Below are 60948 nucleotides of genomic sequence, written 5' to 3' on the forward strand. Positions count from 1 at the left end.
TAAGGGGCTACACTGTAGTCAGTCATCAATGGCCAAAATGAACATTCATTCATGCAAATAATCTATAAAAATGTGGACTATTAGCAGCTTTAAATACAGTTTTCTCATCCTGCGCCAAAGTCTACCTGAAATACCAAATAATGGAAAACTAAACAAAAGTGGGTGTTATCAGACTCTGCAGAAACAGGCGTTATAGTATAGTATCGTATAGTATAGTATAGTATCGTATCGTGTTTTCTTACCAGAGACACTTGCAGCAGCCGCACCAGCAGAGGCAGCAGGTGTTGGGTCGGGGCTGTCCGGGGGCCTGGGGTGGGGCCTCGATGTGCGCCGCCTGCCTTTTTCTCATCTCCACTCCACTCACACTCCGGGGCTTCACAACGGACACACAAAGAAAAACAACACTGTTTAGAACCCTTCAAATTAATAATAATATACGCAGAGAGTGCAGTTTCAAATTTGGACCCCATGTTTTACTTTTGGCCTCGCTAGCAATATGTCTTATTAGAGGGGGGGGGGGGGGGAATAAAAGGAACTGTGAGTGTGTGTGTGTGTGTGTATGTATGTATGTATGTATGTATGTATGTATGTATGTATGTATGTGTGTGTGTGTGTGTGTGTGTGTGTGTGTGTGTGTGTGTGTGTGTGTGTGTGTGTGTGTGTGTGAAAGAGAGCGCAGGACCGAGAGGATTCCCTTCCTTGTACGGTCGGAGGGTTTCTGGCATCGAGCCACGTCTTTCTCTTGGCTTTGACAGACACTACACATTCATTTCAACGTCCGCAGACACGGCCGGAGAAACAGGGTCGACAAATCACACTCGCGGCGTTTGCAATGTATACGCACAAATTCACGCACACGCTCATATTGAGCCGCCGTTGCCTTAGAATATGCAACATCCTTTGCACAGGCAGGAGATGAGGATGAAAGCAGGGACGACAACAACTTAAAGGGGACACATAGAATATACCAGCATCAGAGTATCTCCACCTTGAGAACTACCTTTGCGAAGGTGCACCATAGTTTTCTCACAAGCCAATCAGAGCAGACTGGGCTTTTCTCTGTAGGAGGGGCTTAAAGAGACTAGAACGGAGATGTTCAGACAGAGGATGAATACAGGTATATTAAGAAAGACTGTATGACAAAATGTGTGTTTTGTGACTTTTGGTGTTTCAAAAGAGTTAGTGTGGATTCACCAAAGTCACACAATAACCATACAAACTAACCGATCGAGGCGGCGGTAGACTAGCAAGTCCTAAACTAAAATGTGTGCAGAGAGAAACTATTTCTTGTGACTTTATAAAGGCTGCTTCTTAAATTCAACCAAAACCTTTCAAATATCAACCCTGTGTTAGTTGAACTAATTGATCTCACTCTTGGTTTGATTTGTGTTCAATAACTATATTCAATCCACTTACAGTTTAACAAGCAAAACCCTTATAATGAGATGATACAATGTGATGATCACAAAGACATTTATTTATCATGTGTATGTAAACCTGCATACACAACAAGGAGCCCAACAGGCTTTCCCACGAGCGTTGGATGTTTCGTCGCTAAGTGTCGCTTTATTTTTGAAGGCTTCAAATAAAACCAAATAAAATGTGTCTGGAGCCGCAAAAGCTATTTGATATCACAGCTTATAAAGTTGTACATATAGTTATGTTATATATACAAAAACTATAGTTAGTTGTATTTATGAAAATATAGAACAAGAATAAAGACAATTCTTGACATTTTATTGCAATTTTACCTGATATAACAATGTCAAGCTCTTATGAAGAGGAGAGTTTTCTGCAGCAGCTGAGGATTCGCTCATCTCCAGCGTGACACTTTTCAGCACATGCTGTGTGCTTGTTCTGGAAGCATACAGGTAAGCCAGCATCGTTGGCAGTGAAAGCAAATGAATACGTCCACGCAGAGTTAAACTCTCTATTTTCCTCCAAGTCTTTCGCGGCCCAATCGTGGTTAAGAATCACTGCTTTAAGCTACTCAAAATAGAAATACCACACTCTTTGTTCAATACCACACTCATTGAACTTACTCCAATGTCAGAGATAATAACATACCATCTAATAATGCTCCCTTTCACCTCCCTCCAAGCAAAAGATAACACTTGGCTGGCTTTTAATGCGCTAAATAGGCCCGGGAAAACCTTTACCTCGCTATAACTATGACAGCCAAAATCGACACCAGGAAACACTACGGAGATCGAATGAATTCTTCTCCCGTTACCAGATAGAGGAGGTGATCACAGACTCCACTCCACAATCTGGGACGTTTGACCCGGCGGTGTAACGTGAAATCAGCACTAATGAACTGCAGTCCTCAAACTCTTACCTGCAAAGCCATGGCTCAAATTAAACTCCTCATCAAACACTTATAAATCCAAATAAAAAACGAGTGCGCTCCAGTAGCAACAGGGGAGCCTTCTCTCTCTCTCTCTCTCTCTCTCTCTCGTTCCCTCCACTCTCCATATGCAGATGCCATTTACTGCAACGATGATACAGTGCATAGCAGTTAAGGCTGAGGCGACCTGCCCGATATGCAAATGTTGTTGGAGTGGCCATGTTATTCAGCCGACCACAGAGCATCTGTGGAAAAACAGGCAGCTAGACGCAAACGACAGCGGCTTTGTTCTAAACCCGGAGAGAAAGAGGCCGCATTGACACCACATGCAAATATAGAGCGGAAATACAAATAAACCCAGATATGATGAGAAAAAAGAAGAGCGATGACCAAAAAAAAGAGAGCTACAAGATCTGGCAGAAATGCAAAAGGTTTTGTAAAGTAGTCAGATGACCCCCCCCCCTCTCTCATTTTGTTAATTTAGACACAATTCAAAATTGCTTCAGGAGGCAAAATCCTCCATTTTGACTCTCATACCCATCCGTCTAGACCTACGTGATACTCCTCAGATTGCTTTTGTCTTACTTTGTATGATGCCCTTAGCTGTTTGTGTGTTCATCCAATCATCCAGCGTACTTTGAGGCCTCCACCGTACTTCACCATCACGTCGTTAGCCAAGAGATGAGCCCTAAATAACATCAGGAGTATCTACACGCAGCATAAACATCTCGTAGTATCGTTTCGCATACATCACGGACACCAGCAGGTCGTCTTAAAAGTAGAATTTTTGTTAACTTTCAGCCCGGGAGGGAGGTTGTAGAGGAGGTATCGGAATATAACCGTAAGTTTTGTTTGCACGTTTCTGTATTTGAACAGGAACAATGCACGGTGAACATTAAGTACAGAGTCCCTCGGCGGAGCGGTAGGTGGAATCCGCCCGAATGGTACAAAAAGAAGCCAAATTAGGCAGAAAACCGCCAAATCCAACAACACTGTGTCGTCAAAAAATGTGTTGTTTTTTTTTCTTAAGGAAGCTCGGTGGAAGATTCATTGACTCTCAGTGAGCAGGACTCCTGGCCAAAGAGGAAGACAGAACTGAGAGGACTTTGTAAAAGAGGATTATTCAGCGATGCATCTTTGTAACCGTGCGTGTGAGTCGATCATGTGGAGCTTTTATACCCAAACCTGCCTCTTCACACGTTTTACCAGTGAAACAGATATTTACGTCTTGCCTTCCTCTCACAGAAAAGAAGTGGAAATCTAAAAAAAGATTGTGTCTCCCTGTCGAATAATACAAAGGACCTGGTGGGTTTCTATTTTCTCCCTTTGTTTGGTTTATTAGCAACATTCCATATCATCTTGATCATAATAATTACAACATTAAAAGGCATAGCTTATGCCGATAGCTTATATAGCTGAAATATACATACAGTATGTATATATATATATGCATACAGCATAAATGTGCCTCTAAGGGCTTAACGATCATGTGGAACAGACGACACCGCCTATTGTCTATTGTCAATCACACATCCCCTTTAACATCCGTAATGAAATAACAGTGATGGTAATAGTGCTGTTTAAACATAATACTTAATAATAATCATATCGCTCAAAGTATATTTGTATATTTGTGTCATTAAAGTGATATTAAACAGAGTTGACTGCAGTAAGTGGCGTACTAGCAGCCCCTGTGCTTCTTTCTTCTGATCTGATAAGTCGGGCTGTATTGGGAGTATGAAAGCTCTGAGCTGGAACAACAACGCTGAAGAAATGTTTGTTCTGCAAAAACTTTAAACCTCCAAAACCTCAATCACAAACTGGTCACACCAGATTGAACACACTCATTTGTACTTTGGAGACATGTTGCGCCTCATTTCGGATATTTAAACCAACTCTTCATCAAAAGCTTTTTCTTCTTTGTCTGGATCTGAAACCCTTTAAAACACAAAGAGGTGATCATAACGTCTCATTCAAGCGACGTGCTCGTGGAGCTCCAATGTCTCCTTCGGGTATCATCTTAATACCAATAAAGCATCACAATCACACCGGACAGAAGTCAAACTTACCATGAATTAGCGAGTTCCTAAAAACAGGTCAGACAGAGAAGTCATGGCGTGAGGTAATAGGTTGCTGGAGGATGGCAGGCTTGTTGACGGAGTGACCTGTCCGGTGGACTGTCCGGGCGTCTGCGTGGCTATCGGACCGGCTGTTTGGCTCGCTGGAAAGAGAGGTTACCGGTCTCACCATCCCTGATGGGCTGGCACAAAAATGGGACACGAGAGCGGCTATGAAATGCAACTACTTCCTCTCCTTGCTTCCTTATTTTACCCGCTCCTCTTTTGCTTCACTCGCCGTCCCCCCCGCCTAGGCTTCCTCGGATCTCGGTGAAAGGGTCATTGATGGACTTGAGAGTGCAGCGAAGGTACAGCATCTGAAGAGCAAACGGGGCAAAACGGTCAACATTTTTATCATCCATTCTTTGTTTTGGGTTGCAAACAGTGCGGAAATATATGTGCTGCTCACGTCATGACATACGTGCACACTGGCAAATGCTGCAGCGAGAGCAGGACCTGCTTTTAAATTCACTTCGGACTCCGTCACTGCAGACGTATGATCGAATATCGGCTCTGTCGGCTGATATCAATATAATTAACATGAGCGCATTTTTTTATTTGTTTTGTGACCAGATGGACGTTACTTAAAAGTTGAAAAATAAACTTAGTAGTGCTCTCTGGTGGACACATTATGTCATGGTCACACTGTTTAAGACCTGAAACGATGAGCTGACGAATCAAATCGTCGTTGGACAAAAATAAATAGTTATTTCTCTTTTGTTTCCCGCTTGTCAAAATGTGAGTATTTGGTGCTTTTCTGTTTTCTCATAACAAATGTAATATCCTATATTTGAAGATGTTATTGTCAGTATTGGCAGCAATCATTTGTTGAAGCGCTAAAATGTTTCTAAACGACCTCAAACACGTCTTTGTTATCACCCAACATGTGCACCGATACACCGACATGTCTGTGATACGGGATGTGGTCAAAACAAGACGAAAGAATATCAGGAAATAAACCAAATGCATCATCAATCATCATCATCGTCACGAAGAAGGATCGAGCTCATCGGTGGCGTCACGGCCCGCAGTCAGAAGCCATTAGCTGGATTCTGTCTCTGACGGAAGCTGACTAACAGCCTGAAGGCGACGGAGCTTCCTGGGTCGCTCTCGCGCCGCATGTTTTCATACAGGAATCACTGTTCAAACAACTCGCTTCCTCATAACAGCAGAAGTGTTCACATGTTGGACCTCAACACTGGAGACTCTTTATGTTGCGAGCTATCACCAGTCTGCTGCAAACCTAGTGAGGAGAATCAGCCAGTAAAAGACGTAAAAAAAAAAAAAACCCATTCCCTGAGCGAGAGAAAACAAAACTTCCCCTTGTACATTTAAAAGTCTATGAAGAATGATTTTGCAGAGCAGTGGGCAAAGATAAGGTTCTTGAGTTGTACTTGTGAGAGTTTCAACTGCATGTTCTCAGGAGGAAGATGGCCACAGAGTCTCTTTAGTAACACGCTGAGCTCGAGCTGAAATAAGCTTCTCGACTGTGAACATTTGCTGACTTGATCTGCTGTAAAACTGGCATTCTTTGTGGTTTTGGACCGTTCCTCAGACAGAATAAGACATTTGAAGACGTCTCCTTTGAATCTGGGATGATGCTTTTTCACTCTTGCCCATCCATCACCCGAAACAGGCGATAACCGGCTAATTACCCAATAATGAAAGTAACTGTTGTTCGCAGCCCTAGAATAAACCAGAAAACGGTTTAGAATATAATTAAAGGTAAATCATGCTGTTGATGGCAGTGTCGGCCAGACTCCACATCACATACCATCAAAGAAACACGCACTCTCGCCATGTTGACTCTGAGAGAACCAGGAAGTCATCTTGGTTAACTGAAGTTTACAGCGTCCTCTTCTCACATCTCAAATGTGCTGATAAGACAGCTGGTATTGTCTAAAACTTCTCTGATTGAAGAGATAAACATCAACTTTATTGTCAGAGCAACGCATCAGTGGCCTTCCTCAGGGTCATCCTCCTCTGACTCAACACACCCATGAGAGACTGCAGAGTGGGTGCTCCCTCAGCTGTGCACGACACGAGCTCTTTCCAGTGCATGCCAGTGGAGGAACAAAAAAAAAGGTCAAAAATAAGTTTTTATAAGAAGATAGTTGACGGTGGATGCATTGGACTTGAGCTGTCGCAGCACTGGGTCTGTTGCATCTGCCTGCAGGCCTGTGCATATACTCCAGATAACAAGTAAGCTCATCGGACCCTGCTCTCTCCCTCTGTGCACTAGCTCTGCTGGCTAGCTGCTCGGGCTGGGGTGTTGTGCATGGTCCCCCCCCCTGCAGCTGTCCGAACCATCTGAGCCCAGCCGCGCTGCAGGTCCGCCCGGCCGTGGGAGAGAGGAGATCCCCCTCCCAGCTGACACCACGGAGTGATGAACCGATTAGAGAGAGAGAGAGGGCTGCACAGCGCACACTGTCGCACCGAATATTTTTTGTTTTGTTTTCCAGAAATCAAACACCACCCACTTTCTACTTGCTAGCTTTAGCAAACAGCCCGAGATCCGCTATCTCTCTGCAGCGGGAAGAGGAGGAGGTGGTGGCAGCTGAGCAGCAACTAGCGCCGTGCTAACGTCAGCTAGCCAGCCCGTGTGGAGCATTAGCGCAGAATAATCAGCATCTTACCCCTTTGTGTCGGGCTGTCAGTGTCCTGGGGTGATGGGTTCACGAACGCGATGTCCCGATGCTCATTTAACGACATCGTAAATGGGAATCCTGCGGTGAAATGTCCATCGCCGCTGTTTTTCCTGCCATCCGCCCCACTTCAGCACCGAACGCCGCCGAGCCCCTGGATGCACTGCGCAGGCGCGCTGCCACCGCTGCTCTGTGGCTGCAGTCGGTGAGAAGATGCACTGCTGGGAGCTCCACACGTACGGTCCGTAATGCACGGAGGGTTACATTACGTGTCTGCTGCACAACAGCTCCAAAGCACACGGTGTTCATTGAACCACAATGCTGCATTGAGTTAAGTCAACGTCAACCATCTCCAGGGCCAAAATCCATCCATCCCAATCCAATACGATCGTAAAGTATGGTCTGTTTGAGAGAGGATAACCACAGTAAGTGGGTAATACAGTTTAGAAGGCCTCTAATCATACAGGATGAACTGTATCCTCAGGTTATAAGCCAGTAAATACTAATTAAAAAGCCTCTTTAAACTCACAAACCTCCTGTAGTATCAAAGCACTTCAGTAATGGGAGTAGTCATCTTCTAATTCTTCTTGTTGCCTATTGTTTTATTATGTGTGTATACTTGGTATTTTACAACATATTTACATCCTAGGTGGTTTTAAATGAAATCTTCAGTAGAAACAGTATAAATAAGCTGCACAGGGCTGTGGATCACTCTAGAACTCAGGTTGAGACTGTGCCTGTGTTTCAGGCAGTAGAAGATGTTAAAATGTAAAATAAAGCTTCTACAGGGACAAATTACAAAAACATCTGTGTCATCTCTTTTTAATGGGCAATCATTTTGTCTGAGGTCAGACAGCAAGGGTGTAAATGGGTTTGTTTTTTCACCGCTGCAGGAATTCACAGAGATAGTTAAGGTATACATTTGAGGCCAAATCAATTAATTAGTTTATCCAATCTATATATAATGAGAAAGCTGTAGACATAAAGTGATCCAGACCATTGTTTTGTTGACTTATTTAAATTTCTTATGCAGTCATGCTTTTTTTTTCTTAAGAACAGTCGTTATTGCTCTCAGGTTTTTATTTGTATTGTTCCTCTCTGTCAATGTGCATCTGCAGCGTGAGAGTCGCCCCACTGAGCATCAGCAGTGACGACTGTTCAAACTATATTTTCCTACCGTTAACACAGGGGGGCACCAAAACTCTGCTCTCTCTCTCTCTCCCTCACACACGCACACACACACACACACACACACACACACACACACACACACACACACACACACACACACACTCTCACACACACACACACACACACCTGCTATAAGAAAGCTTAATCTAGCAGTAAATCTACATGTTATCTTTGCATGAAAGGAAAACGATGAGAACATTATTACATTTACAGTGACAGTGAGAGGCTTTCAGCTGACAGATATAACGTTTTGTTTCGGGGGTGCAGATCAATGGCAATCTCATGGATTGGTGCTTTTCAAATCATAGCAGTTGGCAGAGTTGCTTAAAAAAGAAGAAGAAAAAACTGGAAGAACTGAAGTTAGCGTGAAAATGGAATTACTGGAATGTACTGGAATGGATGTATTTAATATATTTATCTGGTGTCTGGTAATCCGTCATCTTTATGCAAACTCAATATTTAGATGTGAGGAACCCGTGGGAGGATGATGGCAAAGGTCATGAGAAGGAAGCCAAGATGGAACATGTGTATGTTCCTTGACACCGTTGGCTCATTAAAAGGGATCTGAAGTGGTTTGCGCCGATTAGCATGTGATAAGATCGAGAGCGACAGAAGCATTACTTTACTTCATCATGGCTCTGAAACCTGCAGCTCAGGCTGAGAGGAAAACAACATCGAATAAACAGCTGCATGCGTGTCTAAGGGATTCACATCTAAGAGCAAACATGCAGCTGGGTTCAAATACTCTGCATGTGCATTTGTAAAGGAATCAGTATGTGTTGATGTACACGTGAGTGTTTGTTTGAGGGATGGAGAGAGGGAAATGAGATTAAGGGACAGTTTTGGAAACACAATCCATCCAACAGTTGTTGAGATATTTCAGTCCGGACCAAAGTGGATCAACTGACAGACTGACATTGCCATCCCTAGAGCCACACTGCTGTGTCCTTTCAATTACACCTAAACCTGCAGACCGTAATACCATCCCTCTCTAAGACTGTTCCTGTGGAGTTAACTTTCACCCTGTTTTCATTGTCTTAGTGTGATTTATCGAGCCAAGTTCTGCAGACAGCCTTCTGGGGCTTTGTTTGACTGCTGTGTGTGTGTGTGTGTGTGTGTGTGTGTCTGTGTGAGTGTGTGTGTGTGTGTGTGTGTGTGTGTGTGTGTGTGTGGGTGGGTCAGTGAGATACAGAGAGGAAGAAAGACAGATGGACAGACGGGCATGCTGGGTGGAGCTTGCATGTATGGTACCTGTCTGGTGGTCTGAAAGTCTCACAGAGAAATCATGAGGGCTGAATGCAAATTTACAAAAGCATCATGGGTGAATCAACAGCCTCTGTTAGCGTTCACTGTGACCTTTAACGGTAAATACAACAAAACGTCCAATACACCTACAGCTCACAACAACAGCAAGCGTCTGAATTTCTTCTGTGTGCCACCTACTGGGGAGTGCAACATTGTGCCACCTAACAAAAGAAGCACATTTGTATATGTTATTGAACAAGATTTAGTCTAAAGGACTTCTACAGGTGCCGAATGTGTACTGGGATTGCACTCTGGAAAAATAATGGTTGAGTCCAAGTCCCGAAACAAAATCAAAGCGGAGTCAAGTAAAAAGTTACATAAATGAAAAGGTGCAAAATAAGAGATTGGGAGCATTTCGATTGCCTATCAACGGGTCTCAACATGGTCAGCTGGCAGCTAACAGCACGAACACGACAAACTGCTGAAAGAGCCAACAGTGTTGACCTGAGGAGGAACCAGAGGGCTGGTGCTACGCCTTCGTTAGGACACTGTTTGACAGGATGGAGTTATCAGCTGTCACTGTGAGAGCAGTGCAGAGCAGCTAAATGCACCAACGCGCACTAAAAGCACACGCGGCCGGCCCGGCTCTGCAAACAAGGCAAAAAGAAGTTCGGATAACAACCCACACAGAGGGAGTGTGACTTTATTCTCTGCTCAGGTAGACATTACTCCACTACATCTGTACATGGAACAATAGTTATAGCTGCTATATTAATGCTCACAATGTTAAAGACAGCTCCTTTAAGAAACACAAGACAAACAGCTCTTTCCTCCCTTCAGCAAATATCTTCAATTTGAACTTAAAATAACCCGCCTCATGAAAAATAAATCAGATGGCTGTTAAAGATGCAAGAGCTGCCTCTCCCCAAATCTGTCACATTGGAAGGCTCCTGTTCAGTAATGCACTCAGTCACGTTTCCTCAGTGATGGAAATGAAGCCTGCCCAGGCGAGTGTGAAGAGTTTATAGCTTTTTCATGAGAGGGGTAAGATAATATAAGGCCTGCGTCTCCGTCTGTCCATCGCATAGCTATAAAACTGCAGTTTTTCTTACGTGTAGAGATTTTGAACAAGCTCCACCCATTTACCCTTCCAGAGACTGCAGTTGCTCAACTGAGCAACCGTCTCTACTTTGGGTCGTTGTTTACCATCTCCAAATTTAGATTTTGACTTTCACATATCTTTTATGAATCAGACCATCTTGGTGTGGTTCTGTAATCTCAGTCGGGCCACCACTTTGGTTCCCACTGAAATATCTCGAGCAAGAGATGGATTGCCATTCAATTTTTGTAATGACATTCATTTCTCCCAGACGGTGTATCAGAATGACTTTTGTGATCCCCTGACCTGACCTGTCCATCTCCTGTATAGCGCCACCATAAGGTCAATTGTTTTTGTTTCTGTCCAGTCCTTTGTTCATGACCAATTGCCTGCAGAACTAATGACATTCCCATCAGCCTCAGCCGTACCGTGTGTTTTATTGCAATGAACAAATGTTAGCACGCTAACACGCAAAGCTAAGAGTAAACATGGTGGTAAACATGGTCAAAATGATACTGGCTGAACATCAGCATGTCGTTGGCAATTAGCTCAAGTTTAACAAGACTAAGGAAATGGTGTTGACAGGGACCTCACGTTCCTCCGAAGGTGAGGTCCTCTGGTAGTTCTGTGGTATTTTGGGATATTTACCACAGGTTCCATGGTAGCCAATATGTATTATTTGTAAGATCCGCCCTTCATAAGAAGGGACGAGACTTGCCTTGCAAACGCTCGCACAATTGACAACAACACAAATTACGACTTCAGCCTGGTTGATAAATACACTGAATGTGTTGTAGAATGTCTTGTAGTTGAACTTGCAGTGGCTCAAGCTCCTCTTGAACAATCGTCTATATTACTTACAATGGTTCCAGGCTGAATACAAAATTGTTGCGGTTTCCTGATGGGGAACTTATCTTGGTGAGACAACGTGACAGCTCTGAAATTGCCCTTTCACATGATTACAGTGTTTTTCTGTAGCAGGGAAATAAAAAGGACAGTCTTTCACATGGAAAGAATTCCTTGTATACGTCGCTGAGACTTTTTCCGAATAGGAACGAAGCAACATTTTCTCACCACGCTTCCCCTCCGGCCCCCCTCCAGTGATTATTCTTTTACAAAAAAATGTTCTACATTGTAAGAGTTGACGGCGTGCAATATGAAGTAGCAGCAAGGACAGTCTTTGCTGGAGATACAGTGGTAAGAAAGCCTGGGGTTCTCTGCACCATTATTACTTTGTTCTGATGTTAAAATCGAAGCAAATTATAATACTAACATTTAAACACAGCGGTGAATGATTCATTGCTATAATCAGCAAATAACTCCCCACATGCAGTGCTTTACTGGCTTAAACCAATGAGTAGGAAGATTCATATTTTTATGCTTTAATGCGACAGCCTTTGTGAAAGCGTGAAGTAGAAATGAATTCGATAAATCAGAATCTGAAACTTTTTGGCCAAGCTTATTTGCACTTTGGTGCATGATCATAAACACAGTGCAACAGTATAACACGTGGTTTAAAAATAGAAAATGACGATAGAATATGATAAACAAACAAACCAACCATATAAGAGGAGGATACAATTAGTCTGTTATTAAAGTGTTAAGCATTTTAAAAATGAAGAGTTGTGCATTTGTCCTGGGGATGTAAGAGTCCGGGGATATGGAGACAGCCAGCAGGTACGTGGTCACAGTCCGGCCCACAGTTGAATTCGCTTTAATCGGAGTGGTTTCGAGGCAGAATACAGCATTTTTCTCCCAACTTGTTTCTGAAGTGCAGCGCAAAGAGCGCGGAGTTTATGGGGAGGTCAGTCGTTTTAAAAGTTACAGCTTAAGATCTGAGCGTGCACAGCTTTTCTCATGTAATTGGACATATTTCTCAAAAGGTTAATACTCTCAGTCAACACAACCATAAAAACAAACACTCACTCAATGAAAAAAAAACTAGATAGTTTACTTTACAACCAGCTATGTGATCTGTTAAATAAACTATACATTAACAAAAAAAAACATGCCCGTCAACCGTCAAAATGTGCCGATCATTTAAAGAAATGGGATTGCTGTTTTAATTGTAATATCTGTGAAAACAAACTGAATTAACTTGTAGCGAGATTAAAAACAACATATTTAAAGGAACACAGCTACATGAACACAGTTCAACTTTCCAAAAAGTATACTCTCCTTCAATTTAATATGTCATTCTTAGATTACAAGTGTGTTTTTTTGTGAAGAGTTGACATTTTGATTTGACGTCATTGATGTAGAGCTACGCCGCAGAGCAGCAGGACCTCAGCGGAGTCCTGAAGTTCAGTTCTGTGGTAAAGCACGACGAGCCGGTTCTCTGGAGCTGTCATCTCTCAACATGTATCTGTGCAATGTCAAAACCGATCCACTACAGAGCACACACACACACACACACACACACACACACACACACACATGCACACATGTTGACATGCTACCCTCGCTCTCTCTCTCTCTCTCTCTCTCTCTCTCTCTCTCTCTCTCTCTCTCTCTCTCTCTGCGGCTCTCTGTCAAACCTCCTTAAAACTACATTAAATAATTCATCTTCATTGCTGTGAAGCTCTGCTTAAAATTCATCATTCATTGAGTCTGCCAAGAGGCACTTGAATCTATTCACCAGCAGTTATCCAAGATAATGAGGCGTTCCATCTGCTCGTGGCTGATTACCAAATTTGGAAGATGACTTTAGACTTCGCAGTTTTCTTCATTCAACTTTCCAGACACAAAATACCATATATGGTCATTTCTATCAAACTCAGCTTTAGTAATGGGAACTTATTTTTCTTCCTGAGTGCCTTCAAACTCCTTAGAACAGGCAACTGTGCACATCATAACAGCCTGCCTAAATCTAGATTTTCAGAGCATTTCTATGAAATATTTTATTCATGATCGTCAGCGATAAATAAAACATAGTTTTCACCCTTTAGCATCTTTTCATCCACATGTCTCTCTGTATGACATGTTTGGTAGATGAATTTTAAGTGATTGTGACATTTTATAAAAACACAAGTGGTATTATCTCATAACAACAACGGCGTATTCAGGCCATTGTGGGTAAAAAAAATAAATGAGAATCCGGAGCAGGGGGAGGGGTAGTGTTTAGAGAAGAAACTCAGTATTTCCAAGAAAAAAGATTGTTTATGAGAAAAAAACTTGTATATTGAGTGTGAAATGTACGAGAAGAGTGTAAAAGGGTGGTAATGAAAAACCCCTGCCCCTGTGCTGACAGTGCAGTAACCGAGTGCAAAGCATATTATCCTGTACTCTCCATCCATCCATTCTCATCCTCTTATCTGGGGCAGATTCACAGGAGCAGCAGGCTAAACTATCCCAGACGTACCTCACCCCACCAAACTATGAAGACATAATTCATCTTAATCTGTGGTTCAACACAGGGAGTCACTGTATGTTGTGTGCGTCTTCTCAACGGTTAGTTTTACTGTTTGCTGTGTTAGAAGTTGTTTGCCTCTACTTTCCTGTAACTTCTACAATGTTAGTATATTTATGTTAAAAAAACACACAGAAAGAACATGAAAGGAAACGTGAATATGTATCTTTTAGGACCTGAGTTTGTAAACTGGACCTGCCAAAGGTTCTTGGGATGGAACACATTTTCCCCATGAAAGAGGGTTTTTGGTGAGACAATTTTGGGCTATAAACACAATAAATTTGACTTGCTTTATGACCCGCTTTAACCGCTGTAGCATTTTTTGCAATCCCTCAATTCCTGTAATATAATAAAAACAGTAAACACTTCACTTTTCACAGTAATTTACATTGTACATTATACTCAAGGGTAATTTCTTCTGGAGGAACCCAGATACACAGAAGGAGAACATAAATATGAATGTTTGTGTCACAACAAACAAGTTTATAGTGCTGATTAAATAAAATACACTTTTCTGTGCATGTGCGTTGTGCATCCAGTGTGTTTAAAACTGCTGTTTCTGTGACATTTCTCAGATGTCTGCTACATTACAGTGAATGTCACCTTATTCTTAAGTGTTAAGTAGCTGTGCATGGAGGGGGCTTCATCACTCACTCCTATACTGATGATATTCCAGTGGACGAGTATGTATTCATCGATCTAATGTCAACACTTTATACCTTTCATTTGGAGTGACGAAAATGGCGAATGGCGTGTATTTTACCATCTTAATGGACAAAGCACAATTGCTCACAATAAGATAAAAAACAATAGCCTTAGTTGGAGCCACAGTTGGTACATTTGATAACAGAATAAAAAAGACCAGAACATTCGAGGAAAAATAATCCCGTGCTGGTGATTCTAAGTCATCATTTCCCTCCGACTTGTTTTATGGTCCCTGTGATGATAAGTTGAGCGTCATTCAATCTCTTCCCAACTCCCCATGTTACAACCCATGACTCATATCCTCGTTGGTTTCCATGGCTACGCCTGTGTCTATCTCACCAGCTGGAGGGTACAAAACATCAATAAACTAATGATTGTCTCTTACCCCGTTCTCTCCATCTCCTCTTTCTGCCGATTATCTTTCCTCTTCCTCTCGTACTCCTGTCTTCAATTCTTCCTCTTTTATCTCCCTCTTCCTCTCCTCGGGTCCTCCAGCTTTCACATGAAACCTCTGACATTTATGAATGAATTAAATATGAACAAAAGGTCAACGAACAAAACAAGAGACTGCGGTGCTGCGTTGGGTTTGCATCCTGCAGGTGGAATCGTGTAGCTGAAGTCTTCACACACCGTCACCCTCTGATGATTTGGCTGCTTGATCTCATGGTCCAACTTAATTCTTGTTTGAAGATACGTCACCTTAGAGTAATCGTCTTTGATGCTTTTTACACATCGCCATAATTACTTCTCTTTTCTTGTTAGCAGTGCAGTCCGCCATTTCTGCACTGGATTGAAATTGCCTTCACACATTTGAGGGATTCAAATGAAGCCTGCATGTGATCCAGTTTCATCTAATATCAAACAGCCTCACTGTTTACTGCTCACTCTCCTAAAGAGCTGTAATGAGTTACTACTGAACCGCTTCTTCACACCAAAAGCATTGAAAAAGCAAAGACATGAGTGGCTTGTCGGTGAAGTTCATGTCAACTACGTTCTCTAAGTGGTTTTGTTCCCTAAACCTGACTTCCTGTAGAGACGATGCATATAACCAACGTATTGAATGCGTCTCCATGCCGAGGGTCAGTGACCAAGCGTCGATATTTGACGAGTTGGGAGTGAGAATGAGTGGTAAAATGGCATTTCCTCTCATTGATAAATCCCAAATCTAGTTTGCTCATTTAAATAATTGAACTGCTTGACACTTGATGTCTCTTATCGGTAAAGGTCCATTCTCAGTGCATGTGTTTCCACATCACACTTGTGTAGATTTAACGTTGGACCACAATTGGATCCAAACTCGTCACAAAATGCTGCTTGTACGTAGACAATGTGAAACCAGTCTTCTGGTGTCAGACTATGTTTTGCAGGCGAGCTATATTTTTCATATTCTCTTTATTGAAGCTCCTGTTCTTGTTGTGTCCAGAGTTTATGTCGGTGCTATTTGTTCTTTATTCAGAGATATGGGTTCCTATTTAATCCTCGGTGGTATTCACATGTATTCATTATATTGTGTTTGAGTTTTTTTTCAGGTAAGTTTTTATTCCTAGTTCCACCTCCTACGTATCTCATTGTCTCTCCTGCATTTGCCTTCACCAACTTCTCCTCTTTTCTATGTTTGTCTTTTCTGTCTTGCCCTTTTCTTCAACCCTCTCCTCCCCCAGCTCCTCTATTCCTTTTTACATCCCTCAACGCGCAGTGTAATGTGCCAAAAAAGTGTGAAAAACAACCAGAATGCCAGTTGATGAAAAAACGACAGGTGGGAGACAGAATAGACATTATGTGAAAGAATAACCTCTCTACCTTTCTGTAAAACCTGAGGAACCCGAATCCATCCTAGACTACCCTCAATTTATTGTGTTACCTTTTCAAAAATCCCTAAAGCAAATTGAAATTCCGCTTTGCAGATCTTGAACTCGTTGACAGTGTCATGGTTACCCTCGCTTTGCTATCGCCTCTGCTCAACTGTTACCTCGGCGCACGTCTCCATGAAAAATGTCTCCACTCTTCAATTAAAAAGCCTAATTAAAACCAGAGGGATGATCTTCCTCTGAGTCCCGTCTGCCCACTCGAGGCGGGAGAGGGAGGGGAGATGCAGCTCTTTAACCTCTTTAAATCCTAACAAACTCATGAACTACTTCATGTGGAAAACATCTCCTGCAGAAGACAGAATGAATCATGCCCAGAGGCCAGCTGCGGCCCCTTGCTTTTCGTAGGATATCATACAAAACCTTTGTATGAGGATACGTTGGCCTACTACATCTGGTCTCTGCCAGCTTTTGATATAAAGGAGCATTTATTGGTACGAATGACAGTTGTAAACCCTGAAATGAAGGACATTATTAATCTGTTTTAAACAGGTTCAGTTGTCAGATCAACACTAAAATATGTATTCTGCATTTCTAATGTCATGGAAAGTATCTTACTTCCTGATCCTGCTTTCTGAAATGACCTCTTTTAATGCAACAATGCAACAGAGATCATAAAAGTGTTTTTAATTCCCATGATTTAATCAAAAGTTTCATCTCAGATAAAACATAAAACGTGTCGTTGCAACGTCTCTCAGCAAAGACTGGGGACATTTTCATACTTTCTCAGTGGTACTGCCAGGAAGCTGAATCCCACATAATCCTAACATGCTAAAAATCCACGTGTAATACCTGACAGCTTTAATTTAAAGCAATTTCAAAAAGCATTTTAAAATCACTTCAAACTGTTAAACTTGGCTTTAGACTTAAGTGAGAACTAAAGTCTTCTTCATTACCTTTTCTTTTATGTCCCTCTGAACAGAGAACCAACTGATTCTTCACCATCAACAGGATTTTATTTTGAAATGTTCCAATTTGCATGAAAGTAATTTGAAGTGGAAACTTTGATCCGTTACAAAGCAGGTTATTGCCATGATGTTATTGCTGCCGTTTGTTTTGCGAATGCTGGAAGTGTCACATCTGTTCACCAATAATTCTGCAGGGACGTCTATGAAAACCGCCTTCATCTACACCGGTTCAGATGAGCAGGAAAAAGATTTTGATTAAAGATCAGCAGTGTCAGAAGAAAAGACAGATGAGCTTATCATTATATTAATATTATATTATCTTTCATGCAAAGTTAACATGTAGATTTACTGCTAGATTAAGCTTTCTTATAGCAGGCGTGTGTGTGTGTGTGTGTGCACTCATCAATAAAAGGAGTCAGCATCCTTCGGGGATTATTATCCTCATCTCAGCAATTTGGCTGCGTAGATGATTAGAAGAGACTCCCTGAAGCTGCTTCCTGGAACACATTAAGTCTCTTTGTGTTTGTGTGAACACACATCTTCTGTAAAGGGTTGTTGTATGTGCCAGGAAACACGACTTCAATCAGGAGAGACAAGTCAGATGAAGAAAAGATAATTGTTTATTATTAACGGATGATATGTGATGATAAAGTCTTGACACAGCCTTTGGCGCTTGGACTACAGGGAGATTTGTAATCGAGCAGCTGCCCTGAGCAGCGGCAAGATAAATCCCCCCCGTTGAGTCCAGACACTGGTGGTGATGGTGGCTGATGATGAGGCTGATAGAATGATGAGTTGATGAAGATGATGAATCTGTGAAGACTGGGCAGTGATGGGGAGGCGGAGGGGTGCGTAACAGCAGCATGGACGTAGAGACAGCAGCAAGCTGATAGGCTGACGATGTAATTGTTTCATCGTGCTATTGGAAAGAGGACACCAGCTGATCTAAACAGCTGATGTCATGATTGACAACCCTGAGCAATGATAGCAAGGAAATAATGAGTCAGCGTGCAAGAGGATAGTCTTCCTGACTGAGCTTACGCTCGAGCTTCATTAGAGCTCAGTGAAACATCATCTCTCGCTTTTCCATTCTGCATTAGTGCTCCAGCAATTCATCGTTTCAGCCCCTCAAAATGTCTGTGCACGTCCCTTCTCTCTTCTGCCTGTCATTGTATTCTCTGAGAGCTTGCTCCTTTTTTCATTTTTCCTCTCTATACTCTTGTCCCTCAGACGCCACTGTTGTTTTTCTTGAACAAAATGACTGCTGACATCTGTAGCTGATGGCTTCGACCTGTAATCGAACCCGAATCCCACGATGGTGAAAAAGCCTCTCCCGCCGAGGACAAACCCTGCATCATGTTCAGCCAACACATTTCAAAACTGAAGAACAAAGGCCTTTACTATCTCATGTTGTTTTGTGTTTTATTTATTTATCTGCAGGACTGAATGTTAAAAAGGATCAGAGAAGAGAATACTGGTATATATCTGTATTTGCATGCTCGTTCTTTATCTGTCATGTATTTACCATGTGTCTCAAATAAATGAATCATAACAGAATGTTTAACAAAACATTGCCATTATCATCCTATACAGTTGATATGGTGACCGTGTTACCAACAGTTATTTTAACGTTGTAAGAATCCACACAGTCTCAGTATCTGTGTGCAAATGCTCCATCATTCAGCTGTCATCATTAAAGTATTCAAAACAACCACACGGATACATATGAAAGACTGAACGAGGGTAGTTTGTAAGAAGTCCTGTGTGTTTCTACATTAGATATGGTACTGGATGTCATGGTCACATGGTATTTGACCAGGAAGAGAATTAACATGCTGAAAATAAAGAAAAGTGGGCAAAATAGTGACAGTGAGTTTAAATCGAATTTGACATTTGCTACCTCGTGGAAATATAACAAGGCTTTCCATCAGGCTTTCTATCTCTCACAACAGACTGTTGACACATGTTGACAGGACGGAGAAAATGAGATGTGGTGTTGGCAGCCGCTTTCCTTTCGGGTTTGAAGGACAATGCTATCTGGGAATGTGTGTGTGCTGCTGCTGCTGCTGCTGTGTGCGTGTGTGTGGAGTTTGTTTGAAAAAAAAACAACCCCATGACTTGCGCGCACACAACTAAAAGATGGCCGGAAATTGACCTCATATTTGTAAAATGAGTGGAGTTGCCGAGATTGCCGAGATTGTTGTTTCCATGGATACACAAGCATACAATTCAACAGGATGACCTACGTTGGCATGTGTCATTATCTGGAGGGTTGTGGGTTCACAGAGTGGTAACCAGTATTATCATTACAGGAATGGATGTTGAGCCACATTCAAGAACTGCCGGGAATGTAGGATTAAATAAAAATGTACACAGAGAAGAGAAGTTAAATCTCGGTGGGAGTCAAACGACATGGAGCCAAGCCAACCTGGCCTTAAAGGACCTATGTTTGTGAAGGTGTTAAGAGTGGAGCGGATTTTGCACACACGTCAAAATAAAGTATGCAGGCGAACAGTCATGTACGTGTTCAGATTTGTCGTCATATGTACATTTAGTGTTTCTTCGATGTAATGCAGATGTATTATGTGCAGAGAAGCTACTTACCACATGTGTCCTTGTGGATTGTTTCTTTCTCTTATCTCCTGCCAGTGATTAAATAACTATTAACATCCTTTAATTAAAGCAGCTTTAATCAATATCTTTGTAATAGCAATTATACAATGTAAATATGAAGTTAGCATCGCCAGTGGGATTTCTCCATTGGATTCTAATAATAATAATTGCAGTAAATATATATTTTTTTAGTCACTTGTTAGCAACCGTCTTTTTTAAGACAGCAAAAACTTCCAGAAATCACGAGAGGGTTATCTACTGACATATTTAATGTTGCCGAAAGAAAAACATTGACTTCAAGATGATGGAACCGGAAGTGCAAAAATACTGACTTAGATTGAAAGTGTTCATTATGTACCTACCTTGAATTATCTGAATCTGCAGCTCCCCTTGGCTTTACGGAGCTTTATTGTAATTGTTCCAGCAACCAAACAGCAGTCAGACACAGTTAGAGACGAGCTGGAGAACATAGTGGAGCATTTAGCATCTAACAGACAGATGTTTCCCTCAGGAGTTGATCGAGACTAGAAGGAGAGAGGGGGACTGCAAATGAATGATGATGTTGCTCTGTAACTGCTGCATGGTAATGGTTTGCTAACACACCAGTCAAATTTTATGAGGCGATAATATGTCAATGTTTTGTTCACGGCTTGTTCAAAAATCGAAGTTTCAGTAAAAGCAACAACACCATGTACAAAAACTTCAGATTCAGGCACCCATTCTCTGAAAATGGTTCTTGCAATGCTGCAGAATATAATTGAAGGACAATTAAAGAATTATATTAAGGTCAATTTGTTAAAAAAAAGAAGAGAGAACAACAAAACATTTTGGCACAGCTGAATTGCCAGTGTGTCTGTGCTTAAAAGGGTACTCTGAATATGATACATATAATATAATACATAATTTCTTTCTGACAGGGTAAACAATCCGGTCTGCTTTCTGAGATTAATGTGGAAACACTGATAGATTTATTAGAAACGGAGGTGTTTTCGGGCAAACGGAATAAAGACAGCTGAGATTAAGTGTTCAAACAAAGCACAGTTCAGTTTGCAGAAGATTTATGTTTCCTGAAGTGTTGACCATCAACTTGTCACCTATTTGTTTCCTGTGTTGCTCTGTGAGACTGTGTTTCTGTAGAGCACATCCAAACTCCTTGCAGGACTGAGTTTATATTGTTCTTCATGCACTTGACCCTCCTGCACACACTAAAGTAGTGACACAGGACATGCAATTTCACACTGATAATTGCATTGTGGAGGTTAGAATTATTATAATCAGCTTTTTTGATTTTATTTACATAATGACCATGAGAGGGGGCTGGAATCAGCCTTCAAGTCTATTAGATGAAGGTTATTTAACCAACACACTACATCACTGAGCCACGTCATACGACAGGAAACAGCAGAGATGTAGTTTGGGCCAGCATAGCTCGACCAAACTCAAGTCTAATCAGCCAAAATAACTAAACACACCTGTTGGACTTTACCACGACACTATTTACCTAACAGCCAAACCCAACCCAACTTTAAAGTCTTAACCCTGAACTGTAATGCTTAACCTTGGTTCACTGGCTTTTTGTCCAAACAATAGTCTTGTACAAGAGCTGAAGTATGCTGAAAGCGAACAGGAAGCATGTTTTATTGTTGCCTTCACTGCCTGACATTTGTCTCTGGCTATATAATCAGAATGATATGCACAAAGTGCACAGTAGCACTACCGGTATATCTTTTGGGGCTTTTATTGTCTCTATAAGTGTAGCTGATTGACAAGAAAGGGACGGCAAGAGAAATGAATTCATCTGTTCCTGAAAGCAAAAGTCAAAACTGACTTGAGCCCTTTGTGAAAAAAACACATTGATCTGTCAAACATGACTTCCTTTATCGTATTCATTGTCTCCCTGGTGCCTTCAACCACCTGCAGTGTTTTAATGGAGGGCTGTTTTCTGGCTGAATCCCTGAATTTCTTACTGTGACAAGTCAAAATGCATTCATTCAGTAATTAACAATCTTGAACTAAATGTGCTCAAGAATTCACATAAATAATAAAAACGTACTTCAATCAAAGCATAACTAGTTACTGTATAACCACGCCCAATCACGGCACATCAGGTTGAGAAAAACATGTTTTGTCACCAAAAGCAGCTAATGTTCCCTCAGATGCAGTGGCACAAAATGGATCCGTTTGTGAAATGAGTAAGTGATGGAGGAGACATCCCTGCGTCAGTAAAAGCTCCAACGCTTGTAGTGGGAAAATCTGACCCAGAACACATTCAATTTGGATTCATATTGGCAGCAGTGATGGGTGAGGGGAAGCAGAATATTGGTCATTACAGCTGAGAGCATAACACATTCTTACAGCCCAGTTGTTGGTTTCTTCTCTTTTTTTGTCACGTTATATGTTTTCTCATTCATCCTGGGAGTTTTTTTTAAACATGCACAAGTTAGAAAAAGTTGAGAACCTCTGTGAATTGTGTGTCTGAATATTCTCATTGGACAAGTGAAGAACTTTATTCAAGTGAATGTACTTATTTCCAAAGTGTCTCAGATGCCAACGCGATCTTAACCTTTTTTAAATTTTATTTTGTCTTTACCATGATCCTCCTTTAACCTTAGCCGTCAGAAATGATGCATGGAAGCTTTAAACGTTGTCACAGTAAAAGCAGGACATCGTTTGTCCAGCTACACTTGGGGGAGTGTGTCTGCCGGCTGTAAAGGCCTTCTTCTATAGGCTTGATAATGAAGGCTCATTTAAAAATCACCACCACACACCTGATTGTTGTTGTGAATAATAATCTGATTATCCTGTGCAAAGATAATGGCTGCCAAGCTGCTTGTCTGCCACTCAGTCCCATTATCGTATTGGACCAGATGGATGTGCCAGTTAGCCTGTGACAAATCGTCACATCGGAGGCTTTTTATTTTTGCCTGGCTTCCTCCTTGTGCCACCTCGAGCTGTTCAAATCTGTTCTGGGAGATTCTGAGTATATTTAACTGTCATGATTAATTTATTATTTCAAATCTGCAACTTCAATTTTTTTGGAGAGGCAGAAAATTGGAAAGAGTCTGCGAAAGCTGTTGAGTACCAGAATATAAACAAGGGGATGAGACCAGACCTGAAGGGCTGATCTGGAATTCTGGTTTTCTAAAACGTAAGCCTGTTTGGCCCAAACTGAAGTCCCTCGAGTCCGTGTCATGTGGTCATTGTCCACCAATGCCTGATGACAGCCTCAACATTAAACTGAATTATATAATGAACGCTTATGAAATGTCGAGTGCATAATTAGTTGATATTATTTCACAGCATCCTTCCTGTCCAGAGCGTCATGTCTGGGAGGACGACACAACCTCTATTAAAGGTTATTAATTAAAACTCATTAAGTGGCATCGAACTGTAAAAACTGATGAGATACAAGATGCATGCTGAGCTCAGTGTGCATGAGCGTGTGTGTATATGTGTGTGTGTGTGTGTGTGTGTGTATAGAGTCAAGGGGAATTCAGACAGGATACTAAGAACTGTCACGTTATAAGTGTGACAAAATGGACACGGATGCCAGATCTGTCTGTAACACTGATGCTAAACAGATATTTTCCATCTTAAAGAATAATATAAATACATCACGGATTATAGAAACAGTGAAAGGACAATGACCGCACGGCTGCACGGAGAATATTAAATTACAGACATCGGCTTAAGGTCTAAAGGGGGGCTTGCAAATTCTTTCCTTCAAGTTAACTCGTCTGCACTGCGTTCTCATTGCCAGGGCGTCAAATATCGACGCTTTGTCACCGATAAAGAATTTAAAAAATAAAGTTCTGATATGAGTAGAGCCGTGTTTTCTGTTTAAGTTCCAGTCTGCAGTTCTGTGACAGTCAAACAAGAGACAAGGCCAAATGTAGAGCTTGATTATTTTAGTCATCTTCATCTTGAAGCGGGGGAAGACATGATTTGTTGTTGGAGAAGTTTAATGATGCTTTCAAATGTGTCCCATTGAATCAAGCAGAATGCAATGTAGTCCTCCAGCGAGAGGGTTCACCGCGTCATGGAGTGCTGAGTCAGGCTGAGTGCTCCTCTAACAGTGAGTAAAGTCCCCTCATATTTGTCTTTTTGCTGGTGTGGAGATCCTTGTACTTCCTTTTGTTCTCCTTTTGGCTTCACTGGAGTGTCTGGACACAAAATGACGAGAAGCACAGAGAGAATACTGAAAAGCACAAAACTCCCTCCATGCATCTTGTGAATGACTTTGAAGGCTTCAATACAAGTCCATCAAAATTGAAAAACATTACTTTGCCAGCACACATATGCTTTACTCACAAAACCTTTTTGGAGTTCTGTTGCCTTCAACAGATTGGTGATTTTGGCTGTTTTTACTTTCCAGTCCATTTATAAATCATCACCTGCCAAGAAGCTTTAACAAAACAACCTTTTCATCATCCCAAATACCATGTTTGCTCTTAGTGGACACATTTTTTCTCGAGAGAAATGTTAAAACACAAAATATAAAACATTACAACCATCTATTCAGAATATTCTCCATAATATATTCTTTGTCTTAAATCTCCTCCCATTAGTGGCAAAATAACACCACAACGCAACAAAGTCCATGTTCTTTCAACCTAATTTTGTTAAAACACAGCAAATTCAAATGTCACCCATCTGTTAATATTCATAACTCATTTCAAATCAAATAAGAGCTCGACCTTGACACAAACTAAATGTGTTGAATAAAACGTGTTTTAGTGGCTAGGAAATGATAATGAAAGATAGTGACAGTAAACAGTTTGAAGGTACATTCCGTCTGAACATTCTTTCATTTGTAGAAAACCGCGGTGTTGAATAAATAAGTTGTTGTTGAACGTAATCTCTGCAGACATGGTTGTGTCTTCATTCATTTATATCGCTGCGCTTCAAAAACGTGACCATAAAATATTCAAAAATAGTACAGTCAACCTTCACATTCTTAACTCTCACTCTGCATACCAAGACTGCTGTGTTGTGATGATTTCATATCCTCTTATGTATGGACAGAGGGGAGCATGTGCCGTCAGACAAGAGCTGAACCAAGAATTGATTGCTCGGTCGCTGCACAGGGGAGGATAATGTGGACAGACTGACAGATGTGGGCTTCTAGCCAACAGCAGCACTGGTGATGCTCAACCATAACTTAGAGCTCAATCAATAATCGTGTTGAAGGCTGCATTGATATCGTAAATAATTTCAAAAACTTCAAAAATGAGTCATTCTAATCCTGCCATCACGTTGTCTACCTTGAGGCCACCGTACAGCCGACTCGCTGGTGAAACTGATTCGGACAGATTCTCTTGCAACAAAGGACACATTTGTGGAATAAAATGCACAATCACACAAAATAGCTGCTTGTGTCTGACCTCCACGGCGCATGTCGAAACAGAGTAATGATGTTATGTTGTGTTGTTCTCTGGAGAGGCAGCAGCAGTCCGATATGAGCAAACAGACACAACGCTGCTCTTGCTTCATTTTCCATTTAGTTTCTCACATTTTACTGAGAAAAGCTGAAGGCTGTGGATGTTTCACAGAATTAAATTGATTACATTTTTCAAGTAAACAGCGAGGTCGCTGTTACGTCAAAGAGGGAGAGATGCAGCACAATGACATTTACTATAAATGCAGTTTGATGAAAAAGGGAACCACAAGTCATAATAATTGACGTCGAGGTGGCCACTTTTCCCTGCAGTCTAAATAAATCACAGTCTTTTTTTGCTGCAAAGAGAAGACGAATCTCACGCTCAACAATTCAGTGCTCCATAGGTAACTTTAAAGTGCACCTTTAAAGTTATCTGTCATCAAAAAAAAGTAAAAAAGTATCCCTATAATAAAGAAAGAGAATATCACTCGTATGTCCGAGATTAAAACACATTAAACTGCTAAATCAAGAACTATATCTGTTTTCACTGACAGCCTGATCTCCTAAAAATTGCGTTCCAATACAACAAAACGTCATTGTTTATTATATTTCAAGGAGTAATGTCTCCTGGAATGTTTTTGACGTATCGCAACGATGTTTCTAATCCGAGTCTATGGAAGTCAATTTAGGGTGGAGGTCAGGGTGGACGGGTGGGTCAAAACACAAGACTTTCACCTAGACTGCTGCTGGTTTCCCTTGTGTAAATAACATCGGAAACATATTTATTTTAAGCCACTCTGATGTTTTTACTGAACCTAACCACGTCGTTTTATTGTGTTTTGTTTTGTTTCAATACACAACATTAATTACATGTTTAAAAATGTGACCGTGACCTGGGAGGAACTACGTTTCCCCTTGAAATGTTGTTGATAATGTAATTTAGTTGAATGGTACCTAATTGTGTAGCAGACAGGGTTGACGCTGACACCTGTTAGAAATATGGTCGAAGTATTACTTTGGGTCGCTATTTCCATTTACAACTGAAAACTGCTTTAATTTACGTTTTTTGGCCTCTTGAGGGAAGCGTAAAAAGCTGCAAGCACAGCATAATGTTTTGCAGACATGTAACCCACAACATTTTTCCATTCTAACATCAAACAGATATGGAGTAATATTCTCATTTATTTGTAGTCGTGTTTCTGGCCACCTGACGAACACAAGTCCTATATTCACTCTTCTTATAGCTCAGTTTTTGGTCTCCACCAACTCCTATTCTTTGTTTTTCAGGAACTAAATTGCATTGAAATGAGGTAAACTGAAATTACAAATGAATGGAATTGTATGAAAAGTGAAAAACTGAATAAATGTAAAGTGCATTAGATGAATAGGAGTGAACAGGAAACAAGTGAAGAATGCCTTCTTGCTTCATTTTGCTGGAGCGCTACACTGATGGAAAGGGGAGGAAGAGCACCATGTGGCCCCCGCGTCTCCGGCAATCCTGGCTTTGTTTGACAACATTCATACCACAGAAAGACCAAGACAGTGTACAGGCCGATGTAGGCGGCTTCATCGGAACAAATAAGTAACTTCAAGTCACTTGTTTACACTAACTGGAAGCATTGCAGAGGTGGTATTCCCACATATGACATGAACATAATCCATCACCACAGGAAATGCAGGAGGATTACGTAATCGTTTCAAGTGGTACAAAGTGTCTTGAGAGTGGTGGTACACCGAGGTAGGCCTGCACAGAGGTAGCTGCTAGCAGCAGGGCTTTAAGGGCAATGTCCGTCTGTTGGTCAGTCAGTTGTATAAATATATTCTGTGTGAATGGTGTGAAAAACGAATAAAAAGTTCACCAAAAACTGACTTCATTTTGATGCAATTTAATGATACTTGCAAACTTATTGAAATGTAAAGCCAATATTTTTGTCACATTCAAGTATTCAGTTTTTATTTTCCTCTTTGTTTGGTTCTTTTGGTTGAATAAGCCTCTGATTCATTCATGCTGGTTGGTCAACTTATGACCATTGTTCCTCTGTGTCAGTGCTTTTTGTCTGGGTTTGTCAGACACGAGATTTCCGGCTGTTGACCTACTAAATAAATCAGCAGTGTTGTTGACGAATGTACCCACAGTGTGGGTGAAGATGAGCGTTCTGTTGCGCTCAGATACCAAGCGCTGTGCTGCTTGCCAGACTTTTATATAGCTGACAAAAGCTACCAATTGTCTTAAGAGTTGTTAGTGTTTCTGTTAGTTTTTTTCTTTGTCTTCTCATTGCTTGTGTCCTCCATTGTCAACCCTGTTCCTGACGTAAAAGTAAAGTCATCAATTGCAGTGCTTTGTACTTGCTTACATCAAACACATTTCATTTGAGTCTTTGTTCTCAAAGCAAAGTACGAGTCCCTTGAGATAACATTTCAATGATTCATGACTTAGGACGGTTGCTTGTATAAACTTCCCCAGATGAAACATATTTCATCAAATCCAATGTGACAAATGTTTGTAACCAGCTGGATGGAATGAATATTTGTCTTTCATGAATAGATGTGAATCTCAATATTGTCAGAAGATCTCTGACGAAACCCTGCGAGGCTGTTGGGAGAAGACTTCTGGTAAAGCGGTGATGCACGAGTCGGTTTCCGTGTTCGGTAACAGAAAACAGTCACAGGACGACGGCTGTGCCTCACTGAATATTTTCCAATACTGTTCCCAGTTTTAGTCATTTGTTGCTTGATTTTCAAACACAATTGTCCTCAGGTCGGTTTCAGGTTGCTTTTATGACCAGGTCTGAAAACGTTTATACCGGTACTCAAGTTCTGGTAGGTTTTTTATAGGTCCGATTCAGGTTTGATCCAAAATTCTAGACCTGTGAAGACCCCTTTAGTTCCGACTAAAAGTCTTAACTCTTTAGCCCCTTTCCCACTGGACAAAAAACCCACTAACAGCCACTAACATCTGTCTTTTTTCTTCAGTGGGAAAGGTTACGATCTGCATAACTCCGTGGGACAAAGTACTCTGCATTAGTGAAAGGTATTTATCATCTCCAGCTCCAATCGGCAGTCATTTTCCAGGGCTTTCTTTGTCATTTCTGCCGCAAATTTCATGCGTTACCATCCAAGCAGACCTCGAACATTGTACTAAATTAGTCGGCAATGCGTTTAAAGAGTGCCTGAACGAGTAACAGATATTAAGGAGAAGTTTTCGCTGACCTCCATGCTGCTTTCTATTGTTTACTAAACCTTTTTTTTTGTCAAACGTGACTCCAGAAAAAAATGAATTGCATACTTGTTTACTCGATAATTGTAGCGTGTTTTCACGCATTTAAAAAAAACCTGCATTTACATATTATTTGGTGGAAAAAGGACATTTGTCTACACTCATAGTCGATGCACTGAAAACACAGAGTAAGCCAACAACATGCACCAGCTTTGTGCATGTGTGTGTATAGAGTGTCTGTCGATGATTTCAAAACTGAGCATGAAGTGTTCATGTTATTTTCCACCACACAGGAAATGAGAGACGAGAGAGATGGAGAACATCAAAACATAAAGGTCCCTATGGAAAAACACCACGCGAATCATGGTCGTCGTCTGTACCTTCTTGGAGTGTTGAATCTGATGCCTTGGGTGTGAATTTTCACTCCAATGTTTCACTGAAATGTGTTAAACTTGTGTAGGTGACTGAAGGAAACATAAGCTTAAATAAAATAGATATGTAAAATGCTGTGGTGGTTGTCTCTTACAGTAGTTTATTCAATCAGTAGTCCTTGTCTGTTAAATATGTTTGCAGGATGAGTGTCAACAGCTACTCTGTAACAAAGACACACACACAAACAAGCACACACAACTCACATGTGGAGCCCCGTGAAGATATTGCTTCTGTCAAATGTAATGTTCATCCTCAACATGGCGACAGGACGAAGCCCCTATCCATCATCAGCTGCTCTCTTTAAATCGCTTCGTCGAGCATCACTGTGGGAATGAGTGCGTAAATAACGGTTTGTTCCTAAGGCTAGGAGGAAATCATTTTTGTAATTTATACCACTTATTTTAGAAAGGGTATTATCTTATGTGTCTTAAAACAATACTCACATTCCCACATGTACATTAAAATAGTCATTGGTTGCTGTACTCATCTTTATAGTGTCTCTGAAGCGGTGCTGTTATTATTTTGGATTTTTCATTTTCATTGTTAATTGTTGTGTTGTTGTTATTTTCTGTAAGTTTCACTTAAATGCAACCAGTTCCTCTAAAATCAACACAACTAACAAAATAATAAATTATGCAATTTTAATACCGATATTTGTATCTTCTTATCTATAAGAAGATACAAATATATATATATTTTTTACTTTTAATACATTTCATCAATAATGAAGATTGCACATTAGTCTTTTAACATCCTCAAGAGCATCCCTCCCCCACATTTTACTGCACATATTGAAGATATGACTATGTGGCAAATACATCTTTGAATGTTTTCCAAAGCTGTTGTTTTTCCTTTGTTGATAACATAATTCTTTATTGGGGACGTAGTGTTTGCATTCATTTCCCAACACGTCAAGGCCCTCTTCACACTGCTCAGAATTAAATTCTGGTGGAGAAATGTTTGGTCGGAAAGTAACTTTTAGCCTAGAAATTATATGTTACAGGATGTAAACCGCCCTCCAGTTTGATAAAACCCTCAAATTCCCAGAAACACAACTGAAGACAGGACCTTATGTGTCCTAAACAGCGACTGCAACCCTGCTATTAAGCGTCTCCTTCTTATCTAATAAGCAAAGAGAAATCCAGAGGAACACATGATCTAAAGCTGACATGAGCCCTCAGCAGTCAGATTATTAAGATATGACTTGACAGATCTGAACTTATCCTTGATTTCGAACAACCATCTGTGCCTTGTTTGTGTTAATATGGACTTTAGTGCCTCTTGGTCTCACATTGTTGAATCATGTTATCAGCACAAAACACATCAGCACAGCTGAATGTTGACCTTACTCAAAAGAGTGCATGAAACAGCCACAGAGGTAAATAGTTGGTAAAACGTCAAGCTCAGAACTGAAAGGTGACATTTCTTCATGTGAAAACCGAACAGTGGAGCAGCAGCGGCAAAGCAATCTCACATCCCAACTAAATGAAATGCTGTTGGTTGTTTGAAAACATCGCCGTGCATTTAAAGTGATCAGCATCAAGAAAGCTCCGTCCCTGCTGCTCCTCGGCTTTTATCAGCTCACTCACTAATACAATTAGCTTTTTTGTTGTTGTGTGGATTTTGTTGATTAAAGCGACTGTAAAAACAAACTTGCAATAATGACTTTATGCTCATGTTGAACAGTTTAACTCCAAACAGGCCTCCAGCACGTTTAGTAAATGATCTTTGCCCATTCCGTGCCGCTCTGAAACTGTAATGAGACAAGCAGGGACATTATCTTGATTAAAATCAATCCCTACTGGATTACACTGCGCTGCATTCCCTCGCTCGGCTGCACTGATTAGAATACAGCACAGAAAACAGAAATCAGGAGTGAGGAGACTCATCAAAGCGCTACACGTATGCATGGATAACTTGACAGATAATCCCTGGACTCCTCCTCACCGTCCATTACTGTCCTTATTCAGGATGCTGCTGCAGTGTGTTTTATTATTCAACACGTTTTACAGTCTCTTGTACTAATGCGATGGTGTTGGTTGTTTCACTGAATATAAACGATGTACAGGACATTGCCAATCAATGAAGAATATGATGGTACCATGTATCTGATGTTCAAATGTATATTTTATTATAATTTAATTTAGGTTCAGATGGCATATCTCTGTGTGTGTGTATGTGTGTGAATGTGTACGTGTATGTGTGTGTGTGTGTGTGTGTGTGTGTTTGTGTGTGTGTGTGTGACGTACTATTAATGTAAAGCACTTTGAAAAACTGTCCTTTCAAAAAAACAGGACAGGAGGAACAAGGAAAGAAGGAAAGGAACAAGGGAGATTTGAAAAAGAAAGAGGATGAGAAAAGGAAGGATGAGAAAAACAAAATATCAAATGAAGGCTTAAAACAAATGTGAGCAAAAGGAAGGTAAGGAGGTATAGGAAACGAGAAGGAGAAAAAAAGAAAAGAAGAGAGGAAGGAACCGAGGAAGGAATGAAGGGAGCGAACTCTCATTTTCACGTCGTCGCTTCTGTTGTGCAGGCTCGCTGTGCGGCATGAGGGTCGTTTAGTAAACGGAGACTCGCGCAGGCTCGTGCTCGACCTCATCGCACGCGGCTACATTCTTCAACACAGTGAGATTTAACGTTACGAAACGCAGCGCTTCACAGACAAGCACCCGGGCACCGAGTCCGCCGACAGGCAACCCGAGCAGACGCGAGCAGCACCCACCGCGCAAAAACCGAACGAGGACCATGGAGAGCGCAAGCAACTTGTCGGATAACCGGAGCCAGCTCCCCGTGCTCTCCGGCAACAGCAGTTTCTGTGGGAACTTCACCGACAGCAACATCAACAACACGAGCTTCGCGGAGGCGCGATGCCACGGGGATCGCGGACTGACCGGCATCCCGGACGACGACACCAACCCGGTTATCATAGCGATCGTTATCACCGCTCTCTACTCCATAGTGTGCGTGGTGGGGCTGGTTGGAAACGTGCTGGTCATGTATATCATCGTCAGGTAAGACAGCAAAGTACTTACAAAACACTGTGATAGGCCTTTTGCACTTTTTAAACAGATCCTTCTTCAACATGACTGTACGCGAGAAAGGACTCTATGGCAACCTGTTGCAGTATTAATTAACCATACTGTAGCTACATAAAAGAGGGTGTGTGCGTGTGTGTGTGTGTGTGTGCCCGTGCGCGTGTGTGTGAGACCATGTGAATGCTGTGTTGACAAGGCTGCCAGCTCAGCTTGCCGTTCGTGCGTAAAATGCCTCCAGCCTCGCAGCAAGTTGCTCCAGCGCGCAAAAAGCCAGCCGCGCGAGGGGACGGTGAGGAAATGCGTTTTGCGCAACAGCAGCTACAACAGAGGAATAATTCATGTTCCCTCTGTCTGTTTCATCCACAATACCATTACGAAACTGGAAAATGGCACCGATGTGCCAACATGCAGCACATCAGTCCCTTGTGAGGGCTAAACAACGGCATGCACCATGAATCCAGTCAGATTCTGCTTGTCTTCACTGTTGCTTCAGTGTCTTGTGTTCCCTTGTTTGTAGCTTTGCTTATTCTACTTCCATGTAAATTAGATGAGTGGTTAGAGAATGGTTTTGGAAATGCAACTGATGTGCTGAAAGTTAACCCAATGTCTTGCTTTAGACTCAACTCCAGCATTTTGTACAAAAGGCAAGTAAATTGGTGAGTATTATCCCTAAAACTTATCACAACAATAAAAGACTTAAACTACGTGTTCCAATATGTCTCTCATTCCTCCCCCTTCTTAAATCTAGGCCACTTTCAAGCCGAATCTGTTCGCTCAGCTTACACGTCGACATCTCATTGATATTTAAAACTGTTTCAAACAAATGTCAAGTTGTCAAGATCTCATTACGAGGAGCTTTTATTCTCTTGAATAACCTGTCATGAGAAGTCGGAGATATTACATGATGAGTGGTGCACAAATGAGAAATGTCACTGGCCACTTGTTCTTTTCTTTCTTCTGCAGTCATTTTACACACTAAATTAACCTTTTTATACTTGGAGAAACAAATGGACTAAAAACTCATGGAAATAACTCATTAGGAAGGTATATCCATTTAAAAGTCTCACATAAGCTGAAATCTCCCACACTGCTCTTAAAAATGGAATGAATAACTTAAATATAGTTTTGTGTTAACTTAAGACACCTATTGTGCCACTGCGGTGGATTTCACAGGTGGTGCCTTTAATTACACATGAAAATCTGACATTTATATTCACTCGGTGCTCCCCAGCGGAAGCTATGTGATTGTAGACGAGCCTCTTCAGGTAATACAAGTCGCTTGGAGGAGGAGGAGAAGGAGGGCAGAAAAGGTGAGAGATGGACTTAGAAAATAGCCGCATGAGTGGAGGCTTGAGGGGAGAGAGATTGATGGTGAGCAATGAGGGAGCCGAGGAGGATGGAGATGAAAGTGAGAGCGGTCCACCTTGTGATTACCCTCTTTGTAGGTCTGGTAGAATCAGTGAAGAGGCTGACTGAAGGGTTTGCTGTGCTGAACCCGTCAGACAGGTGCTTCAATGGCTTTGGAATTTAAACGAGACCACTTAATTGTATAAATTAGAGAGTTAAAAGGAGAGAAGACGTCTCTATTTGTATTTACTTCTCTATCACTGCTATAACATATCATCATTACTTTGTTACACCTATTATTCTCACTTCTCCACTATTTCCAGAGCACATGAAGCATCAAGCAAATGCTCATTTGCCAGACTGCACACATCATCCCTTTCAGTCTGAGTGCTTCCCCAAATAGTTCTGTTTTGCTGAAGAATGCAGGCCGAATGTTTTCTACCCAGAATTACTGACAGCAGATCTGATGGAAAGTATTGGGATACATTACATAGAGTAAAAGCGCTGTTAATTTAAATACATTTTACTGACGTAAAAGTAAAATTGCTGGTGTAAAAATGTACTCAGATGACAGTAGAAAAGTAGGTCTGTTGAAATGTTACCATTTTTTGAAGGAAGGGAATATGATGATGATGTTATATAGAACAATAAATTATAGAATAGTTTAAGGCTATAATATAAAATGCATTAACATGTCAAAGTATACAGACTAGTGGGACTACATCAAGTTTGAACAGCACCACAGAGCCCTACTATACGACTACATACTATTCTGTAGACGGACATTTGCAGCCTGTGAATACAACTGATTATTAATTATAAATGTACAACCACCTTCCTCATTGTAGCCTCAGTAGAATTAGCCATAAATTAGGATAACAATCAATAAAATTCGGCCAGCAGCAGAGCTTCCATTGACTGCAGTAAAATTTGAGTTTTTCTTCTTAAAGGGACTCTGGTGCTCAAAAACACTACTCCTGTTGTCCACAGGGGCCGCCAAAATCAAACACAAAATTAAAGTATCTTTATCTTTAAATAACAAACACTACATTGGTAGAAAGCACACGTTCTTTGTGATTATAATTGATGTTCAATTTCTCTGCTCATTCATTCTCAAAACAATAATATAACCGGTCCACCCAGCCTCTCTGTCCCACTGCTCTTCGAGATTTGAGGCTGAATTGGCGCTCGTCAGTCACAACTTTGACAGGAATTGTTGTCAAAACAGCAGAAGGGCCTCAGACACTTCACTGAAGGTAACGCTTCCGAAGTGAATGTAGAAGTTGATGCTCTGGTGCTCTGGTGCTCTGCCCTTTGGTATAAAAAACGACAGCTTTCTGCAGCTCTTACTTTGTAATGGATGACATTTGAAATGTAGTGAAGTACAATACTTGAGATAAAAAATACTTCTGTACAAGTAAAGTCACAGATTTGTAAAAACAATACGAACTAAAAGTGCAAAAATAAAAACAACAACTTTGTTATAGTTTCGGGGGTAAATGTTCATTACTTCCACCACTGCCACGTCCACACCAACAAAATGAAGTGGACAACAAAGGGAGAGCACCGAGCACACAGACGTGAAATCACCTTTTGAAGCATAACTTATGTGCCAGCATCATTTAAGGATGGGATTTATGTCTGCAGCTGTCTGGCAAGGGTACGAGAGTGGTTATAATGTATGAGTTGGTATACAAGCTTGCATTATGTATTCCGAAGTAGTTTGTCTACAAAGCGGATGATAGATGTGAGGGATACTTGAGCTTGAGCTCTCTCATCCGTGGATGTTTCGTGGGAACAGATTTAGAGCGACATACCCGCCCCTTGCCTACTCTCGGCGGTGATGGAATGGTACTGACTCAACCAGCATGTGTGTGGACGTGTGCAGGCATTCATGAAATGTTTTGTGGATTTCGACTGAATGAGACTTTTCGGGAATAGACCTTTGCTGAGCCCCGCGCCCCGCTGCTACTCCGTCAAACTGTCAGAGCTACCATGGAGCCCACACTGTCACTAACTGCACCCCCTGCATAATTATAATACTGTTTTTTTTTTAATTGTGATTTCAGAGTGACTCAGACAGAAGGTTTTATGCGTTTGAAGGATATATATTCAGGATGTCAAACCGATTCAGCTGTGAAAACTGTTGAATAAAAAGAAATGAATGAAATACAGAAACAACACTGTTCCTGTGAAGCCGGGTAGGTCTATACGCGTTTACAATCATTAAAAAGCAAAAGCAGCATGTGTATACATTAAGTATACGCTAGTTAATGATGCTAATATTAGCGCCACAGGTTTTTATGTCGAAATATAACGTTTTAGAAACGTATATATCTCCTTCCAACCTCTCCAGATAACGAGTGTCACATTTACACAATCTTTAATCCTGACTCGCTCGAAATTCACAAAACCAGCCAAAAAATGAGGAAAATCTGAAGCTGTTGCATCAGAGCCTGGAGCAGAGCCGGTTAATTGTCGGAGCTGGCTGATTCCTCTCTATGTTTGGCCAGTCTGCCTTTGAAAAGGGTCAATTGGGAGGAAGGTAAATAATGTGTCTCATTCTTCTGAGAACCACAACCCATCAGGTTCTTTAACCTCTTTGTCTTTCTCTCTTTTCTCTGCCCGTATTTTGATTTTTTTCCTCTGTCGGTAGATAGAGAGTCAACAACCATTCAGATAATGACACGGTGACTATTTACTGTTAAATGGAAACGTAGTCTTGAACTCTTCCTGCCACTCTACAGTCATGGCCTTGAATGCATTCTTGCGAGATTAAGTGGAGACATCGGTGGACGAGGGATGTTGTTTCCCCCCCTCACTGTCAGAGCACTGACCTAACACTAACCTTAAAGCCATAAAACATTTCTCCCTCGCTCTTTATCTCTCTGTCCTTTTGCTGTCTCCCTGTCCCGTGTCTGGTTACCCTGCACTCACATCCGTAAACTTCTTGGGAGCAAACAAACACAAGCAGAGATCTGCATGCTCAATTGGAAAAAATCAATTGCGGCTGAAAAGCAAACTGCTGGGTTCCACACGAATATGCTGCCAGTTCAGAGTGCTTCCTGTGCTACCATGGAAACAACTGGGAGGCGTTTTGAGTATGATGAATGCAAAAGGACTTCACCCCCCCCGCTCCAACCCCCTGCTTCCATCCACCATCCAGCTAGATGAGCAGCTTTACCTGGTTGGTCACATTCAGCGGCCGAAGCAAACTTTGGGTGTTTTAAGAGGCTTTTGAACATCTGCACTCGCACTGCAGCAGCACAACAACTGTGACCGTGTAAGATTCTGTTACCTCTTCACAAATTGTTCCATGACCCTGCTCTGGGATGTCAGAGTAACTTCTAAACATGTGTCCCAAACTCAGTCACATGAAATACGATGTTATGATGAGCGTCAACACACTCTGCTTCACTAGACTAATGTCACAGATCCCCACTAATGTTTCCCTCTAATGGCTTTCTGGCGGCTCCCGCGTCCCGACATGAGAAATGGTCCCAGGCTGAGTTGCAAACAACAAACCTGCAGTCTTTTGATGTGCTGTCGACAGTCAGGTTAATGTCCTGCAAAAATAAATGATCTTAAAATCATCAAGTGCTTGTACTGAATGTAAGAACACAAAAACATCTTCAATCTAAAGGATAGGCTCACATTCTTTCACGGTCCGTGAAATCCTTTAAATCAGCCACACTTGCACACTATAATTGTCAAATACAATTCACAGGACGTTTGTGGCATTAAAGAGAATGGCTTCTCCCTCATTAACACACATTAGTCCATGGTTACGCTTGATATGTTTTCCCATTGCATACAAATCAACGCTCTGGATCACTGCCTGTATTTTAAAGCGTCTTTTTGATGACAGGCTGTTGAAAAGATCCTGGTTGCTTGAAAAGTGTGGATGCCTTTCGTTTGTTTTCAAGTACATCCTCATGCGTGACAGACGCGTGTTCTTGTCACGTGACTGTGAAGACATAGACAACGTAGGAGCAACCAGCCCATGGATTTCCTTTTGGTAAATACAAAAGAGGTGTGAAGATAAACAGACTGAACCGACAGCAGCCGTTTGTGGCTCCAGCAGCTCTGAGCCTCTTTCAGAGTTGCATTCCTTTGTGTGTTTTTGTGCGCAGTGCTTGGCACATCCTTCTCTTTCCTCTTCATAAGCTGTAAACATTTGAGGCTGGCCACTCTGACCTCAGTTTTACAACATCTGCACAGCGCTGAACACGCAGCCGTTGTGGTATATGGCCTTGATTTCTGTTGTCAATAGCAAGCGGGCAGCTCGATAATTGCTGTGGATTTAATGCTGTAATTACTTTGTTTGCTTGAGAGTACTGACAAACTCACCTGGCACAAGTAAGTCGAGAAAAATGTATTCAGGATTCAACCTCCACCCCCGGGTATAATATAACTGTCAGATAATGAAGATGAATTGCTTGACACGAGACGATTTAGAGCCTTAATTTGTTGTTGGGAGACAATTATAAGTAGACAGTGCAGAGAGGCAATTAGTCTGTCCTTCCTGTGTGTGTGTGTGTGTGTGTGTGTGTGTGTGTGTGTGTGTGTGTGTGTGTGTGTGTGTGTGTGTGTGTTTGAGTAATGAGTTTCTCTTGACACCACTGGACACTGCTGGAGTCTGGAGTCAACAGGAGGTCTCTGTTGAATCCAGGAAAAAGGAACAAAGGACAGCGAGACCTAGAAAGAGAACATGACTCATTCATGACCTGTTTCATAAGGGAGTAAAACCTTCACAATTTGCCACTGCTCTGCTCTCGAGGAAGTTATAGACAGAAAGAAGGAACGATGATTAACCAAAGTCGAGGGAACAAAAGACAGATTTAGTCTCTTTCTCTACTTGATCATTTATGGGTGCTCACGGCTCTTTTGTCCATCTGTCAATTACAGAGTGACTCACACACCTACCCCCATGCTGCTCTTTATGCTATATGACAGGTATGGTTAAACATGTCCTTCTTCATGAAGGCTGGCCTTTCAAAGGAGCAGAGGGTGACGTAGATTTGTTCTCCAAATCACTTTGATGGTGTTGTTACACCCCCCTACTAACTGTCTAAAGTCTTCTGTGTGTCTACATAACAAGAAGGGCTTACTGGTGCCAACGTGCCATGGGTGAGCAAACCAAACAACATCCAAAGACGTGAACTGATGACCTCCGCCACAGTGAAAGTTGTTGCTTGCAAAATAAACTGTGTACAACAGTCGCACTTATTAAATGTTCGTTCAAGACCGGGGCCAAGGGCACGAAGAGACCATTTGTAGAAGGCCTTCAGCACATTAACAAAAGTGTTCCTAAGCAACAAGCTGATGAACTCTTCTTGAGGGCACCGCTTTCATAACCAGCATCACAGGTGGTCTGTCTTTAGCCTAAATTAGTTTTGCTTTGATAGAAAACCATAATTATAGAATCACAACGAAGTGGGCAGCGCTTTCAAACTCAGGAGCAGAACACAATGCAGTGATTGTTCAATACATGTGCTGTGTATGATTTATGCCATTGTTAGAAATGTTTCCATTTGGAGGCTGTTTGAAGTGTTTTGCATGCTGGACTCAAGCATCGCTCAACGAGGCCAAGTTTGGGTTGATGTGGTTTTCATTGCGAGACAAATGTGTCCTGAAAAAGCCATTTACAGGTCCTTTTTGAGCATTAACACCTCATAACATGAAATCATTTCCAGACCAACAACGTTTCAACAGCAGCCCCTCAAAACGTCTGTGCATGTCCCTGAAAATAATTATTATGAAATGAAGAGTAGTGAGTAGTTTGCTTGTATGCATTTATCTTTGTATATGTTGCAACCAGTGCAACATGTTGCCACTTTAAAAATACTCTTTCCTGTCGCTTCAGTATTTCTGGCTCCACATATGGCACCCTCGTATTTTTATTTCTCTTCAGCCAAACTTTCTGCACGTACTGTATTCCGGGTACTGGAATGAAAATAGCAGGTGTGCTTGGTTACTCTTGTTATCAAAGAGATTTGAGAAATGTCATTGGATGTTTCGATACATTTAACGCATATATTCTTTCTTATTTCTCTGCACATAAAGCTGCGAAAAGCAACTTTTGACCCCAGACGACAGGATGACTAAAACAAACTCATAGCAATTGGAACATTTCGTTTATTAACTTGTTATGGCTAACGGGCTAGCAACTGCCAACTCTTTGACCAGGAACTGCTTCAACTGCAAGTAGAATCATGAATCGCAGCCGCCAAGCCGTCGCAGCCTAAAGAATGCCTCGCCACCCCAGCTGCCGCCCCCAGTTTTTGGGGGCAATCCAATAAAATAAACATACATGAAGACATGTGGATGGAGATTTACAAAACTCTGATGTCTGACTGAAAAGTACCAACGTCTCTGAAACTGCTAATTCTGCAGACGTCAACGTTTTGGACCAGTGCAACATAAAAAAAGGCCCAGTTTGTGATGCACCAGAAGCACTTGCTCCAAGCCCCAAACTAAATGCCACACCAGTCAGCAATGCAGAGATTCATTCAAACCTGAGAGTCAAATTCAGCACATTAATGTAGATTTAATAAAAAAATAATAATAACACGTTTATTAACACAAATAATTTAATGGTATGTTATGGCAATATTTTCAGGCTAAGTTCGTCTTATTTTATGTTTGTCAGGACATTTCTGAAGAGGCCCATTTGGCAAGAAAACAATGTGTTGATTTATAATGCCACCTTTTGCCATTTCTATTCAATGCGTCACTCATGTGGCAAAAATGTTTGGAGCTAAAATATCTACTTTGAGGCTTTTTACCAAACAAATATTGATAAATGTGATTGTCTGCTATTTTATCAGAATATATTTAGATTTCTGCCACTCCTTAAAGTCTCTAAAAAATACTGCCTTTAATTATTAACTGCTTTTTCTCTTTTGAGTGGATTTCTATGGAAGTGTCTGCCCTTTGAAGCTTTCCTTGAGAGGTTTAAGTGGCATCATGCTACATTTAAAACGTCTCTAAGAGTTATTTTATACTTATATCAGTGTCAGAGTAAAAGGGCCATCTCAACCCGTCTGCAATGGACACTGACAATGTGTGTGTGTGGAGGAGCCATTCACCGCCATTAAAGGCCGCAGCATCTTCCCAGTGGTGCTCTTTCTAATGACTTCCATTTAATGAGATGATTTCCAAGAAGAAAACAACACAATAATTCAGCTACTACCATAAGGTACAAGCTATGCCTTTGATATCTCTGGGTGAATGAGGTCATCGTGGGTTATGTTGCAAATCAATAAGCAGGACTTGTTCAAGGTAATATTGGATTTTACATGATCACCGATGTCATAGAGAACCTTGATTTGCATAGATGCAGTAAAAACAGAAATCCTAGAAACACATGCGCAGCAATCAGACATACACGCATTCACATCCATCATGCTCCCCACAGAGTTAATGGTCGCGCCAGAGGCCTACAGATGTGTGTTCACATGAGCAGCCTCTGTTGCTGCGCTCAGGCATCAATGGTTTATCTGCACCCAGCAGGAGCCCATGAATCATACGCAGAGCCGTACCTACACCGGCGAGCATCGCAGACCGATGATGAATTATCTTTATCTTGCCGGGTAAGAAGGGCCATGAAAACGAATCAGCTGCTGTTCCAAACTGTTGACCGCAAGTGTGTGGGTTTCTTCTTGATATTTGTTGAAACATAGTGACTACAAGTTTCTCCCAAATATAGATAAACAAAGCTCCCACTGGTGTTTATGGGGTAGCTTTACATGTCCCGCCATGTTACTCGTCTCTTAATATCTGTTGGCATTCCAAAATTATTAAATTGACACAATAAACACAGCGCCAGACAACATCCACTAACGATGAGCAGGTCATTAGCTGTGATGTATAACAAATCCTGATGCAGTGTTTTTTTCTATCTCATTCAACACAAATGAATAGCCTCGGCTCTTTTTTTCCTAATCACTTTGCTTTCATGTTTTATTACTGGGCGGTTAACTAAATCAAGCTAAAACTGAATTATGTTTTTAAAGGTTTAACATTCTCCTTTAGGGGCCGTGGCCCCTGAGTCATGTGTGGAGTGGAGGTGATGTACAGAGGCTGATGTTGAACCCATTAGACGGCATCAGACAGTGGGCGTGAAGTGAACATATGAACACTGAAGAACATCCAAATGCTCGAGCAAACCTTCAGCACAACACATACATGCAACAATGGGCTCAAACAATTATGATAGCATAATATAGCAATATGTAATACAAATGTAATCAAAACGGAAAGAAAAGAAAAGACCAAAGAGTTAACTTTTGTATGTGAATATATACATACAAGCAGTATACACACATTACACTGACTGTTATCATAAATATATCCAGATGGACAGTACTGAGGATTTTGTTCAGGTGGTCATTCAGATTCCCAATTAAGTGTTCGCATGTTCTTGAAGCTAAAAGTCCAAGATCAATATGTATTTCCTTTTGAACTTATCTTAAGGGTCTGTGCCGAGTAAACATATCTCGGGAGAAAATTGAACATCAAAGTGGAAACACAACAATATTACACTAATTGCACAGGTCTGAAAGGGTTGTAACACAAAGCAAGACCGCAACAAATTAAATCAATCGCTCTTCTGCTTCTTACAGCGCCAACACCAAAAATCACATCTCAGAGTTCATTCCCGGGTGTGTCATCTTCTTTAGATGGTTTGGGCAGGCTCAAAAATATCAAGATAAATAGTGGATGGTAAATCATATATGTACTTGTAGATGATTACATTAGACTTGATGAACCATCATCAAAAGGTCACTTTTCTAATTCCTTCAGTCCCCATCAATTAAAATGTAGGCTAATTGTCTCGCCTGAATATTAATGTTCATTAGTATTCTGTTATATTATTTAAAAAGCATGTAATTGAATACAAGATAAAAGATTGAATTAAACCGGACAGTTCGAATATCATTATCATTAGTCTCCCAGGAAACAAAAATACCTTGTGACTCACCACCTCATTATTTCGGTCTTGTTATTGATCAGAAAGCCACTTTGAAGATGTAGGTTTCATTTCAAATAAGGGAGGGGGATTATGAACATCAATCATTTCATTTCCTGCATTCTGGGGAATTGTTTTTGCGTCAATTTATGGTGGAAATGTCATTATTTATGTAAAGGAAAACAATATTCAGGGAGCAGGTGACAATTGAAAATATAAAGGTAAATCCTTCCTTCTCCTTGCTGAGTCACAAAACATTTCCTCCTCTTTTGTTTGGGGAAGTAACATCTTCTCACCTCAATGATACATTGAAAGCAAAACTAATGCGAAACACTTCTGATTAACCGTGAATGTTAGTTCCACAATTTTGAACTTCATCATCTCCAATAAAGCGCAGCTCCAAGCTGCTTCCCCACACTTTTAAGAAGTAAACACAGCGACAGAGCTCCATAGAAAACGTTCAGATAAAAGCATGATGGTGGTAAAAGAAATTCTATTCTAATGTTAAAAAAGAACACCTCAATGCCCCCTTTTCAAAGACATTGCTGCAGGACCCCTTGACGTTATCTGACCTGACGTACCGGCAACGTGAAGAAATGCTACCCTAAACGTATCGCCATAGAAAATTCCATTCTGATCAACATCGCTCGAGGGCCCAAAACTGGAAAGAAAATCTCATTTTGAATAATAACGACCATCTACGCTGTTTCTGTGTTTCCACATTACAGTTTGAGCAACAGATGAGGCTCATTGGGGAGCCAGGCTCGAGGTAAATGTAATTTTCTTTTCAATAATTTGTCATAAAGTGTCCACGGAAGATATTTTTTGGGTTTTCAATCAGGGTAGGGGTAAAAGTTTTTTCTCATAATTACATTTTTTGCCAAATTGGCCTCTTGAATTTGCGCACATTAAAACAACCAATTCTCAACTGCCCTACTTTTTACAGTTCAAATTAGGAAATGAACACTGTTTTCAAATGATTTGTATGAATAATGCATCGGAGCAGCCTAGATTAGGCGGATGTTTCTGTCTCTCTCGGCTGGGAGCACTCATGATGAGTTTGTAAAACCAGTTTCCTATCAGTCTTTCCACAGGGATAATTTACTGTCATTATCAAATACTTTTTTTTTTTTTGTTCATTTAAGCAGAAATAAAGATGAATGAGCAACAGAGGCAATGATAAGGCATCTAACTCCCCCAGGTGGGAATCACGGCTAATGGGTTGATGGAAGGCTATGAATTATACATGATTTCACTGAGAGGACTGTTTTGGGTGGTTTTAAGGTCCATTACTGCACATCTATCTGCCACCTCTGTGCTTCAGTGGTCCAGGAAACCGTCAAAAATCAAGATCGTTTGGAGGCAGATTGAGCAATTTCTGTTTGCATTGTATCAGTTATCCTTATCAACCTCTATTCCTTTCGTCAAATGTAGAATCTGTAGCGAACGGAACAGGATTTTAGCAGAGAAAGCAATCTGGTTTCCATTTGTAGTCTATGTAGTGACTAATCACGTTCGAGCAGGCTTTGGTTGAATGCAGGTAAACAGTCCGTGTGGACAGCAAAATAAACAGTTACCTATGGTTTCAAGAAGATTTCGCTTTCTATTGGTTGAAAATTAGATTGTAGAGCACCTACTTGGGAAACAATCCTGTTGTACGCATTGTCTCTCATCTCCAACTCCATTCTCCCATCTCAAGTTGCTCAGTGGACTGTAAACAATGAGCAGCGCTCAGCCAAGGAAGTCTTGGCCCAGATATACTCCGGCTACACCGGAACTCCAGAAATATATCCCTTTACCCCCGCGGCTTATCTGTCGTCAGAACTACAAGATGAGGCCATTAAATGTTGATAGGCGTAAGCCTCAGACAGGCACAGGAGAAACACAAGCTATTGTATCATCGGAAATGACCTCCGCCACCGGCACACTACTCAGTGTAGGGTGACAGCTTTCACTGCATCACAAGGTGTCTCGGTCCCCGTTCAAATAAAGCCTGAAATAACAAACACACTAATCTGTCAGTGTTAAAGTTAATCAAAATGTAATGAACTCACTGTCATCTGCGGTTAAGAGGATTTGGGATTATTGAGGAGAGTGCTGCAACAAAATAGCAGTAAATTACCTCTCAGAAGAATGACAGTCGTGGTTCAATAAAGTAGTGGTTCAATAAAGCAAAGGCAAGTGGGTGTTATGTATCACTGTCACTCTGTGTTTCCAGATGAATTTAACAACATTATAGCAGGGATATCTGTATAAGTAGTCTTTATGTGGAATAGGGCACCGGCAATGTTAATTGTTGAGCTTCAGAGGTTCTGGTTGGTTGATTTTGTTACGATTTAAAAGAGCCAGGCTAACTGTTCTAGTTTCAAGTTTCTTTTAAGCTAAACTAGCTGCTCGTTGTAGCTTCATATTCAATGAACAGATAGAAGAATGGTATTAATCATCTCATCTAACTGTCCCGTACATGGGAAAACATCAAACATCCCAAAGTAATTTCTTTGTGATATCTTCTCAAACCTCAAGGAATCTGGGACTTTACTCCTGTGGAGGGCAGCGTCTTTTAAAACTGAGTCATTAGAACTGATTCAACTCGACGGTTGCTATTTCAAAATGAGCTGATCGCTGAGGCAAGAGGCCTGAATTATTCACAAAAACATCCCGGGGATACGTACGCTGGGTTCAGCCCAGCTCATGAGGCACATTCTGCTCTGATTGCAACATACCTGGAGTAACAGGGGCATTTCAGCTGTGTATTCAAGTTCTGCTAACATTGCTTGAAAGGAAGGTGTTGCATGGTTGAGGCTGTTCTTGTGCAGAAACATTTCAATCATTTCTTGGCACGATACTTGTGTCCTTGTATTCCCATCTGCTGTATGAACAACTTTATTGCTGCTTTCTGGATAGTTTCCAGATCGATGTCTCTGCCGGGTGTCTCACAATGAATCCATGGTTTCTGTGCAGATACACGAAAATGAAGACCGCCACCAACATCTACATCTTCAACCTGGCTCTGGCCGACGCCTTGGTCACCAGCACGCTACCGTTCCAGAGCGTCAACTACCTGATGGGGACCTGGCCGTTTGGAGACATGCTGTGCAAGATGGTGATGTCCATCGACTACTACAACATGTTCACCTCGATCTTCACACTCACCACCATGAGCATTGACCGCTACGTCGCTGTGTGCCATCCGGTCAAAGCGCTGGACTTCAGGACGCCGCGTAACGCCAAGATTGTCAACGTCTGCAACTGGATTCTCTCCTCGGCCATCGGGTTGCCTGTAATGTTCATGGCCTCCACCGCTGTCACTCGTAAGCATGTGCACACGTCGGTTTCAGTCAGTTGCTGCTCAAAAGCCAATGTGGTAAACTGCTGGCTGTTGCTAGAGAACTGACCGCCCCTCCGACGGTGTTTGTTGTTTGTGAGCGAGGAGGAGTTGGTTCTGAAAGGGAACGGAGGTGCAGCTGCCGCAAAAAGGACTCTTTTAAAAGTCAGTGAAGTACCGCCGGAAAACGAGTAATCCTTTTCATCTCGCCTCCTTTTCTCGTTTGGCACACATTTTGTCACTCCTTTTTTTTCTCTCTCCATCTGTTCTCTTCCTCCTCCTTTCACTGATTTTGATCTCACTCCTTCTTTCCTCCCCTCTGTGGAAAATGTAATGGTTTCCTGGGCTCAGAACGAGACATTCTTTCACTGTGAACAATAACAACAAGAGTAAGAGCCACTTCATATAACTCCCTCACTAACTGGGTATTCTGTGTGTGTGTGCGTGCGTGTGCGTGTGTACGTGTGTGCGTGCGTGCGTGCGTGTGTGCGCGCCACACTTGAAAAGTGCTTGATCTGTTAAAACCAGGTACTGCAGATTGGTAAAGCCAAGTGGGTGAGCGCCTCGTTTGTTATCATCAAAGTCTGCTTATTCAGTACTTAAAAACAACCGACGTGAACAAGATCTCACACATACACACACACACACCTCTGCAAACTGAGGTGCTCAAGATGAAATTAGCTTCTAGGAAATTGTCTTGACGCTAATCCCAACATTTTTATGGCAAATAACAGAAAAAAGTCGAATGGAGAAAGTGATCAGCTAAAAACGTTGCATCCAACCCTCAAGTAGCAACCATACATAACAGTGCTTGTTTATTTTTTTAGTCCTTGGTAGACGACGAGTTCTACAAGGTCTCGCTAAAAAAATAGAAGCGCAAAACAGGAAAAAAAACACATTGAGATTATTCATTAAAAACAAGAACCTTTCACAACATATTCCTTACAAGAGAGAATGAGTGCTATGTTTTGTGTATGTCATTTGATGTATCTATCTATCTATCTATCTATCTATCTATCTATCTATCTATCTATCTATATTTTCACTGCATTCCAGCTTTAAAAAGCAATGATGTACTCCAGCAGGCTCTATAAAAGCAGACAACCCAAAAGAGTTGCTTAAGGTTTTCTGTAGTTGCACAAAGCAGCAATTAAATGCTATATGCCTCGCTGGTGACGAATATAACCGTCTGCATAGTCAAGAGGCTACCTGTGGAGCCAGGCTTCACCTCTGTAATAATTGACTCCTCAAAAATGAAAAATATTAGTTGCAACCCTAAATACATTGTGTACAACCACATTAAGGAAACACATTTTAGAGGAAGGAATCACAGATGTTTCAAAAGAGCTAGACAAGTGAAAATAAGAGTTGATACCAACAACTAATTGAGAAATTTCTCAAGTGGAAGTAATGACTGTTTGCATCTGTATTCATCTGTGATTCTATGTCTCCTCGCCCTGCACAGCCTCCAGCATTGTTGACTGCAAGCTAATATTCCCCCACCCCTCCTGGTACTGGGACACCCTGCTGAAGATCTGCGTGTTCATCTTTGCCTTCATCATGCCCGTGTTCATCATCACCGTCTGCTACGGCCTCATGATCCTCCGGCTGAAGAGTGTGCGCATGCTGTCGGGCTCCCAGGTGAAGCAAAATCTCTTTTTCGTTAACACACTTGAGCCAATAAAAGTGAATACAATGAGTAATTCTGTATAGGCTTTTAATTAGATCCAAATGGAGATTTTAGAATGCAAGCTATAGTGATCATTTTGAGAAATCTTAACCGTTTGGGTGTGCCAACTACATGGCCTGCGCTATTTACACAATAACTAATTGATTTATCTTTCAGAGTAATGAAGCAAAATACAAAGCTGCCCAGAGCTTGCATGCAAATACGGTGCACTCATTGCTCTCAGGAGAAAGCAATTAGTGAAAAAGAACTTAAGCCTGAGGTTGTGGCTCAGCTTTAATTCATTGCAGTAATAAACGAAAAGACCCAACAATATTTTGAGACAATGTACCAAAGGCTTTTTGTATTCTAATGAAGGTGAATTATTTTCCGTTGATACAAATGGAAAATCTAAGTGGTAGCAGATATGATTTGTTCCTACTCATGTCTCTTCAGCCACGTTTTTTGACCACTGTCCTTCCTTTCCATCATCCCTTTACATTTCTCTGTGCCTTTTGATCCTCTCCCCTTTACTTATCCTCTCATCCCCCTCTAACCATCTTCTCTCCCATCATTTCTCTCATCCTCCACTCTCCTCTGTCCCTCCTCGGTCGCTATATCTTCCCCACCTCGCCTTTTCTGCTCATCTCATCTCACTCATCTTGTAAACTAAAATCACTAAACCGTCTACCTCCTTCACATACACATACACACACACACACACACACACAGGAGAAGGACAGGAACCTGCGTCGAATCACCCGCATGGTGCTGGTGGTGGTTGCCGTCTTCATCGTATGCTGGACCCCTATCCACATCTTTGTCATCATCACAGCTCTGATCAATATCCCCAGCTCCACGCTGCAGACTATCACCTGGCACTTCTGCATTGCCCTTGGATACACCAACAGGTTCGCTCGACGCATCAGCCTTAGACAAATATATTCACTGTCATATTGAAACAATTGGTCCAAAAATGTCAGGAGATACATTCTTAAAGCTTGGTTGAGGGTTGATGACAGAATGCTCTTTACACGTAAAAAAATTTGTAAAATTTTGTAGAATTTTTGATAATGCACATTTGTTGGTGCATGGTTTCATACAATGATTTAAGTTGACTTGTGGTTTACACACCCCACATTATACTGTAAATAATGGGAACATTACATTGCAGATTTTTTAGAGTTAAACTGTAAACTTGTTTTTGTCTCGTACAGCAGTCTGAACCCGGTTCTTTATGGCTACCTGGATGAGAACTTCAAGCGCTGTTTCCGTGAGTTCTGCACCCCGAGTCCCTCAGTGTTGGAGATACAGAACTCGTCTCGGACCGGAGTCACTAGCCGCAAGCTCCCGCAGCGCGAACACAACAGTGCCAACACAGGAGATAGGTCCAATCAACAGGTAGATGTTGTCTGTGTGTATACCAGTACATCCATCTGGGAATGAATTGATCAACACGTTTGGATAGACGCTTATTTGCTTTCTTAAATGAGAGGATCAACTCTCTTGTCTGTACAGTAAATATGATGCTTCAACCAACAACTGTGCTTAGCTTAGCATAAGTCTTGTCGTTACCATGAGGTTGCGAGATTGCCAGACTGCAAAGTTGTCACTTTGCCTGGCCGAGAAATAGTCAAGCACATAGCCTCCCATAAAACCACACATTGTTTCTTTGTGAGCATGTAAGCAGACTTTTGGACGAAGCAAAGCTAGTTGTTTCCCCCCAGTTTCCGGTCCGCGTGCTAAGCTAAGACTTAGCTTCAAATTTACCATTCAGGCATCAGAGTGGTATCAATCTTCATTTTAGGTGAATGGCGTTGAACAGACATTCATGTAAGGGTAAATATAAATATACTGCATATAAGGTAACAGAAACAAACTGTCTCTCTTCTCTGCAGGTATGACTAGCCTTGGAGGGGTCGTCGGTGGATTCTCGCTGTTGTGGCGGCAATGCCAACGACGATCTCAACTCAGAGGTCACGCAGGTCACCACGGGGCTCTGAGCACACAAACACAAATGACACGTACATACAAACGATCCAGGACATGACTGAGACTCGATAGCACAGAGCATTTAAACAATGGTTTTCCATCTTAACTGCAGCGCTCATCAGTGTTACTGTTGCTGACTGCATGGCTTTTACTCTGAAACAGATACAGAAACGGGTCAGGACTCAAACAGAAAACCAAGACTCCTCCTGAAGGAAGAAGCTTTTGGCACAAAATTGTGCATTGACGCTATTACAACTTTTAGTTTTCATTATTATTATTACGATAACAATAAAGAGTGCAGTAAACCAAGACAGGTGTATAGACAGATCTATAAAAGACACTCGAACACTTTTATGATGCTGTTTTGCTGCCACATTGATCGAAGCCTAGTCATCCGAAATTATCTTGGTTGTAAAATAATGAATCAATTAATTGTCTCATTTGCAGAGTTTATATGACTTCCCTCCAATATGTCACTTTTCCACCAGAAATTTTCGTTTTGAATTGTTCATACGTGTGTGTGAGAGGACAGTGTAAGTCGTCAGGACATTTATGTTCATGGATGTTACTGCACGGTCAAGGATCTAATTGGATTTTGGACTTGTGTTACCGAATGGCCAAAGGCTCTGTGGCTCTCCCACCACATGAAAACATCACTGGACAGGAAGTGTAATTCAAAGTATTTTACAGCTCCAACTGTGCTTCTGATCCGACTTCTGCATGGATTCCACCCTGTTAACACCGCTCTCCGTATATTGATCTGCACAGCGCCATGCTGGCTTTGGTCACTACAGGAAGACTGACTGTGTTGACCTACGCCTGCGCTCTCTCCTCTCAACCCACCTAACCGTTTGTTGTTATTGACTGCCCCTTCGGCCTTCATTATTTTCTGTTCTTTCATGTTGTCTCTCTAAAAAGTGTTGACCCTTTCACTGGACTGATCATTGTGTCGACAAACAGTAGAGCACTATGTGTCCTCTCTGCTGAATTTGATAAACTTCTGAATGTACAGAAGGAAAGCCAGCTGTGTTTGTCACACTGGATCCTTGTGCTGAACTGTGGATCCTCTGAAACAGCAAAGACGGTGCATTAACCTGTTTGCACGGCCCAAAGAGCATGTTATTGTGGCATATAGTGCGACATGTGGTCCTACAAGTGTATGATTAACTACAGCTTAACAGCCATTACACCAGGTGTGGTTTTTAATGGAGTCACTTCTCCTCTTAAACAAGTGAGCCGAGCAGGACTGTAAATCTGTTGTAACCTTTAGTATTGCTTGTGCTTACGTGTTGTGCTGTGTGCTATACTTGCCAGTTGCCTTTACAGAAGCTCTACTCGATATTCTGTGTCCCAGTATTTTTTGTATGATGCGTGAAGATGAACATGATTGTATAAATCTCCCATGTAAAATAGTGTAAGTATTCTGTTGCTTTTTTTTTATGAATATGAAATCATGACTTTGCCAGAAAATGATTTCTGACGTTATCGTGCTTTTAAATATAACTTTTGTCATATTGAATCTGCCTTGTTAACTGAAGAGATGTGTATTCATCAGAATGCTACGTGTAAAATCTTAAATTGCTTTTGCTTTGCAAGAGTTACATTTTGACTGTTTCATTTATTTTTTTGTACATACAAGGCTATTTGTATCCGTTTATATTTGGTATCGCTGCTTTATGTCAATTTTGAAAGAATATTTATTATTTTCAGTCTTTCAAGTAGCCAGCTGCCACAACAGAAAACTGTGTGTAAACATGTGGCCAAATTGTCTAAGATTGAAATATTACCAAAACAGCAGCTGAGTTTGTCTCGTATGCGGCATTGAGTGTCACATGCTGTATTGCAATTCACCTTTTTATGCCGTGTAATGCATTTCAGGGCAAAATGAAGACAAATTAAATCAGCAGAATTCTATGCTTCGAAACGCTGCTAGCTAGCAAACGTTTGGCTGTGAGTAAGTGCTACTTAGTCCTAGAACAATGCTTTTTTGTCATCATCAACTGGTGAGGATACAGATTTTCTGCCCAGGAGAAATGCAGCTTTAGCCTCAGTCTTTCATGTAGCTGGCCATGAAGTTCACATCTCCATTTACAAGATTCCCCTTTTTACGAGTCGGCTGGTGAAAACATTAAAAAGCAGGAGAAGGTGTTTCCAAACAACTTGTGGAACTAAAAATACCTTCATTGTCTAGCTAACTACAGCTGATAACATCTAAAATGTGAGAAGCCTGCTTTTATCTACATTTGTTTGAAATTGAGCACAAGCTTGACGGGCTTAGCAACAGTCATTTTATTATTAATAAATTATATTTGTTCACAATGAGATGATAAGAAATTAACAAACATTTTCTTGAACAAAAAGAGCCAATTGGCACTGAGAGACATTTTGCAGCAGGCAACACACAGAATATACTCTTGAAGCGAAATGTATTGTATGATGTCCATGATCCGTACACATGCACCATTGAATTTTTCCTACTTTTCATTTGCTTGCTTTCATGACTTGTGACACAATCATGTCTTGTAAATGGCATTTACTGTAATCTAAAGACAATAATTTCTACTTTATGAACAGTCTGTAACAAAATGCGTATACAAATTGTACTGTTAATCATTGTTAATGGAATAAAATGTACTTCTGAATCTCAAGGAATGCCTTTTTTTTTTTTGCATCTGAATAAAATATCACCTGCATGCGGTGTGTCCTGTCTTCACGTACAAGTATGTCTTGTAACGATAGCTGTGGTTCAATTCATCTGTCACAGTGTGGCATACCAGAGAGCCAGCATGCACAACACCAGCTGCCTGGATCTACACCAAGACACAAACCTACACCAGTGTTTGACAAGATAAACGTCCTCCATGTCATGCTTTTTAAATGTAGGCCTGGTAGTTTTTCCTCGACACTCTCCCACATAGGAAATCCTTTGAGAATGCCGAAGACTGAAGTGACTCTTCGAGAGCTGAGAGAACAATTATGTACATTCAATGGGCTTATTTATAATCTTTCATCTTTTTTCTGCACAATGCGTGATGGAATATGAAGTAATATACTATATCATCTTTTAGTAATAGGCCCTTTTCACAGCAGTCATTTTGACATAGCAGGGTAGACACAGGTCTTATGAATTAATGATTGGCCCATTCTGTCCAGTGTGTCATGCAGTGAGTAGCTATAGATAGATAGATATGTACTTTATTCATCCCCAGGGGGAAATTTGTTTGTAGCACGCACAATACCAGGGCCCTGGCTCACCTAAATGGAAGAAGGCCATAATTCATGTTTATGATAGAGCGGTGCATGGATGACGTATTTTTGCAAGCCAAACCCAGAAGTTAGAGACGCACTGGTTCCCTCGACAAGAAGCCAATGGGATTTTTCAATTGGATTTTAGTTTAATGCATACATATGCTCTCTGGCAAACAAGACTTTATGATAATTATACGTTTTGTTCTGCAAGATAAGCTTCAGAAATAAAGACCACTTTTATGATTTTTGAAGCTTGAATGCAATTGGCAGAATTAGCTAACGTTAGGCTATAAACGAACCACGCCATGATCGCATGAGTACACGCAACAAGGCCACCTTTTTAAAGACCATTACAAGCTTCAACATATTTCATGTTAAATGTTAAAATCTCTACGATTTAGACCTTATTTCAGGCATCTGAACAAAAACCCATTCAAGAAAACCCATTAACTTTGAGACGAGTAAAATGGAAGTGCAAAAGCGCTAACTCATTTCTGGGATTCAGGACTCATTCCTGCAGCACCTCATTACACATGTGGTTACCATGCAATGACATTTTAAAATGACTGCTGTGAAAAGGGCCTATTCTCTGTTTCCCTCTTCGAATTTTCATGCCATAGACTTGAAACGGAAGTGAGTCATCTGCCATCTTTTACTCCTCCCTATTCTCAGGATATTAAATCAAGTGTGACCCTGCCCCCTAACTCAGCAAGTGGCCACGTGCTTGACATATGGTGCCTACGTGTTACCAAGTGTTGAGGGGAAGTGAAAGAGGGCATGAAACGGACTGAAACCTGTTTCCACACCATTTCCATATTCCACACTGGGCTGCCTATATTGCAAGTCAGCTTTGATTCTGTGATCAATAAAAAAATTAAAAAAAGAGTGATTTCCGAATATGAGAAAAGTTTGAGTCGTCGTCGCAGAATTTAACTTCAGATATCAGCTAAAATAGAAATGTGCTTGTAGACATTATTAACCCAGACAATCTGTGAGGTCGCCGGGGATTCAATGTGCACTGTGCACGAGGTGCTGTGTGAGAAAACGTCCCCAGCTCGGTGTCAGGAGGGCGTGGGCGCATCGCTGCACGTATGTCTGCGTACATGCCTTCAACGCCATCCTGCCGGGAAGCCAGGCAATATGTTATTGGAGTTGGCAGCATCATTGCTCCTGTCATAGCGATTATTATCAAGTGGCGTTGAATGTCCCCTCTTTCTGCAGAGACAATGCTCTCGTTCAGACGTGACGTTGGGAAGCTGCCCTTGTCTGTTCGGAAAGCTAATCAACCAAACCGTAGCTAATCAACCACACCAACGTTAGATTCCCTCATATTTCAAAGCCTTTGTTTGTATCAGAAGATCAAAAAACATTTCGTTTTGTTTTTTTTATCCGACAGAAATGTGATACTATGGCTCATTTATTTACTCTGCTGTTTGCATACTGGAAACAACTGAGAACTTGCTTACAAATGCACACATTCTGTTACTGTTTTATTTAAAAAAAAATTCATATTTGATCAGGTTAATCATCTCATTACGATTCTGCACATGTTTACTGTGTAAATATTTTTGATCGGACATTATTGATTAAAAGTGCATGTTTTGTACATCCTGTCATGTTTTTAAATGGTTTGAGTGTCATATAGTCTGTAGAATATCACAGAATGGGCAACTGGCATGGGCTAAATAATGAGATTCAGCGCTGCATCTCTCCTGACAGGAAATGCGATTCCTATTCATTTGAGAAAGTCACGCACTGCTCCGAAGGCTCCAGGGGAGAAGCCAAAGGCCAGAAAGAGTTGTGGTTTATCTTTGCACCCTGCTTGTGGATTTTCTCAGGTCACAACCAAAGCCTTGAGTGAACCGGCTCTTGACTGAGCGTGGCACGGGACCAATGGACAAAATAATGAGTTTTTCAACAGGCGATAGACATGAAACCCAAGAAGGAGTGAGATTGTATGTTCAGAACTGTGTCAAATCCAATTGAAGTCTCCCCCAGCGTTGATACCCCTGGAACTCAGCGCTGTCATAGAGCAGCAGTGTCCTCAGGCTATTTCACACCGAGATGAATGGCTAACCGGATGCCATCATCTGACCAAGAGGAACATTGCATTTTGCCAGTGTGGTTCACAGCGGATCAGGAGGCTGAGAAGTGGATGCGGTAGAGAGAATCTCAGGTGTGGTGGGGAAATGAAAGTCCTGCATTGTCCCGAGAAAACAGACAGGAAACAAGCCAGAAAAACAAACCGGTCAGTTGGTCGAGATAATGTACCAGGAAGCAAATGACCACTGAGTCCTTTAAAGCTGCCATTCACCTCATTACTTCGTCTGCCAAATGAACCAGCCACCCAGCAAAAGCCGGCGGTTTGAAAGCTGACCACTGAACCTCCTCAGTTTGTCCTTCGACTAAGCAGCCATCGCTGTAACAACCCTACAGGGTGTAGTTTGTTTTTACTTCTCCTCTCTACCTACCTCTGACGCCTAGAACTTGAGAATGGCTCCATTTTAGGCAGTTTGTTTAAATCACTGGAAATATTGCTGACTCCATTTTTTTTGAAGCCATTATTCGGGAGGACTGTGGGGCACCGGAGCCATCCAGTCAGGCAGTATTCCCATCCATCTGATTTCATTACCTTTTCCTCCAGCTCGTGCTTTGCAGCTCCCAAGTCTCACTAAAAGGCTGGCTATCAACGTTTGATTATGCCCCTGTGACTATTACTTTACCATAGATGTATCTGGCAAGAGTACAAAAACAAAGGACTACAAAACAAGTTACACTGAATATACTATATGTCTCGGGCAAGGAATTAACAAATTATGGGAATAAAATGGAAAAATTTGTATTTTTTTGCTCAGGCTGTATTTAACATGTCACATTGAGATAGATAAAAACATTTTTACCATTTCATAATCCCATTATTTGTCAAATAAATATATTGATTAGTCAAATACATACGTCCAGTGTGCCATGCGGTGAGTTAGCTAGTTGATCAATGGAGAAAGATACTTTGATGATGTTGATAATTCATAATCTGAAAACATGAATGATAATTTGTAAAAGAAATGTTTTACAACAAAGAATGAATGAAATAGATTCATTAAAACCAAATTAACGGGCGTAATCAAACTAAATCCCAAATGGTAACAATTAGCTATCGCAAAAAATGAGCAGATTGTATTAACAAGTTATGAACTGTGTACTTGTCTTCCGGCTACTAACTGCTGGTTGACTGAAATATTGTAAAAGATACAAAATATTCTCACTTCAGTAATATAATCAAAACTCACATGAAAGCATATCGTCCTTTGGCTCAGACAGTGTTGGCAGTAGTGTGGCTGCCCATGTGATGGGAGCATGCACTGTGCATTTTCCCTCACTGAAAAACTGCAGCAGTGACTTCTTGGACGTTCCGTTCGTACTTTCAACACCACAGCAAGACATATAATTTGTCCAATATTCTCAAAAAGGCAGCAAAATCACAATCACAGCCATGATAGTGGCTAGCGGCTGTGACGGCACCCGTCTGTCACTCAAAGCAGCCATGCCCTAATTATGCCTTACTTTAAGCCCTAATATCATTTAAATGGGTGAGTTATATAAGATTTTCACCCCAGTACAGTTGTCATGAACAGGGATATTAGCTATCGAGACCAGACCTGTTTGTAGCAGGCTGTAAACATGTTTATTTTAACCTCGGGGTCTACAGGGATTGACTCACTTTTGGAGCCAGCTTCATTGATGAACTACAGTTTTGAGACACAATGCATGAGCTTCATTTTTAAGCCCTGAAGGTTGCCGCTTGGTCTCCACGAGTGATCCTTCATACACAACATACTGTGCTTTTCTGCCGGAGCATCTTTCAGGCGTTGGAGCAGTTAGGTATACCTTCCTATAAAAGGCTCTTCATTGTACAGAGTAGCTCTAATACCATCTACGAAGACACACTCCACACCTGGTTCACCATAACATCCCACTTTCCATTGAAAAGGTCTTTTGAAGCTCTGCTTGAAAGGTTCTGTACTGTAAGTGGGGCTGGCGGTTTGGACTACTCTTACTTTAACACTTTAATATTTCCCAGGTCTCCATTTTCCCAATAATGAGAACCAAATAACATTGGCCTCAATAATAATCCTGTTAAGCACAATGGAACTGCACATCTCATTCAACCCCCCTTCAATGTAATTTCTCCTCCTTCAAGTAGATTTCAGAAGACTAACGGCACACATATAACTGTGTCTTTATTCTCAGTTAGATGCGAATCCCACATCTTTTCCTGTCTGCTGCCCTCATTGTGCATTTAGCTTCTCTTATGCCAAGGGACTGGAGATACACTCTGGTTTTATCCCTCAAACCACATTGAACTCCTATTTTACCCATAAAGACGCTCCATGGTGCAGTGTGATAAATGGACCTTCCTTTCTTATCACTGTTATCCTTCATACCGAATTACTATCCTTGGGTATTTTTCTCCAGAGCGGGTGAGCTATACAGACAATCAATATGAGCAGCAGTCCTTATGGGACCTAACTGAATAGAGTATGCTGTAATCACACATGAAAGTGAACCTCCGTGATGTGATTGTATTATGATGGGAGATTTTTCTGTGTCTAAACTTCTTCCAACGACTTGAATGCATAGCTTTTCGCATGTCAGTGGAAATTAACCCCTGACAGCATCGTTGTACCTTACTTTGCTTTTAATATTGATCCATTATCAGGGCAAACTTTGTTGATTCTTTCTGGATTTTTAGTTATTTCTATTAATCGCTGACTGGACACATAAAAAAACAACAAACAGTGCCGCCAACATCTATGAACAATACCTTTCCCCCGTGCGCCATAACTTGTAAATGTTCAGGCAGATATCCTCCTTGTGGGAACAGAAGCCAGAGTCAATTTTCCATGTGCATATTGCCACAATGAGAGCTAGGGGGAAGAAAGCTGTAAATCTTTCACCATGGCTCTAGTGGGAACAAAAGCAGTAATGTTCCTGGGTAAAGGCAGCAAAATGTTAAACTGTTTTAATGTATGAGGGGTTTATGTCCCATATCTTGTTATGGTAGTCTGACCCAGTGGATGTTATCTGCTGAGGACACTACTACCGCTACCCATTACTAGGAATATTGCATTTTTCTTCGTCTTGGTCTCCCTCCACTGCTGTTTGTAATGAGAAATAACACATTTATTTGAAAAATAAATAAATAAAAGAACCTGTGCAAGAGTCAGGTAATTGTCCAAAGTGGTCCCATCAGGTGACTGAGTTGGGAATTAGCTTTGCTAGAATAAAACATACCAGATAACCTTAACAAAAATGTGCAACTTTCTTGTCTTTAAAGCTTCAGGGATGAGCGCACTCTATAAGTACTCTGTAATTAAGATGAACAACAACTCTGGCCATAGTTACAGCACCAATAGAAATATGACAATGTAGTCGTTAACTTAAGAAAAACAAAACACAAGACACAGCTTTGTGTTTATTGCAAAATAGGAAACAATAGCATGCTTAAAGCAAGATGAACATGATAAACAGTATACCTGCTAGAAAAACTTGCATGTGGGGGGGAAATGGACATTGTCATATCAACAGCAAAACAGCATTTCTGGTGTGTGTTAAAAATCTGTTATTTTAAGGTTATCTTTTTTCCTCTGTGGTTCTCACCATTGCGTTATCTCTCTTATCTCTTATTATTAAACCATGTACAACATGGTTAGGCAACACTGTACTTAACCGTCATGGCCATTAAAGCACATTTTGTTAGGAATTGGGGAAGAGGAACTACAGAGTCATAGGCGTTGTTTCTCCCCGGTTCGTTGTAAACGGGAAACCAACCGGAAGTCATCGTTTCATTGCGACGAACCCCGAACGCACCGAAAGATTATTTACATCTTCAGCCTTCGCTCTAAACGCCTCACATTCTATCAAGTAAGTCTATTATTTTGCATTTGAAAGCTACATGCTCACTCAGAAACACACATGTAACGATAGCTAAAAGAGCAGTTTTAAGTGCCGGTTCGAGGATACTTTTATTTAGCTAGCATTGCCATTAGCTAACTCCACGTTACTGTTAGCCAGAAAGCCATTGAAAGCAACGTTAGCATGCTAACGGAAGCAAGGGAGCAATTGTATTTATATTTTATGGTTGTATTAAGCAAGTAACTATGTCAAACACATAGAGAGTAGTTCACGTTATAGTGACTGAGCTGTCTTGTTATGCTAACGTAACAGTATTAATAATAGTATAACGTTTAACATTAATGTGATATGGCTCAAAGCGAGGGAGTTTTCTACTTTAATTTGAGCACGTAGCGCAAACGCACAAAGTGGTTAATGTTACAAAAACTTGAGCCAGATGTAAAGTTAGCCTTTACAGTAGCTTACAATGCTAACATTCAATCAGTTTGCCTCAGCATGAATTTATAAACTGATATTGCATCTGACTTTTGTCTAGAGCCTCTGGGACCCTCATCTCAGCGAGAATGACCGATAGATACAACATCCACAGTCAACTGGAGCATCTTCAGTCTAAGTACATCGGTACAGGACACGCTGACACGAGCAAGTGGGAATGGCTGGTCAACCAGCACAGAGACTCTTACTGCTCCTACATGGGACATTTTGACCTGCTCAACTACTTCTCTGTCGCTGAGAACGAGAGCAAAGCCAGAGTCCGCTTCAACCTGATGGAGAAGATGCTCCAACCATGTGGACCCCCATTAGACAAACCTGATGATGCATAGATTACACTGGAGTGAGCTGTGGAGGTTTTTACACGATGTTTGTGCTTTTGTTTTGTTTTACTACAAATGTTAAAGTAAGAAAAGGCTTCAAGATCTAAACAATTTTTAGAAGAGATGATGGAAAAGACATTGGTGTACTTTCATCTGTTGAATATTGTATTAACTGATGGAGCTGTATTCTGTGTTGAAATTTCTGTTTTGATTTAATTAAAATTCACGTGTTACCTTTTAAAATGTAGTCATTTCTACATACAAATATGTGACACGGGTACGTTTCTGTCATGCAATAGAAGAGATGAACACTATTCTTCTAAGATACCTTCCCTCAGTTGGAATATATGGTGGTGGTGCAGCACACATGTTTTCCATGTTCAGTTAGGTTGATTCACAACATCTTCATACTCATTAAGTTGCTCAGTAACCACTCAGGCATTTACATTTCTCTCACTCACCGTACTCAAATGTTTCATTTAATTCACCATCTATCTGCCATTAGGAGAACAAATTGTGTAAATTATATTGTATACATTCAATATTGGATTTATTCCATCCCACAGATGAAGGAAAGGACATAAAATAACTTATTAAATGAAGCTTCAACATGTGCATAAGCTTGAACTGAATAGAAATGGGGAAACATTTGGTTACAATTGATATCGGTATAAACATATATATATATATATATATATGTAAGTGTGTGCAAGTGCAGAGTACTCAAAGTTAATTTGAAATAGGACTTAAGTCTCAGACTGGGACTAGAAAACAATTTCTTGTTTTGAAGCTCAAGAGCAGTGCAAAATTGTATCGATAAAAGGTAATTTGATATATGCACTAAAATATGAAGTTGAATTTTTGCATCGACATCTATATTTTACAACAAACTTGATTTCAGTTTGGAAAATATAAACTGCAGGCTAGAACATTAACAACCTCTAACACGGGTGAAGCGTATCAGCTGCATGTGTGTATACTGCACAGAGGTATGTTTCAGCAGTGAATTTCCCTTGTTTGGCCTCGCGGATTCAACGAACTGTTGTCCAGCCAGTCTCGCGCGTATGCACCACATTTATGCGCACGCACACAAACGTACCCAATCATCCACCCACACATTTGAGTGCACACAGATCAGCTGTGCATGACTTACCCATCCTTACATCCTGACCACGCTGTGTGTCGTTACGACTGATTGCCGAGTAAAGTTAGACATTGCTACGTTTTTTATAACGTGTACTGACTATTTAATGGAAAACAGTTTATCCTTCAAGTTAAGGGGGGGGAAAAATCAAAGAACTTAACTTGAAGAGGTGGCTGATGTTCATGTATGATTTTTGTGCTTAATGAAGCTACTAATTGCGTTGTCTGGTTTATTTTCATTTGCACACCTGAAAAGCAAGTGATAGCAATTCGATTTCAAAGTGCAAATGTACTTCTCAAGCAGCGGCAACGGC

The 60948-nt window shown here is 41.1% G+C and overlaps 3 protein-coding genes across 3 annotated transcripts in view; 2 read left to right on the forward strand and 1 right to left on the reverse strand.

Annotated features, from left to right (window-relative positions):
• Window positions 1–4532, reverse strand: part of rgs17 (regulator of G protein signaling 17) — a 10155-nt gene extending 5623 nt beyond the window's left edge. Inside the window, exons 1-2 of the mRNA XM_079279897.1 lie at window positions 4417–4532; window positions 243–373 (exon numbers count right to left, since the gene is read on the reverse strand). Coding sequence (XP_079136023.1) covers window positions 243–373; window positions 4417–4419 — 134 coding nt within the window. The 5' untranslated portion in view covers window positions 4420–4532. The remainder of the gene's footprint in view (window positions 1–242; window positions 374–4416) is intronic.
• A 27388-nt stretch (window positions 4533–31920) lies between these two features.
• oprm1 (opioid receptor, mu 1) lies at window positions 31921–49660 on the forward strand (the record flags this gene model as incomplete). Its single annotated transcript, XM_079280871.1, has 6 exons — window positions 31921–32186; window positions 45493–45842; window positions 47322–47497; window positions 48255–48433; window positions 48740–48923; window positions 49421–49660. The coding sequence occupies 6 exons, from the start codon at window positions 31921–31923 to the stop codon at window positions 49424–49426; spliced, it is 1161 nt and encodes a 386-aa protein (XP_079136997.1). The 3' UTR covers window positions 49427–49660.
• An 8937-nt stretch (window positions 49661–58597) lies between these two features.
• Window positions 58598–59728, forward strand: sf3b5 (splicing factor 3b, subunit 5). Its single transcript, XM_079280579.1, has 2 exons — window positions 58598–58685; window positions 59212–59728. Exon 2 carries the CDS (start codon window positions 59240–59242, stop codon window positions 59498–59500), a length of 261 nt encoding a protein of 86 aa, XP_079136705.1. The 5' UTR covers window positions 58598–58685; window positions 59212–59239; the 3' UTR covers window positions 59501–59728.
• Window positions 59729–60948: the final 1220 nt, after the last annotated feature.

Source organism: Melanostigma gelatinosum (genome assembly GCF_949748355.1).
Source record: "Melanostigma gelatinosum genome assembly, chromosome: 12".
In the NCBI taxonomy this organism is placed as follows: domain Eukaryota; kingdom Metazoa; phylum Chordata; class Actinopteri; order Perciformes; family Zoarcidae; genus Melanostigma; species Melanostigma gelatinosum.

Coding starts and splice junctions, on each gene's coding strand:
- sf3b5 (XM_079280579.1), top strand. CDS start 59,240: ATGACCGATAGATACAACATCCACAGTCAACTGGAGCATCTTCAGTCT.